General features: G+C 38.1%; 3 protein-coding genes, 2 long non-coding RNA genes and 1 pseudogene across 7 annotated transcripts; 4 read left to right on the top strand and 2 right to left on the bottom strand.

Moving 5' to 3' along the window:
- Window positions 1–15075: 15075 nt before the first annotated feature.
- LOC130997499 (uncharacterized) lies at window positions 15076–17742 on the top strand. Its single transcript, XR_009093106.1, has 2 exons — window positions 15076–15394; window positions 17461–17742. It is a non-coding gene; the product is annotated as an uncharacterized LOC130997499 (long non-coding RNA).
- Window positions 17743–21805: 4063 nt separating this feature from the next.
- On the top strand, window positions 21806–26093 carry LOC130997494 (peptide chain release factor PrfB2, chloroplastic-like; annotated as a pseudogene).
- Window positions 26094–26845: 752 nt separating this feature from the next.
- On the top strand, window positions 26846–30011 carry LOC130997496 (uncharacterized). The gene is made up of 7 exons (XM_057922823.1): window positions 26846–27003; window positions 28036–28188; window positions 28269–28442; window positions 28530–28636; window positions 28734–28942; window positions 29038–29175; window positions 29264–30011. The coding sequence occupies exons 1-7, from the start codon at window positions 26962–26964 to the stop codon at window positions 29734–29736; spliced, it is 1296 nt and encodes a 431-aa protein (XP_057778806.1). The 5' UTR covers window positions 26846–26961; the 3' UTR covers window positions 29737–30011.
- Window positions 30012–32160: 2149 nt separating this feature from the next.
- Window positions 32161–34094, bottom strand: LOC130997497 (uncharacterized). Of its 3 annotated transcripts, XR_009093103.1 has the most exons (3): window positions 33710–34010; window positions 32560–32594; window positions 32161–32352 (listed from the first exon to the last, which is right to left on the bottom strand). It is a non-coding gene; the product is annotated as an uncharacterized LOC130997497 (long non-coding RNA). The 3 variants fall into 3 exon arrangements; XR_009093105.1 differs by having other exon boundaries at window positions 32161–33464; window positions 33710–34094; XR_009093104.1 differs by having other exon boundaries at window positions 32161–32594; window positions 33710–34094.
- Window positions 34095–52153: 18059 nt separating this feature from the next.
- LOC130997495 (peptide chain release factor PrfB2, chloroplastic-like) lies at window positions 52154–56736 on the top strand. Its single transcript, XM_057922822.1, has 7 exons — window positions 52154–52667; window positions 53090–53302; window positions 53905–54006; window positions 55319–55456; window positions 55799–56103; window positions 56260–56413; window positions 56498–56736. The coding sequence occupies exons 1-7, from the start codon at window positions 52251–52253 to the stop codon at window positions 56630–56632; spliced, it is 1464 nt and encodes a 487-aa protein (XP_057778805.1). The 5' UTR covers window positions 52154–52250; the 3' UTR covers window positions 56633–56736.
- Window positions 56737–57413: 677 nt separating this feature from the next.
- Window positions 57414–58256, bottom strand: LOC130998287 (uncharacterized). The gene has a single exon (XM_057923719.1). The coding sequence runs from the start codon at window positions 58254–58256 to the stop codon at window positions 57414–57416; it is 843 nt and encodes a 280-aa protein (XP_057779702.1).
- Window positions 58257–59689: the final 1433 nt, after the last annotated feature.

Below are 59689 nucleotides of genomic sequence, written 5' to 3'. Positions count from 1 at the left end.
TAGATTTTGAGATTTGGGCTGCTCTTTATCTTACGCATAGCATTTCTTACGCATAAAATAAAATATTATTGAGGAACTATTAAAGTTTATGCTTGAAAATGTGAATTAGATCTTTAAATTATTTACACTATGCTATTTACGCTTGTTACGCCTAAGTAATTTACGCTATGCTATTTAAGCCTAAATATTTTACGATTTAGTATTTACACTTTGTTACGCCTAAGTGATGTATGTTTTGTTACGCTTAAGTAAATTACGCTTAAATGAGTTACGCTTTGTTACGCCTAAGTACTTTACGCTTTCTTATGCCTAAGTGATTTACGCTTGTTTACGCTTGGAGTGATTACGCTTCATTGTTTACGCAATGATCAACGCTTAAATAATTTACGTTATGTTATTTACACTTTATTATGATTAAGTGATGTTACGCATTGTGATGCTTCATTCTTTACGCTTTGTCAATGCCTAAATACTTACGCTTATTTTCGCTAATGCTTATCTGATGCTAACAAGAACGAATCCTGAGCAGATAGTTATCCTACCATGATTAGTATACACAACGCGACCGTGAGTCAATGAGAGGATTGGCCGATCAAACGTCCGTTGAGGGAGGCCTCCCTCAACGGTACGCTGCTAACGTCTGTTAAGGGAGGCCTCCCCCAACAATATGATGTTGTATCCGCTTAGGGAGACCTCCCTCACAGTGCGATGCCTGTGTTTGTTGAGGAAGGCCTTCCTCACGACACGATGCTTACCTATATGACTATAATGATGAAATGCTTGCACACTATCTATGATTTTGACAATGTTTGGTAAGCACATGATTTTGAAAGAAGGCTTCTGTCTCTTATTAGCTGCTAAGGTTTATCAGTAAAATGTTAAACTTATATGTACTAGTTTCGGCAACTACCACTAAATACTTTTATACTTAGCTCTGCATATATTTCTAAATGTGTAGGTTGAGGACGATAAAGTGTTGCTGAGTGGAGCTTTTGTCAAACTTAGAATAAGCTCAGAAATGATATATATCTGCATACATGTATCTCAGATATGCCTTCCGCTGCAAACGCTGATTATGTTTTAGTTAAAGTTATAACAAAGCCAAATGCCCTTTATGCATTAACTCATGTTTTTTTTGAGTTTATCGAGTATCATTTTATTTCTATGCGTCAAGCCATCTATGTCTTATTTTTACTTCAATAATTTATTGATAGGTATCCATGTCCTTCAACATCATCGAGTAATGAACAAATAAAAAAAATCCTCTTTTTCTAACATCGCTTCTTAATCCTCTTCCCTAGTCATGATTTCCCAGATTAGTTATCCTTAGCTAAGACCGATTGTGACAAAATGTTATCCATATAAAACACTCGGGGAGTGTTTATTTTGGAGGATTAGCTTTGATAGATAAAAATAATAAGACTAATTCCTTATTTATTTTAATGGATTGAAACTTATCTCAAGCCCTTGATTATTTCTATCATTCAAGCTAATTTTGCTTAATTCTGATAAGGTGTAAAGGGTGAGATTGGAGAAATCATACCATTAAGGATAAAAATACTCAATCATGCATATAATCAATCATGGAAAGCAAACTCCTCTTTAAATAATAATTTGGTATACGTAATAACTAGTTTGTAGTCCGTCGAAATTCGACGGGAATTAATTATTATAAATAAATTATGTTAATAATTTTAAGTATAAATTTGATAATTATATAATCTGCAGATTATGAATTTCGTTTATATACTTGTATTCGTTTTAAACTCAATTAAAAATAATTTTAATATTCATTCTCATTCTAAATTCATAATAGTAATATCCGTTAATTACCCGAACATGCTTAAATTTGTTAAATATACGATAATTAGTTATCTATCTCAATAATAAAATATTAATAAATAGAGAAAATTTAATGTAAGCATGTAGATAATCTTTTATTTAGATTCTACAATTAGTGAAGTCTTCTGCAAAAAATAAATGTGAATTCCTGAATATCTATGTGTGTGTTAACAATAAATATTATGAATAATAAAAAACTATATAATTTATGCTCTCGTTTATAACTTATATATTTTTACTCTTGCCAAACATGATTTGAAAGTATTTTTACTTCTTCAGTAAAGAGATATCAGTTAAGTGCAAGACTTTAACTGATAAGTGCGAGGCTTCAGTCTTAGTTATAAATCAGAGGAGTGTTATGAATCTTACTGACTATCCGAAGATTTATCAGTTAGACTTATAACACTGGCAGCGAATTTTTTTTTCTTTTGGAATAACCTTTGTGATTAGCACATTGTCAAGATTTTAGTTTCACTTTGCAGTTAATTAGTTTCAGTTAACAAAGAGATTGTGCACAGATAAGAAAGTAAGAATTGAAAGCAATAAACAACAAAGGGATTTTTACGTGGTTCAGAATTCAATTCCTACGTCCACGGTTAGTTGATCACATTGACAAACACTCTGGGCTTGTGCTTACGGGTTCACAGCAAACCTTACAACTGAAAATCAGATTCCAGTACCAACACACTGGGTTGGATTTCTCAAACACTCTTAGCTCGCTAAGACACAACAATGTCTTCTTTGCGACTGCTAAGATCTCTTGGAGTCAGAACACTGGTCTGAACTCCTCTCGGCTCAAATTCTCTTTTCGGTCAGTTGAAATGAGGTTCGAAAACTGCCAACTAGATCACAGAGAACATGCTCTATGTAATCGGTAACTTAAGCTTTGGATAAACAATATTTACCTAAGGTTCTAAGAGAATATATGTAATCAGTAGTAGACTGATTTAGGCTTTAGGATTATCTTCTTCGATTCAAACTTTGGAAGGCTTTGATTGGCTGAGTTGCAATTTCGGCAGCGTTTCAGCTTGTGTATTTGAATCGGTGAAGATTGAAGTGTTCCTCGAGCTCTATTTATAGGAGAGGTCTTGAATAGATCCGTTGGCGGAGATGGTCTTCAAGAATTCATCTGTTGGAGAGAAATTTGAACTTGGCTGAGGCTTCAATCTTCGAGGTTCCTTGTTTGGTGAGAAACGGCTACTCAGGTACATGAGGTAAGACGTCTTTGAAAAGGTAATCACTAAAAATGAATGCTCTGCAGAGAAAGGACGATCCTTAAAATCTCTGCATTAAATGCGGCTGTACTGGAGTGCGTGGCTTTCTTTTAACTTCTGGAGTATCAGTCTGAGGAAGAAGTTTAACTGATACTTGACTTTAGTATCAGTCCGATAAATCCACGTGGCCTGCATTAACAAACAGTCATAACTGATTCTTCAGTTGAGAAACTCGTTTAGTCAAATATCAGTATTTGACTCTGCATTTAATCGCGAACAACAGTCGAGTTCTTCAGTCTTCAGTTTCAGAACACTAACTAAACTAGAAGGAGAACTCCAACACTTGAGTTCGAAAAATTCTAGTCTATTACAAAGAAAACTTAACGATTTTGGTATCATCAAAACTAGGGCTAGAATATTTCACTAAGTTCCCAACAAAAGCTTACAATCAATATGTTTGTTTTTGGACGTTACAAATTATACATTTATAATAAATAGCACAAATTATAAAAGATTAAAAATTAATTTATAATAAATTTAGAAATTATACATTATACGGTTTTTTTTAGAATTTATATACCAGTCATGTCGCAAACCCAATTCAAAAGTGTTTTTACTACCAGATTCTTTCAAGGCTTACGTATACTAATATCCGCTAATTTTTCTCAAACTTGTTTAAGTCTAAAAATATCTAAAAAGCCAAATATAAGTTGTCACGATAATTGATTATCTGTCTTATTGAAAATCAAAACATTACAAAGTAAATATTAATAATACCTAGTATAAATTAGGAAACTATACAATTTATGAAACTATCAACTAAATATTTTTAAAAACTCGTGTCATCCAATTTCATAAATTTGGAAATTATACAATTTACGAAGCATGTTTAGAATTTACTTACTCCTACTCATCTCATATCTGATTAAAACATAATTTTATTGCTTGTCCTCTTCCCAAACTCGTATAGTGATACCCGCTTGCTACCTGGAGTCGTTTAAATTTATAAATATTTAAATAATGAAATAGAAATTGTTACAATAATTGATTATTCATCTCAATAAAACTTTGACATTACAAAGTAAATATTAATAAATCGTTCAAATAACACAAAAAAATAAAATAGATAAAATACGCTCTTTGTCATCTTCTAGTAAACTATTGTGTAGCATGATTCCTTATAATTGTCTTTCAAGTCGTCGTTCACCTTTCTAAAATCATTGTAACACATTGTGCCTCTGACATGATTCAATAGCATCTTAAGTTGATACATTTTCTTATTTGACGAAGGAACATGAAAGATGCTTTTTATGGCAAAACTTTTTTCTCTCGCTTTGTCCATTTAACTGCACTAATTTAAATTTGATATATTTTTCAATTGCTATTGTAATAACAATTGCAAAATTAAAAGGCTAATACAACGATTTAAAGTTATAGAATAAACAAAAAGTATATAAAATCATGTTATCAAATACTCGCATTACTTATAAATACTCAATTGTGTGGACAATTGATAAAGCTATGTAATTTAGTATTGAGAAAATTGAAAATAAAATTATGGTATACAAAATTTAAATTTATATGATTAAGAGGAAGAAAATTTCACTTTGTCCATTTAACTACGCTAATTTAAATTTGATCTATTTATACTAACTTTTTTTGAAATTCATTAAATTTTTATTTATTAAGCTAACTTAATTGTTGGCTAAATAACTATTAGCCAAATTAAATTTTGCAATAAAAAGTATAACTATTTTTTTGACCAACTAATTAATTGGTCAAATGTAATTGTGTTGTTGAATTTTCTAATCCTAATAAATACATGACTATAATCGGTGAAGTTTGTTAAAATTTTGATGTGGGATTTAAGATAAATAAATTGATTAATAAAAAGTCAAAGCAATGAGAATTTAGAAAAATAAGCACAAAAAATAGAGGAAAAGTCACATAGAATTGGACTCATAATCGTATTATATATAAGAAGATGTACATGATTAACCCAATATCTTAAAGGCGTAGAATATTAATATAATGATTTTCAGATATTTAATGATTTTTAGATATGAAAATTGATTAAAAATTTAGAAAAAAATAAAAATGAATGAGAATTGAGAAAAATTAGACTGAAGTGATTATACGACGCCACGTAGGATAAGATTTATTTTTCTAAAGGTGTAGAATATTAATATAATGATTTTTAGATATGAAAATTGATTGTCCTTAAGGGGACACCAAGCGGTACGAACTCATGTCTATGAATAGTGAGGTACATGGTTCAAACCCCACCGCTCCCTCTCCCCCAAAGATAATAAAAAATAAATAAATAAATAAGTGAACGATCTTCATGCTTTTAAACGAACAAAACTATATCCACTTCTTTATGCAAACATTTGCAGCTGTAATGTTTTGAAAGCCAATTTATAACTAGATATGAAAATTGATTAAAAAAGAAAAGAATGAATGAGAATTGAGGAAAATTAGAATGAAGTGATTATACGTAGGGCTGTAAATGAACAGAGCTACTAGCAAGTTATTTGAGATTCATCTCTAAAAAAGCTCGATTCGATAGTAAGCGAGCCGAGCTTGAATAATTTTATCGAGCCGAGCTCGAGCCCGACAGCACTCGACTCGCTAAACTTGCGAACATGTTCAAATTCGATTGTTTGCGAGCCTGTTCACGAACCTTCAATCGAGTTAGAACATGAGCCTTAAACGAGACAAGCTCGAGCTCGAGCCTGAGTAACATATTAATTAAGAAGTTTTTTTTTTTACTATTTCGAGCTCAAACATCGTGTATACGAACATCTAACGAGCCGAGCTCGAACTCAAACTCGAATTTAACATTATTGAGTATCACACGAGTCGAACTCGAACCGAGCTCGAGCTCAGTAAGTGGGCAACGAGCCGAGCTAGAACAACAATATAAAAGCTCGAATCTCGAACTCGAACACCTAAATATTTAAACGAGTCGAGCTTGAACCTACTAGTATTCGGCTCGGCGGCTCGTTTACAGCCCTAATTATACGACACCACGTAGGATATGATTTATTTTTTTATTATATATATATATATATATATATATGTGGAGCATATAATATATACTATATACTAGAAATTTTTTATCTACTTTATATTATTAACCGTTATTCACGAATTTTATATAGGTTGCCACTTTATATTATTAACCGCTATCTTCAACAGGATCATGGAAAGCATCACTATCACCAATTGGTGGGATTTCGACAGTAAAGCTCAGGGTCTTACTGCTAACATCTCTGAGATAAATATGGAAGCTCAAGTTACTGAATCTACGTTGTTGGAATCCGCTAGACAGATACCTACTGTACTTCTCTCAACACATTCACTGTTTTATTAACATATTTGATTAAAGTTTAAGTGGTAAAATTTGAACCACTAATCATATTTTAGTTTAAGTGGTAAAGTTTTTTTTTGAGAAATTTATTATGTGGTAAAGTTGAACCACAAAGTATCTATTTCACCATTGGCATTTGATTCAAGCCTCAAATATATATTTATTCATTTTATTAATATATTGTTAAAAAAAAGAGGTAAATCTACTAAAATTCTCCTTGCGCCAATCTACGTACAACCCAACACAGTGCATGCTTTGCTTAGCCTCATAATTAATACTCATATTTGCCTTCTAAACCGCGAGTTGAAGCATGACTGGTATTTCGCAGAGCTCTCGATGCTTCACTATGCAGGTTTCGATCTTTCTCTATGTTTATGTGTGTGACAGTGAGTCCGATAAATGAATGATGTTGGGTATCTTCGCCTAGCCGAGGGTGCACCTCTTGGTTCCCGAACCTCCTATCTCCCCCACTCGTGCTCTAGCACTTTAACCTTCGTCTTGTTCTTCTATTCTCTGCTTTTTAGCTTCTTCTTGCTTCTCTTCTTCAGATCTGCACAAAGGAGAAAGAAAACAAGTAAAGGTGATAAAAGAAAAGGAAGAAAAAGAGAAGAAGATAAAAAAGGGAGAATTTAGAGAAGGGGAAAATGTGTCCTCGGGACACTGTGGGGCTCAGATTTTCCCCAGTACTCGGCTAGCCCTTCCGGCAGCTGTACAATCACGGCCAACATGAAATGAAAGTGGTGTGGCTTCACAGATCTCAGCACAGACAAGTCACCAACAGCAGGAGCCAAAGTTCAGGCCTCCGATGACTCAAGAGCAACTCAGGTAACCACCAAACAGGGCTCCGATGGTCTGGAAGGCCCGGTGATACCACTACTCACACAGGGAATCCTGAATTATCAAGAGAACAACACACAGAAAGGAATAGCAGAGCCCTTCTTGCCTTTGATAATTCGTTATCCCTGGTTGAATGAGCATCAAGGGTTAAAAAGGAGGGGAAGGTGAAGCTGGACAACGGTAAAGAGTGGAGTGCCATAATGGTGATGAAGAAACCAAGGAAGTGCACCCTCGGCTAGGCGAAGATACCCAACAGTGGTATCAGAGCCACGGTGACCTAACCAGGGCACCCTCCGAACACATCTTACCCACCCCACCGCCATTTGGCTGCGCCGATTCGCTCCCGACGAGCAAGGAGAAGGGTAAGTCCAGCTCTTTCCCCTGGAAGAGTTTGGCTCTGGTAAATCGACTGAAACCCTAGCTCCTAGATCTAGGTTTGGTTCAAGGTGCTGCTTTTCTATTTTTTGGTATCTTGCGTTCTTGTGATCTTTGTGCTTCCGCTTTGCTTAATCCGGCTGACCCTTGGTATTCCAAGCCAAGTCCGGACCTTACTGCTACGGTCCAGTTCGTCTGGATTCTCCTTTAAAGGAGTCTCCTCGTGCGAGTATCCTGGATAGCTTTAAGGGAAGGGTCTGTCAAGATTGGTTGTGTGATTTGTGTGTTCAAATCGTGTGCTTTCTGCTGATCTGTGAAGTTCTGTTTGTTTTCTGTGTTAACTCTTGTTGAAGTTGAGTTGTGCTGACTTAGATAAGTCAGTTGGGACCTCTAGGGTGACCAGTGTGACCCTTGCTCCACATATCAATCTGTGCTGAGATCTGGGCTCTCCACTGCTCTTTAACCCTAAGTAGCTTCCCCTGGGTCTTTTTTGACCTACCCTCTACTCTGTGTTACCTTTTGCCTGCTGTGCTTTTGTCTTTGTGTTGGTCTGTCTACTTGTTTCAACTGCATTCATCATGAACAACATGCATTTGGTGCCATTCAATGGCACGGATGATTTTCAGGACTGGAAAACCAAAATAGAATGCATTCTTGTTAAGGAAAAAGTTAACAAGGCTTTATTAACTAAAATTGATAAGAATGTCACTGATGAAAAACTGCATGACATGAATGATAATGCTAGGGCAACAATTCTGCTGAATTTAAGCAGTTCTGTTGTAAGGAAAGTGTCACACCATGCATGTGCTAAAGATATGTGGGATGAACTAAACTCTATTTATGCTGCACCCTCTGAAGTATCCACTTGGTCTTTGCAAAATCAGTTTATGTCTTTCCAAATGGATTCTTCTAAAGATGTTGACACTAATATGGAAATTTTCAATAAACTGCTTCATGACTTAAAGCTTGCTGGAGATGACTCCATTGAAAAATATGCACCCCAGATTCTGTTAAACTCCATACCTGAATCTTTTGTTGAGGTAAAATCTGCTTTAAAATATGGTGGTGCTAAGGTTACATGTGATATGATCATTAATGGGCTTAAGTCTAAGGAGAGTGAGCTTAAATTGATAAAATCAAAACCTTTGCATGGTGAGATCCTATATGTTAATAAAAACCAACCCCAGAACTTCAATAGGGGTAAGAATTTTGAAAAATCCAAGGATATGAGACCTGATAATCAGAATGGTGAAAATAGAGGTCAGAATCAGAACTCTGACCAAAAACCTAGGAAAGTTTGCTGGAATTGTGGAAAACCTGGACATTTTATAAACAGATGCAAAGTTCCTAAGAAGAAAAAGCAATTTGTCCCAGAGGAGTCTAATCAGAATGCTAATAATGTGTATGAAGATGATGGTGTGTACATGATGCATGATTATGATTTTCAGTTCATCAGTTACTCCAATGCTATTTCAAAAACCATGAGTTCCAGTGAATGGCTCATTGATTCTGGTTGCACTATTCATGTTACCCCATTTGAGCATATGATTCATAATCTCCAACCTGTTAAATCTAGACATGTTGCTTTGGCTGATGGGCAGAACTGTAAAATCATGGGAAAGGGTGATGTGTGTTTGAAATTTAAAAATGGAAAGTTTCTCACTCTAACTGAAGTCAGATTTGTACCAAACTTGAAATTCAGTCTCTTGTCTGTGTCTCAAATTGCTGATAGCATGATAACTGGATCTGTTGATCACTTAAGCTTCCAGTTTAAAAAGGATTCTATGCCTTATTTCTCTGCACTAAGGAAAGGAAATTTGTATGCTGTGAATGCCGAGTCTGTGCCCCTGCATGTTGCTAATGTGGTTCATGAAGATAAGTCTGCACTTTGGCATGCTAGACTAGGTCACATGAGTAATAAAGGCATGTAAATTTTGAAAAAGTCTGGGTCTTTTGGAAATGACAAAGTGTCTGGCATATCTTTCTGTAAACCTTGCATTTTTGGAAAACACCATAAATCTTCTTTTCCTGTGACTACTCCCTACCCTAGAAAACATGTCAGTTCTGAAATCCTTGAATACATTCATGCTGATGTTTGGGGCCCTGCTAAGGTGCCCACCCATGGTGGAAACATGTATTTCTTATCTGTTATTGATGACTTTTCCAGAAAAACCTGGGTATTTCTCATGAAAAACAAATCTGATGTGTTTGAAAAACTTTCAAAATGGGCTAATGAAATTCAAAATCAAACCAGGAAAAGGATTAAGTGCATCAGAACTGATAATGGTCTTGAATTTTGCAATCATTCCATGGATAATTGGTGTTCTGAGTTAGGCATCATTAGGCACAAGTCAGTCCCTTACACTCCACAGCAGAATGGAGTTGTTGAAAGGATGAATAGGACTCTCCTTGAGAGAGTTAGAAGCTTACTTGTTGCATCTGGTCTTTCTAAACATTTTTGGGGTGAAGCACTTATGACTGCTGTTTATTTGGCAAACTACCTGAGTCTGTTTTCTATGATAAGCCTGTGTGTTTAAATCATTTGAAAGTGTTTGGGTGTGCTGCCTATGTTCATCAGAATGTTGGGAAACTAGAACCCAGAGCTAAGAAATGTATTTTTCTTGGATACCCTGAGGGTGTCAAGGGCTATAGGTTGTGGGATAGGTCTGTCCCTGGATTTAAAACATGTATAAGTATAGATGTGTCTTTCAATGAACTAAACTTTCCTTGTCTACTTGAATCCTCACAATCTGCAACTCCAAGTGAGGTGGAGAACTTGAATAAATATGATCATACTAGATATGAATTCATGTTCACACTTGTGGTTCCATCTGAGGTGGAACCTCAGCCAAACACTGAATCTCCTCCTGTCCCTGAGCCTGTTGTTCAGCCTGAACCTATTGTGCCCGAACCCATAGTGCATGAACATGTTGTGCCTGAACCTGTTGAACCTGAACCTATTGTGCATCAACCTGTCCACAATGAAGTGCATATGAATGAAAATCTGGATAATTATCAACTCACTAGAGATAGGAAAAGGAGACATGTGAGGCAGCTTGCTAGGTTTGATGACTACAATATATCTATGTATGCTTTTAATGTGTTCAATAATGTGGATCATTATGAACCTTGCTCATATACTGAGGCTGTTAACTCTGATGATTCTGATAAGTGGTTAACTGCTATGGAATCTGAAATGAACTCTTTGCATGGCAACAATACATGGATTTTGGTTCCTAAACCTGCTGATTGCTCTGTTGTTGAGTGTAAATGGTTGTTTAAGATTAAGAATGAGGTGGACCATGTTAGGTACAAAGCTAGACTTGTAGCTAAGGGCTTCACTCAAAAAGAGGGCATTGATTACAATGAGATTTTTGCACCTGTTGTTAAATTCACCATTGTTCGCATTATGCTTGCTTTGTGTGCTCACTTCAACTGGGAATTAAAACAGATGGATGTAACTACTGCCTTTCTTCATGGTGATCTTGAAAATGACATTTATATGAAACAACTTGAAGGATTTGTGGACAAAAATTTCCCTGATCATGTGTGTTTACTGAAGAAATCTCTGTATGGCCTTAAGCAATCTCCTAGGCAGTGGAACCTGAAGTTTGATAAATGCATGCAAAACTTGAATTTCTCCAGGAGCCAATTTGATCACTGTCTGTATTTTTCAAACTCTGAACCTTCTGTGTATTTGCTTCTTTATGTTGATGACATGTTGTTGCTTGGTCCATGTTTGAAAACTATTGAAAATGTGCAGAAAAGCTTATGTGAAAACTTTGACATGAAAAATTTAGGAGATGCTAAGAAAATCTTAGGCATGGGCATAGAAAGAAATAGAGAGAAATCCACCCTGTTACTGCATCAGTCTGATTATGTGAAGCAAGTTCTTCTTAAGTTTAACATGGATAACTGTAAGTCTGTCAATGTGCCTCTTGCTTCCCATTTTGTGCTTAGTAAGGACCAATCTCCCCAGTCTGAGTCTGAAACTGCTGAAATGAAAAACATTCCCTATGCAAATGCCTTAGGGTCTGTCATGTATCTTATGATTAGCACCAGACCTGATATTGCTTATGCTGTGTCTTGCTTGAGTAGATGTATGGCAAACCCTAGACTTCCCCACTGGGAAGCTATGAAATGGCTTTTCAGATATTTGAAATCTACTATGAATCAAGGTCTGACCTTTGCTAAAGCTGAAGATGGTATTAAATGTGTTGGCTATGTTGATTCTAATTATGCTAATGACAAAGATAATAGGAAATCTACCACATCTTATGTGTTTACCTTATGTGGTTCATGCATTAGTTGGAAGTCTCAACTGCAAGGTATAGTTTCATTGTCTACTACTGAGTCTGAATACATTGCTGCCACTGAGGCTGTGAAAGAAGCAATTTGGTTAAATGGTGTCTTATCTGAAATAAAATTCATTGATGATAAACCTGTGCTTTTCTCTGATAGCCAGTCTGCTATACAACTATGCAAAAATCCTGTTTTTCATGATAGAACCAAGCATATAGATGTCAGATTTCATTTCATCAGGGACATTGTTGAAAAAGGAGAGGTTATACTTGATAAGATACCCTCTGAATTCAACCCTGCAGATATGGGCACTAAGTGCCTACCAGTTGCAAAGCTGGAATCTTGCAAAAAGACCTTGAACATTGGTCTGGGTTAGAATCATGTCTGTGTGATAAGTTCAGCCTTTGTGGTTGCTTGTTTCTTGTCTTTGTCTTTTGTTTGTCCTTGTTTATGTTTCTGTTCTGTGTCTTGTTTGTGGTCTGCTCTGGTTCTGTTTTTTCAGCTCTGGTCTTGTTTTTTGTTTTGAGCTCTGGTCTGGTCTTGTCTTCTGCTCTGCTCTATGGTAGGGATGGCAATCTACCTACGGGTAACGGATATCCGCGAAAACCCGAACCTATTAGGGTGGGTTTGGATACCATTTGATATCCACGGATAGTTTCGTGGTTGCAATTCACTATCCATTTAGTTCGTGGGTATGGGTTTGGATACTTACTATCCATACCCACGAAACCCGTTTACCAGCGAAAAATACCCGCCAATTACCCGTCAATTATCCGTGAATTACCCGTCAAATATTCACAAAAAATTCCATAAAATATGGGCTTTGAATAAATATTTTGAGATTATGCGCTAGCATATTATATCTTAAAATAGGCCCAAACAGAAACTGAACTAAGGCCCAAATTCTAATAGTCTAATTTAAATTTGAATTTTGTTGAGCAATTATAGAATTTTGTTGGATTTTATATTTTAGTTGATGAATTTGAATTTAAACATTGTTCTTTGTGGATTTCAACATATGGATTTGAATTGTGTTGATTTTTTTTTCTATTAAATTTGTTGTAAATTTATATTTAAATTTTGTTTCGTGAGTATCCGGCGGATAGTAAGTGGCGGGTATCCGGCGGATAGTGGGTATCCGCCGAATAGCGGGTGACGAATACCCGCTGGATAGCGGGTTCATGGATACCCGACGGGTAGTGGGTATCCGCGGGTAGCGGGTTTGGATACCATTTGATATCCATGGATAGTTTCGTGGTTAAAAAATACTATCCATTTAGTTCGTGGGTATGGGTATGGATAGTCACTATCCGTACCCGTCGTACCCGATTGCCATCCCTACTCTATGGTTTTACTCTGTTTTGCTTGCCTTTTGTCTGTTGTCTGCTCTGCATGTTTTTTGTCTGTTCTGCTGTCTGTTGTGTCTTCGATGATAACCTACTTTTGGGTTTGAGAAATGGTGATTTCCTCTTGGGTTGGTCTCTGTGGCTTGAGATTGAGAATGATATGCTTAATATTATCTCTCACCCTCTCTTTCCTGTCTGTGTGATAGGTTAAGGGTAAAAATAGGGGCTGTGATGACAACTCCAATGGCTGGCCCTTCCCTGGTGACAAAATGATCAATGTGCCAAAGGTGGAAATGTGGATGTTGGCCCATTTCTCATTTATTGTTCAGGCCCAGCCCAAGCCCACTTTTAACCCTAGCCCACTACCCTCTCCTGATATACCCTCACCCCGAGTTCTCACTCTCTCTTATTTCGCTCTGCGCCGCTCTCTCTCGAACCCTAAGTCCCTCTCTCTCCCTGACTCTCCATCTCCTCCGCCGCTCCACCGCCCCGTCTCCTCATTTTCCCATCTCCGACATTAATGTTCCACTCTTTTTTTATCCCTGCTGCAAGTCTTTCAATCGGAGGCAAGTTTTACACACTGTTTTCACTCGGAAGGCTCTGCTATTCCTTCTTGAAGTGTCGCCGGATTCCAGTTCGTGGTTTCCTGATTGGTGACTGTGGGTGTGAACTTTGCTCCGATTGAGTGCTTGTATCACCGGAATCCTGACCATCGAACTCCTGTTTTGGTGATAAGATGAGGGTGTGTGAGCTGCCGGAATCCTGACCATCGGATTCCTGATCTTGGTGGTTGTGCATGTGAGATCTGTGCGCCGATCTGATTCTCCATCTCCCATTTGCCGTGATTCATTGAGCTGCCGGAAGTAGCATTGCCTACTGTGGGAAAATCTGAGCCAAAGTGTCCAAGGACACCTTTTCCCACCTGATTCTTTACTGTTCTTTCCTGTTTTATTTATCTCTATTTTCTCTTCTTTTTTTCGGTTTACTTGCTGCGGTTCTTTGAATTTCTGCAGGTACAGAAGAAGAGGCAGTAGAAGAGGCAGCAGAAGAAGGAAGAAGAAGAAGGAAACTAGAAGTGGGAGCTTGACACCTGAGTGTCGTGTGAAGGCGGCAGGACGGTCGGGAACCAAGAGGTGCACCCTCGGCTAGGCGAAGATACCCAACAAATAAAACCATTGATTTTTAGGGTTTTTAATTTCCAATTAATTTGTGATTGATCATCAGGTTTCTATTATTCGCATGGCTGCTACTCTTAATTATTTGATTTCTCAACATGTCTTGTATTTGTTTTAGTTTCTCTCTCTACCTTTATTTGAATTCCAAGTTGGCTTCACGGTTGAATGAATAATGATCAGTTTAATTAATTTATGACAGAAAGTGAAAGGAATCACTACAACAAAAATTGGATATAACATCACACATACGACACTAATTTTTGTCAAAGCCTGTGGTCGTATGTGTTTTGTCTGTGGTCTTATGTTTGTCTGTGGTCTTTTAGCATAAAAATACTCTTATAGACATTGGATTTATGTGTCTGTTGTTATAGATGTGATGTTAAAAACTATTTATAACATTGGTCCTAATTGTCCATATTTATAAGTATGATGTTATTTTAAAAAAATCATTCACGTTAAAAAAACTGTTGACCGATTCTTAAAAAAAAAAAGAAGTTTTGTTGACCCTATTAATAAAACAACTAATTTTCAATAACAAAAATATTATAAAATCATTAAAAAAACTTACACTGAAATAAAAGTAATTTAGTCAAATATTAGTCTATAGTTTTCCCTAAATCAGATTATCCCATTTCGTAATCTAGCTAATTCTGAAATCTCCTCTTTCTCGTGCTCTCGTAACTGCTGCCGCCGGAGTATTCTATCACGCCGCACGGTCGCTGGTTATTGTCGCTCACGCTGCGGCGGATCGCTCGCCTGCCCTAACTTACCCGCCTCTCTCTATCGACATCAGTCTATTGAAGCTAGTCGCAAGCAATTGTTGTTTTCCCTCAATATATATCTGCCATCGTTTCCCTCATCCCCCTCTCCGTTGACGTCGCCATCGTTGCCCCCATCGTGCCCTTCCACCGCCGCCGTCGGTTTTTGAAGGTCAGTTTGCATCTTCTTCTTTCGCGGTGTTTTTTCTTCTTCTTTTGTGTGTCATAGTTTATCGGGTGTAATTTTCTTCTTGTGGTTCTAACAATTTGACAAAATTAGGGTTCTAATTGGGGAATTAAATTTCGTCCAAATTTGACATTACAACAACATTTAATGGATTTTCTTGCCTTAATTTGTTTTTTTATTTTTTCCGATTTTGCCTTTTTAGTGATGTCTTCTGTTTATGGTTTTAGAGTTGGTGTTTCAACTGAAGTGACCAAGTAATTTTTTTTTATCCACAATGGCCATTTGAAATTTTTGCCTTCTCTTAGTGGGAACAAAACTTTTAACATACTTATATGTTGGGCTAGCCTGCAAATAACTTATGTTTCATTAGTATCATAGTATGTTTCTATTTTTTCCATTATAGGATAGATATAAGCAGTGTAATTGCATCAGGATAGAAAAAATCTTTTCTTTATCAGAAACATCAAGCTCAAGGCTTTTGATACAACTGAACTACTCGTTTTCTAAGAATTCTTGAGTAACATTTGGCAATATATCATAAAGAATTCTGTTTATGGTTTTAGAATTATGTTGATTTAGGAGTAGAGAAATTTTCAATCAAAGCTTATGCATCCATCTGTTGAAAGTTGAATTTTTGTGTTGTTGTTTTGATTCAATCTTATGTCCTGATTGTTGTTTATTTTTGCAATTCAAGCTTAGCTGCGTCAATTTTGAAGTGATATTTTGATGAGTATTTTGAGACGTACTTCAGTATTTGTTGCCAAATTAAGGGAAGTGGCTAAAGCTGAGGTTTGTCAAATTGAAATTGTTACTATTCACTTCTTGATTGGTGGAACACTCTGCATAGAACCCAATCTTCCTGATAATGTCCATAGATTATGATCAGTTAGAAAAATCCATGCTTCAATCTATCACTTTTTCTAATTAGATCACGGCCATTTGAGAGCTCTGATAATTTAAGCTTAAGTTAACAAAAATGATCTCAGGTAAATACCCAGACTAATTAGATCACGGCCGTTTGGTAGAGTTAAACCAATTATTAGTGCCAATATGATTTATTGCATGCAGATTTTTTTTTTTTTTTTGAAAAATCACAATGTAGTGTACAATAGGATTCCCACTAAGTAGATTAGAGAGCTATTGCTTAGGAATTATACCAACTTACGCCCAACAAGTCAACAACAACAAATAGATGAACACATAGACCAGGAAGCTTTCTTTGAGCTCTTCCCTCAATTGTAACTTCTTTACTTTCTTTGATCCCATACTGTCTGCACCCCAAGAAGCATAAGTTAGATAATTTTATTTTTTGGTGTTGGTATAAGGATTTAGATTGAAATCATATATAGGGGTGAGCATTCAGTTATATGGTTCGGTTTTTGCTAAAACCAAATCAAACCATATTTTAGTTCGGTTTAAAAAAAAAACCGAACCGAACCGAATTAACCGAACAAACCGAACCGAATTAACCGAAATTTTTATAATTAAAACCGAACCGAACCGAAAACCGAATTAATCCGAAGAAAACCGAAATTTTCGAAAAAAAACCGAAAAAACCGAAATTTTCGAAAAAAAAACCGAAAATTCCAAAACAAAAATTATAAAATTAAAAAATATTAGAAGTTAGATATTATAAAATTATAATTAAAATATTATATATATATATATATTATAAATATAATTCGGTTTTTCGGTTTTGTTCGGTTTTAAAAAATCCGAACCGAACCGAACCGAAAAACCGAAATTTTATGGGAAAAAAAACCGAACCGAACCGAAAAACCGAAAAAACCGAACCATATTTTAAAATTTCGGTTTGGATCGGTTCGGTTATTCGGTTTCGGATTTTTTGCTCACCCCTAATCATATATCAATCCTCCCATATTAATTTAATCAAAATATTTTGAGTAGGATTTAGTTTGTTGGTATAAGGATTTAGTTAGTTGATGAGTATGGAACACATGTATTATTGTAATGTAATTATTTGTGTATTGACGGAATGACTATATGTGGCTAATTTTTTTTATGGTCATTTTGATTGTGATTGTGTGAAGGATATGTGGTGAAGACAAAGAAGACAATATTATTGGACATATTGATAGATGCATCACATTTTGAAGGAACGAATGAGCAACAAGTGTTAACTCATTTGAATGTTAGGATTGAACTTATTTGGTAGTGGATCCACAAATGTTTACTGATTTTAGTTACAGTTATTGTTAGAATTTAACTTATTTTGTAATGGATATGGTAGATTTGATTTGGTCGAATCTTTAAGTTGTAATGAATATTGAAATTTTATAACGATTATATTATAAATATAAATGATTTTCTCATGCTTTTAAATAAATAATTGAATTTCTATGAAAAAAAATCTTATAAATTCTGAATTTAATCGATTTTAAAATTATAAAAGAGCATGATTTTTTTGGGACCTACGACACCGCTCAAAAACTGAGGTGGTATATAAGAAATAAAATGAGTGCATTTCTACTACGACAATAGACAAAAGCTAGAGTGGTATACAGAAAATACCATAGACAATCGACACCTACGACACTACTCGAAAACCATAGTGATACTAATGATACAACAACAGACTCTATGCTCTCAAAGACCACAGACAATGCCTGTTGTCATAAATATTTATGACAACAGGCAATGCCTGTGGTCTTTAAGCACTTTTTTCCAGACACCTACGACACTACCACTTACAACAACAGACATTTTCTCTAATAGACAATAGGCAATGCCCATTGTCTATTAGCTTTTCTGTAGTAGTGAATTATGAGTTTTACTGCATTAATTCCATATATACACATATATATTACGTGTGGGTTAATTAATTAACTAAGGTGTTTGATGATTGTAGGAAATTAATTCGATGCCTCTTCTGGGATTGAAACTCCAAAAATCGGAGTCGTTGCTTAGTTTGTTGGAATCAAGACTTGCAAAAGCAACCCTGTCTGAGAAGCTAAAGGCCTCCAGTTTTCCACTCTCCGCTATTTGTGTAGGAAATTGGAAGGTATAATTGTATTACTTTATATCATCATAAAATAGAATTCATCATAATTTAATTAATTAATGTTGATCTATTTTTGGCAGAGGGTGTCTAAGCTCGAAGGCGAGTTTACTGGCAAAGTGTGTACTATGCAAAGAAAAGGTTTGTTTGGGAGCTTCTTGTTGGACGACTCAAGATCAAGATGGAAATATCTTGGTCTGATATCACTGTCATTCAGGTGGTTTTGGAACCTAATCAATCTGGATATCTTCAAATTGAGGTTTCAATTTCTGCAATACATACCATATAATTAATATAGATCAAGATTCGTCTCCAAATTAATCAATATATATATATAGGGGCGCGCTCCAGTGAGACCCCCTATTTTTCGTGTAACATGAAGACAATGAATAAGACAGATAATACTAATGAACAAGACGTATATCTAACGAACAATATGTATATACTGATGAAAAATAAAATTTAAAAAATTGATAATGAATAAGACATATATACTGATGAACAAAACAATATATACTAATAAACAATGCAGTATATACTGATGAATAACAAAATTTAAAATACTATGCTCCCTCCAGGATTCAAACCCTGCGAAAAAAATCACCCTCCAGATACAATATCAGCCATAGGATTGATGAAATAAACGCACTAGATCGTGCTCTAGATCTCACTAAAATTAGGGGGTCTCATTGGAGCCGCCCCCTATATATGTGTGTGTGTGTGCAGCTGGCTAACCCACCTCTGTTCTACCGAGAAACCACACCTTAGCCAAGAAAGCATACCAACTGGCAACAGACATCTGATTTCACTGATGGTGAAGCCCCAATATACAGGTATATAGTATACATGTTTCAGTCTCGTAGCTATATAATATACTACATGTTCCAGTCTCGTATTTTATTTATAGAGTAAATATGTATATGTAACAGGAGACATATTGCAATATGCTCTCCTAAAGCACTCGATAAACACTATGAGAAGCTTCTGCGAAGCGATGAGCATCTCTTTCAACTCAGTCAGAGGCCCTTCTCGACCCACAATTCGCCTTATTTCAACACAGTAGTTTTGTCATCGCCGAGTTTGATCACTTTTCATCAACCACAGCAGCAGCCGCCTCTATATCATACTATGACAGCAGGTATACTATACTGATATATATGATGAGTTAATCTCTAGCCATTTCAACCTAATCCTGATATATTAATATTATTCTCTAGTGACATCAATACACAATGGTGTTGCAGCAGTGTGGGAGAATCAAATAAACAATGAAGCAAAATTTGTCGTCGACACATCAAAATCAAACTTTATTCCTCATCAGAAGTCGCCGCCTCTATATCATACCATGACAGCAAGTATATATATACATGATGAGCTAATCTCTAGCCATTTCAACCTAATCCTGTTATATCAATATATATTATTCTCTAGTGACAACAAGAAACAGTGTTGTTTCGGCAGTGTGGGAGAATCAAATAAACAACGAAGCAAAGTTTATCGACACATCAAGATCAAACTTTATTCCTCATCATCAGCTGCAGTATGAATACAATGAGACCAATTTCTGCTACATGGACGCTCCAGCATTCAACTAGAATCCCACCATTCATCCTATGAGCCTCTCAGCAATCCATGGCCTAAGTGATGAACACTTGATGCAGAATGGTGTTGCAGCCGCGGATGGTGAGAGATCGATGTTGCTTGATCAACTGATGAGGCAGAATGCGAATGCAGCAGTTGAAGATGGTGGGCTCTGGTAATTGGTTGATCAAACTAATTTCATGCAGAATAGTGGTGATGATTATGGCGTTTGGTTGAGTGAGCAAGTGATGAAGCATAATGCAGTTGCAGATGATAACTGGTTGGCTTTTTATATTCAAGGAAATATCCAACCACGACAACCACATTATTGATCCCAATCTAGCTACATCCTAACCATCAACTCCTTTTTTCACCTATCTCATCCCACACTCTTGAGATAATTATTAGTTCATCATGAGGTGCATTATATGTATTTTTTTTTGTTACTTTGATTCGTGTGATCTGCAACAGTAAAGGGCGGCTAAGCTGTGCCCGACTGCCCGTTGACCGTTGTTTGGTAACTCTATCGGCTATGAATTGTAGTGTATTTTTTTGAGAAGACATTCGGCTGTAAATTGTATAGTATTATTTTTGGTGTATTACTTGTGCATATGAAATTTTGTAGTGATTTTAGTCAAATTTTGTCATAAATGTGTAATCATCCGCTCTTTTATTTGATTAAAAGATTCATTGATGTTGTAGTTACTATTGCATCTTTCGGATTTGATAATAGAGTTAAATTCCGCAATATATTTCTGGAATTAGCAAAGTCATGTTATCTAGTATTTACAATAATAATATTATTTCTATTTATTATTGTTATTTAAGTCGTGAATTTATTTCAATTTGTGAAGCAAATTAAATCTACGGATTTAATTTAAAGGATGATATGCAGTTAATTAGCAAAAATTAGTATTACAGATACAAATAGTCAGATACACAGTAACCAAGACTGAAGGATTTTATTCATCTAGGTATTTGATTCAAGCCTCAAATATCTATTTATTTTCTTATTAATATATTGTTAAAAAAAGGTTAATATGCAAAAACACCCCTAATGTTACCACCCTAACTACACTTAAGCCCCTAACCTAACGTTGATAGCAACTAACACCCCAAAGTTCATTAAGTACTACAATTAAACCCATAAAATAAACAATTTCTTTCACAAAATTAAGAAATTCATTTTTTTTAGTCTATATAATATATAAAAGAGGAGTTTTCTCCCTCAATTTTTTCTCTCTCTTCTCCCATCATTTTTTCATTATTTTTCATCTCTTTTTTCTTTTACAATTTTACTACTTTTCTAAATAATATCAAATTTAATTTATGAATAAATATTTAATAAGCATCTTATATTTAAGTTTGTAACAAAATATTTAATATGGTATAAAAATTATTAAAAATAAATTTAAAACAAATAAGTTATTAAAATTTTAAAATATTCTATTTTCTATCTCTTTGTTAAAAATTTACAATTCTTTTATTTATGTCTGTGTATGAAAATATTTATTTATATGAAAAATTTGATGGGAGAAGAGAGAGAAAAAGTGATGGGAAAAAATAAAGGGAGAAAACTCTTCTTTTATATATTATATAAATAAAAAAAATGAATTTCTTAATTTTTTGAAAGAAATTTTGTTTATGGGTTTAATTATAGTACTTAATGAACTTTAGGGTGTTAATTGCTATCAACGTTATATTAGGGGCTTAAGTGTAGTTGGGATGATAACGTTAAAGGTGTTTTTGCATATTAACCCAAAAATAGAGGCAAATCATCTACTTAACACAATAACGGCGTCGTTTTTCCTCTCCCAGTTCTGCGGTTCCTTAAACCCTTCTTCAACCTCACAGTCAGACTCATCCTAGATTGAACACCCAAATTAATTCTTATGATCAATCACATAAATCCTATTCGAAAAAAAAATGTGGTCTTTGATACAGAAAAGATCATGCAGTAAAATCCCACTTCATATTTCAATCATGAGGAGTTGTTTGTTGAATTATGTCACTGAACACCAATTTTACTATTCTTCTTCCCCGGCTTACAATCATGCATCTCCTCGTCGTGCAATTGTAGCCGAGAAAAATAATGGATTCTTTTCGTCATTTGATGCGAAATGGAGGGGATCAAATTTTATGCGATTTTTGAGCTCTCAGGCTGCTGCTGAAGCATCCGCTTTCGACGGGCTGACGGTTGAAGGAATCATTGCAAACAATTGGGTGATTTATGATGAAAATGAGAGCGATTGGAAGAGTCACGCGGCAGCCATTGCTCAGTCCATTCACCTTATCAAGAAGCGCCTAAGAGTATGTTTGTGATTTGAAACAGCTTCGTGTACTCGGATCACAATGGTTGATACTTGGTGAATTTGAGCTTTGGATGTTCTAATTGATAGTTCTGTTTTTGGTATTATTTCTATGATTGGTTGAGTTTTCTTTGTGATTGAGTAAAATTAAGCTCTGATGTTTGACTGAATCGACTTAATCTGAGGTGTTGCTTTACTTCCATACATGTATTGAAGTCTTGCTTTACTTGCGTTGCTTGTTTGTGTTGGTGCATAAAGAATTTGAGTTTGCAAAGTAATTTGTGAGATTGATGACGTCTATCTCTGTAATTGGTTTTGGTGCTGATTTCTATAATTTGGTTTTATGAGGAAAATTGACATTTACTTTGCTTTGGCAGTGGAAAAAGTTGATACCTAAACTAGAGGTGTTATCAGAAGAGTTAAACAGGCCAGATTTGTGGGATGATCCTTCACATGCAGGAAAGATAAGTCGTGAGCACGGCTCAGTTATGGGCAAAATGAAAGAGGTTAATGCTTTTGAGCAAGAGCTTTTCGAACATATTGATATGATAAAGCTTGCTCGTGAGGAGAACGATGCAGAATTGCAATCGGTGGGAACTCAGTTTTTCTCCTTATAGGCACGTATATATTTCTTTATAGCTTTGCATTACTTTTATTCTAGCAGAAGATAATGCAACAGTTCGATTATTTGACCTTTAATGGCACTTTTTGGATTTTCCCCTTCATTTACTAAAATCTGTTTACTAAAGTTTATCATAAGATTAATGAATGCCGGGGGGGCAAGTGCTATCCAATGATTTTGGTTTCCACCTTGTAATGTGCCTGAAGTGGGGACGGAATTGTTTCTTGTACATTATGAAAAATCTTTGGATTATGCATCCCAGCTTGACAAGGGACACATTGCAGTGATTGCACGAATTCAGTCTTATCCTGTAGAGTCAAACTTCAAGTTGTCACAGGGATAAACACAACATATATATGACTTGTTCAAAGATAATCAATCAGTGACAATTTGAATCAATAGGTTGAATTTCATCCAATGTCAGTAAAAGTATGATTATGTTTTTCTTACGCTAGTAATTCTGTTGCTCGCATATAATATACTTTTCATTCAAGTCAATATTTGTGACTTAACTTTTTTATCAGTGATTTCATGTCCTAACCTATTCATTTATTCTATTTATTCCAGGAATCCTTGAATGCTCTACTTGTCCTAAGAAGGCATATCAAAGAAAAAGAGCTTGAAGCTTTGTTAGCTGGGGAGCATGACCCGTGCTCTTGCTTCATAGAGGTAAAGTTACTGGCTGTTCCGAATCTGCTTATGAATTTTTTTACTAGTCTTGACCAAGTTATATACTAAGGACATCTAACGTCATATCATCGTTCACATTTAAGGCTAGTTTACTCTTTTGGATGGAATGAGTTGGTGATAGATAAAATATAAAATTGAAAGATTTGAGTGCTTATTGTCAATGATTCACCCTTGCTTCACATGATCGCTTGTGGAAATCTTTAGGTAGAATCTTTGGTTTCATGGATTGGAAAAATGAACGTGATATCATGTTGCTGAAGCACGAAATGATTAATCCCGAATTTCTTGTTTTTCCTTTATCTCTTTCAGTTTTCCTATTTCCTTTTGTTTGATATTTCTGTTTTGTTCTCCATTTTCTTCGTGCTCCCCTTTGCCAGTTTTCTGCTTTGCATGTCTTCTTATTCCTGTTCTTCCTCAAAGAGTACACACCCTTAATGTTTTGAAAGCTTTTTTTTTCAAATTGAATTTGGACATGCATTGCAGTTTAGAAATTCAGAGTACTTATCAAAACTAACATAGAAAAAAAGTAGTAGGTGTGAAAGTGCTTTGTGAAAGAAAATATAGAAATCATTGTATTCTTATACCTAGTCGAGACTCGCGCACAGTCCCTAGAGCTACAGGGCTTAGGAAAGTGGCCTGTAGACTTGGGATACTGCCATGAGAAAACATGAAAGAACAGAGTAAGAAGAAAGGATAAAAAGGGTTAAGATTGAGGTAGGTAGTTTGATATTTATAGATAGTTCAATTTCAATCACAACTTTTACTGCATTTTTCAGCTGAGCCTCCAACATGTTACTATGTGGTTGTTTGTGACATGTACCCTCTGCACGAACTTATACTTTTTCGTTGCGTTTGGTTCATGTTTTGCTTTGTCTCATAGTTCATACTGCAAATTTGTTTTTGTACATCGTGAAGCCAAAACCGTTGACACCACTTAGTGCTAACTCTAGGTTCAAGCTGGAGCTGGTGGTACTGAGAGTATGGACTGGGCTTCAATGGTCATGCAGATGTACAAAAGGTGGGCTGAAAGTCGTCGTTTTAGAGTTACTGTTGTTGAGGAAATCCCAGGCGAATTGGCCGGAATCAAGGTATTCATGCTCTTAACTCCTTATACTAATTTGTGTTATAAACTTTAACGTGCACGTATACAAGTAATGTATGCTTCCAACATCCCTACCCCGGCACACTTCTTCCAGAGTTAACCATTGATCTCTTCTGTCCTTTTCGTTTATCGATCACGAAAACCTCTTCATGGTAAATCTGTTGAATAGGTGATGGAGCTTCATCATTATCGGTTGTCTCTGTTCTCTTCCTTGAGAGAAATTGGTGCTGTTTATTTGAACTTGAATCTTGATTATTATTGCATTTGTCTGTTCTGAGAAATAATTGGTCCTGTTTCGTTCTTGTCTCCTTCCATCTAAACTCTCAGAGAGCGACAATCAAGGTGGACGGCGATCATGCATACGGATACGCCAAAGAAGAAGTCGGGGCACATCGTCTGGTGCGTATCTCTCGACAGCAATAAGCGCAGGCACACCTCCTTCGCTTCCGTAGCTGTAATTCCAATCCTAGGTGAAGATTCTCCCATGTCCAAATCAACGAATCTGACCTACGGATTGAGCGGTATCGGTCAGGGGGCCAGCACGCGAACACTACTGACAGCGCTGTACAGATCACTCATATCCCTACCGGAGTCACCCATATCCTTACCGGAGTCACTGCCTCTAGTCAAAATGAAAGGTACAGCTACAACCTTGAGCATTTTCAAAAGAGGCACACTCTGGTGCATATATCTGCCCTAATTAGGATGCGCTGTACATCCGGATGTACACAAGTTTTTACCTTTTCCAAAGTCGGACCATTTTAAGATGAAAAAGATGTTCTCTGACGATGCAGGTCGCAGCACCAGAACAAGGCTCCTGCAATGGCCGTGCTCCAGTCGCGGCTGGACCAACTTGAAATGATCCGTCAAGCGCAGATGAACGCGGAGCACACGCAGTCGCTCACTGACATAAACTTCGGCAGCCAGATCCGGTCCTACGTGCTCCACGTACGCATCTCTACTGTTGTTGTCACCATCTTCTTCCCTAAAATGCCTCTCTCCCTCGCCGATCGTCTTCTTTCTTTTTGGCAGCCTTATAGAATGGTGAAGGATCATCGGACCGAGTACGAGGTTCCGGATCCGGATTCTTTCTTGCAAGGAGATGCTGATGGATTCATCTTGAGCTTTCTATCTGCCTCTTTAGACAAAGATGAAGATGATTCATAGCCAATCAAGAGATTTTCTTGTTTCCATTTCATGCACTTGTAGTAACTGTAGTAACTTCTCTTAAAAAAAAGTAACTGTAGTAACTAATAGTAGTACTTTGTATTTCTTAACTCAAAAGGTAGGAGAAGGGTCACAGTTTGTTTCTCTTTTTCTCTCTCTTTGAATCATTCAATCGAAATTTCCATTGCCACTTATATGAGTATATCTCATGTTAATAAATATTTGAGAACTGATATTTTAGCTTAATTGAAAATATCCAGTGCTAAATAAGTGAATGAATTTATTTTTTGGTTGATTATAATCTATGATCCCAATTTTAATTTTAGTGCTTGTTTGTTCTCAACTTCAATTTATTTTTAGAATATCCTAGTCATAAATCAAATAAATGCTAACACTCAATAACAAATCATAGTTAACTATTTATTTTTTGATCAAACCTACTGATTTAATCCAAGGAGTATGATATATGTAGGTTTGGTATTTTTAAGGAACAATATTTAAATTACCGATCAAGTAAACATATTATATTTTTAATTATATAATTTGAATATCCTAATTTGGAGAAAAGAATAATAATAAAAAAAGGTATAACTAACACATGGAACAATAGAATTTTATTAGAAAAAAAAATGTGATTGGTGTCGTAAATTAAATGAAAAAGAAGAAATAATGTAATACAAACTTTTCTTTTTCCATGTTTGATGTATCTCTAAAAAAGAGAGAAAAAAGAGGATCCGATTAACTAGTTAATTAAAACAAACGATCCTTCCTGACATAAAAATAAAAAACTTAATTAACTGTATTTTAATTTTCCCGCCATAAACCTGAAATTGTTGTTATTAAGAAGAGTCCTTGGCAGCTACAACTCTAGTGCTGATCAGTGATCACTATATATAAACATGCTTCAATTACTCCCTCTTCTTGAAACAAACCCGGATTTTCAGAATCTACTAAAATTCTCCTGCGTTTTTATCTCCTGGCGCCAATCTACGTACAACCCAACACCCTGCATGCTTTGCCTCATAATCAATACTATTTGCCTTGTAAACCGCGAGTTGAAGCATGGCTGGTAATTCGCAGGGCTCTCGACGCTTCACTCTGCAGGTTTCGATCTTTCTCTGTGTGTATGTGTGTGAGTCCGATGAATGAATCAAACATTGATTTTTAGGGTTTTTACAATTAATTTGTGAATGAGGTTTCTGTTATTGGCATGGCTGCTGCTCTTAATTATTTGATTTCTCAACATGTCTTGTATTTGTTCTAGTTTCTCTCTTCCAATCCAAGTTGGCTTCACGGCTTAATGAATAATGATGAGTTTAATTAATTTATGAGAGAAAGCGAAAGGAATTATGAGTTTTATTGCATTAATTCCATATATATATTAGAGGCAAATATTACCCCCAGCCCCAGGCCCCGGCCCCTTCCCACCCACACCCAAAATATATTCTCATCGCCCTCCCATCTCTTCAACAACAAGTCCTCATTGTCATTGAGGTGGGACAAGATCGCGCGCGGCCTGGCCTCCGCTCTGCTGTATCTGCACCAGGAGTGGGAGCAGTGCGTGGTCCACAGGTCCAGCAACGTCATGCTGGACTCCGGATTCAACGCGAAGCTCGGGGACTTCGGGTTGGCGAGGCTGGTCGACCACGACAAGGATCCGCATACGACCATCTTGGCCCCGGAATGCGTGATGACGGGCAGGGCCAGCAAGGAATCGGATGTGTACAGCTTCGGGGAGATAGCGACGGGGAGGAGGGTGGGATGAGGACGGTGGAGTGGGTGTGGGAGCTCTATGGGAGAGGGCAGCAGCTTGAGGCGGCGGATAGGGGTTGGATATTTGATTTCTGGGGATTGAGATTGGGATTCAGGTGAAGGGGAAATGGGTGGGGTTGGCTATTTCTTATGTTTTTCTTTCTTCTAAATTTTTTAATTATATTTTATTTTAATTTTATTTTTTTTCATATTTATTCTTTATTAGTAAAGTAGTATATTCACACAAAACGTGATTAGAATTAATATATTTTTACTTTTTTGGTTAATATTAACCTTTTGTTAAGTAAAATGGTTAATTAAAGATATTAACACTATATATTATGTGTGGGTTAATTAATTAATTAAGGTGTTTGATGATTGTAGGAAATTAATTCGATGCCTCTTCTGGGATTGAAACTCCAAAAATCGGAGTCGTTGTTTAGTTTGTTGGAATCAAGACTGGCAAAAGCAACCTTGTCTGAGAAGCTAAAGGCATCCAGTTTCCCACTCTCCGCTATTCGTGTAGGAAACTGGAAGGTATAATTATATTACTTTATATCATCATAGAATAGAATTCATCACAATTTAATTATTTAATGTTGATCTGTTTTTGGCAGAGGGTGTCTAAGCTCGAAGGCGAGTTGACTGGCAAAGTGTACTATGCAAAGAAAAGGCTTGTTTGGGAGCTTCTTGTTGGACGGCTCAAGATCAAGATGGAAATATCTTGGTCCGATATCACTGCCATCCAGGCGGTTTTGGAACCTAATCAATCTGGATATCTTCAAATTGAGGTTTCAATTTCTGCAATACATACCATATAATTAATATAGATCAAGATTCGTCTCCAAATTAATCTAAATATATATATATATATGCAGCTGGCTAACCCACCTCTGTTCTACCGAGAAACCACACCTCAGCCAAGAAAGCATACCAACTGGCAGCAAACATCTGATTTCACTAATGGTGAAGCCCCAATATGCAGGTATATAATATACATGTTTCAGTCTCGTAGCTATATATTATACTACATGTTTCAATCTCGTATTTTATTTACAGAGTAAATATGAATTATGTAACAGGAGACACATTGCAATGTGCCCTCCTGGAGCACTCGATAAACACTATGAGAAGCTTCTGCGAAGCGATGAGCATCTCTTTCAACTCAGTCAGAGGCCCTTCCCGACCCACAATTCGCCTTATTTCAACACAGTAGTTTTGCCATCACCGAGTTTGATCACTTTTCATCACCCACAGCAGCAGCAGTCTCTATATCCTACTATGACAGCAGGTATACTATATTGATATATATGATGAGTTAATCTCTAGCCATTTCAACCTAATCCTATTTCAACTTAATCATGTTATATTAATATTATTCTTTAGCGACATCAATACACAATGGTGTTGCAGCAGTGTGGGAGAATCAAATAAACAACGAAGCAAAATTTGTCGTTAACACATCAAGACCAAACTTTATTCCTCACCAGCAGCAACCGCCTCTATATCCTACTATGGCATCAGGTATATATATATGATATATGATATATGATGAGTTAATCTCCAGCCATTTCAACCTAATCCTGTTATATTAATATATATTATTCTCTAGTGACAGCAAGAAACAATGGTGTTGCGGCAATGTGGGAGAATCAAATAAACAACGAAGCAAAGTTGGTCGACACACCTAGACCAAACTTTATTCCTCATCATCAGCTGCAGCAGCAACATTATGAATATGAATACAATGAGACCAATATCCGCTACATGGACGCTTCAGCATTCAACCAAAATCCCACCATTCATCCTATGAGCATCTCAGCAATCCATGGCCTAAGTGATGAACACTTGATGCAGAATGGTGTTGCAGTCGCGGATGGTGAGAGGTCGATGTTGCTTGATCAAATGATGAGGCAGAATGCGGATGCAGCAGTTGAGGATGGTGGGCTCTGGTCATTGGTTGATCAAACTAATTTCACGCAAAATAGTGGTGACGTTTGGTTGGGTGATAATGCAGTTGCAGATGATAGCTGGTTGGCTCCTTATATTCAAGGAAATATCCAACCACGACCACCACATTATTGATCCCAATCTAGCTACATCCTAACCATCAACTCATTTTTTCACCTATCTCATCCCTCACTCTTGAGATAATTATTAGTTCATCTTTTTTGTGGATTTGAGTTCATCATGAGGTGCATTATATGTATTTTTTTTTGTTACTTTGATTCGTGAGATCTGCAACAGTAAAAGGCGGTTAAGCTGTGCCCGTTGACCGTTGTTTGGTAACTTTATCGGCTATAAATTGTAGTATATTTTTTTGAGAAGACATTCAGCTATAAATTGTATAGTATTCTTTTTGGTGGATTACTTGTGCGTATGAAATTTTGTGGTGATTTTAGTCAAATTTTGTCATAAATGTGTAATAACCCGGTCTTGTATTTGATTAAAAGATTAGTTGAAACAGTAGTTACTATTGCATTTTCTTAGGATACCCAAGTTTTCAGCCAACATCCACCCTTTATACATTAGCCAACAATCTTTCATCCTTTCCCTTATGCACTAGCAATTTGAGAGAATGAGATAGAAATTGTCCAACTTCTTCTGCCTGAACTTCCAAGAGCTTAAGCTTTCTCTATTCCATTCTAGATTTCTCCTGCATTTGTTAAACGAAACAAACCATGATATTATTTCAGTTTTATTTTATCCCCTGAAATCAATAGCAACACAGAACAAACACGCAAGTGAGGACTAGTTTGAAAACATAGCAACCACAACACCTTTTAATCTCTTGCATAAGTGACTAATTGAATAATTTAAGTTTGAACTTAGCTGCGTTGGTCGGGGGACGAATCGAAGTCGAGAGAGGGAGATTTGAGAATTGAGAAGAAAAAGGAAACAACGTGTTTGAGGAGAAGAAGGACGAATTTGGGCCATGTTTATTATTTTTGTGAGATTTGGGTTTCCTTTTAGATTTTGAGATTTGGGCTGCTCTTTATCTTTCTTGATGGACCGATATTTGGGCTGAGATTTTATAAAGAAGGGTGATTCCATTTTACTCACCATAACACCCTATTTAAAATAAAAATAATAAATCATTATGAGTTTACTATTTTATCCCTATAATTTAAAAAATAAATTTTTAAATAATACCACCTCCAAAATATAAAAATGTACATCCTCTCTTTTCCCGGAATTTGCATAACTTAATAGTTTACCACCAACGACGACAATTTGAAACCTTTGTCGAGATCTGATGATGAATTTTTGGTCATGTTGGAAACAAGAGTATGTGCAGAGAAAAAATAATTTTGCTATTTATCAATCAACTCAAAAGTCTTCTTCTTGTTAAACCCCAGGTCATTCCTTTTGATCTACTTAGCTTCAAATTTTGCATCATCCTTTCAGCCATTTTGGGTGCTCATCAATTATTACCTTTAATCAATTTCAATACACATAGCAATCACACCGCTCTTGTGTTTTATTACCAATATACTAGTACGTCCTCCCGTGCGATGCACGGACTATGACATATTTTTTAATTTTAATTTTTTATGTTTTAAAGTACGTAAGAATATCATAATATCATCGGTTGTGAATTAGATTAACTGATAATACTACTTTTTCTACTAATTAAATTATTTAAATATTACTCCAATATGTACAGATATTTTAACTTTGAAAATATGTGTCATAACTCATAACTATTTTCGTAAGATTTTAATAAATGAAAATATGACTTTGACATATACAGTAACTAAATTATAAACCACAAAATATTGAAATATAAAATCATAAAATATTATTGATTTTGAGATACTTCATTTTACATAACATTCTTACTGGTATGACAAAATTATAGAAAATGACATCATCATTTTTGCCATTTTCCATTAGTTGAAAACGGGAAAATGCTTATGTATATTATATAAAAATCGCAAATAAATTTTGGTAAATCCATTTTCGAGATTACTGTTATTCCATACCTATTCTTGCAGTACTTACTGTTTCTTAAATAAATTTCACAGTAGGTATTTTTATGCAAATATTAATGAATTAAGCACATTCATTTCTCAAAGTCCAAGTATATAAATATAGATATCTACATGAGAATGTAAAAATCTTAACATCTAAATATAAATATCCTTTTTACAAAAGGTTATCATCGAGATTTTTTTCGAAATATAAACATGAGTATGAAAAATAAAACCACCCATTTGGATGCTAATAAATATGAGTATGAAAAATAAACCACCCATTTAGATATGTTTCACCATTGTTTTTGAAGCTACTATATAAAAGATATTTCAAATTCAATAGCATAGTAACCTTTTCAATGTAGATCTCTTTAATATTGTTGTAGCCACAAAAGGATCTCCAAGTAGCTTGGAATAAACTTTTAATTACACCATATTAGTCTTTCTTGTCCAACATAAGACATATAAATCTCCCTTTTTCAGTAGTATCACTATGATCATTTCATTTGTGATAATTTTAACTTTAGAAAAATGTCCAAAAAATCACATATTCATGGTGTAGATTAAAGAATTTAGAACTATCCCATAGCATAACTTACAATGAATACACAAACTAAATACCTATCATTTAATATATTGAATACACAGGATGTGCCCAAACCTAATCTAAGCACATGAGACGAATGAAAATTTGTAGCCCATTTGTTTCTAGCACAGCAACGACCTGCAAAATTAAATATTATTCAAGTGAATCCAAAGTTTTACTGGATCATATTGTATTCATTGTTGTTAGAGTATATTAGCTGGGATTCTTCTTCTTTTTTTCCTTCTTCTGCTAAACTTAGTCAAATTCTGCAATTAATCAACTAAGATATGAAAAAAAGAAGAGAAAATTTATATGAGAAAGCGAGAGTAAGGAGGCAGATTGCACCTGGCTAATAATCGTTGTCGTTGTTGTTGCCTACACTGAAACAATAATAAAAGATGCAAGTCATAGTTTAAATTCAAGAATAAAGTGAAAATAAAAGGTTGCATAACATTAAAAAAAAATAAAAAAAAAAATAGATGAGATACACCTTATCAACGGCTACCTAGATATCCTAAAATTTCAAATCTAGTCCAATACTTATCCTATAAGGTTAAAGGTATCTTATAATCATACGAAATAAGTTGTGATATTAAAATATTGTATAACATCCATGAAATCTCAAATTCAAGCACACAAAAAAGAAAATAAAAGAAAAGGAAAAAACAAATTTTCCATAAAATCTGTCAATTATCCCTTGTAGAGCAACATCCAAAAATAACATAACTAAACTAAAAAAATATCGCATCTCTATCTATCTCCTATCGTCGACACTGTCGTAGTCCATCTGCGGCGTAACAGAATGACAACCCAACAGAGTAATGTTAAGGCTCCATAAAATTATAATATGTTCTTTAAGTCTTATTCGCTCAAATTTAGATACACATAGTTCTGTTACTTCAGTCATATATGAGGCACCATGTGCGAAAACATTATTAGAAAAAAAATCTTTAAAATCTATAACTTGTTGAAAGAAAAAGCTCCAATTAACAGCACAATAACAACTATTGACTAATCACATCATCAAGGGAGCATAGCAAAACACGTCAATACAGATTTTGCTTGCAAGATAAGCATAATACATATAGTAATAGATAAAAAAAAAGTTAATGATCAATAAACAATGATATGATCAAAATTTGTCTTTTTTCCCTAACTTCTAGAATCATTTAAATTGTAAACAGTACACTTCTACATATTACTTTCTCCATATTAGGGATACCATTAGAGCCATAAGCTTTTTCTACAACCTGCGCACATTAAAATCGATGCCCATGAAAATCTATATATCATTCATCTCAATTTTTATCGAGATTTTACAAAAGATGCAGCAATTCCTGCAAATTCCTCAAAAAAGTCCCAAAGAAATGGAAAAAATATTCACGCACCACTGACATGAAGAATCAAGAGTGAACTTTTTTGTAACAAAATTGATATCAACATGATTGAGAGAAGGCTTTGACTCAATATATACCTAGCAGATCTATTCTATTACCTTCTTGTGGACGTGGAATAGTCATCTTTGGATAATAATGCACCTCAATCACCTGACGGGAAGACTTCTTCCACGTCTTTGTGCTGATGCAACTGACTGCGGCAGCGAATTCTGAAAGCGAATGCAGCAGAGATTTCGCTAAATCCATATTTTGTTGCTTTAGTGATTGTGAGAAAACGTGTGAGAGAGGATGATAGAGAACGTGTGGGAGAGGGAGAGAAATTTGCTGCTTAATGCTCTAACCGTAATTTTACCTAAAAAAATAGCTGCTCTTATCAACTGTGTTTTCATATACTCCATAGATATAGATATATAGATTAATAGAGCCGTTAAAGTTGAGGAATATTCTGTTTAAAAATGACGGTAAGTTATATTCTGTTAAACTGGTTCTTTATATATTATATAGATTAGCCAAAAATCAGGACAAAAAAAAAAACATCGTTGTGGAATTTATTTTGACAAATTTGAAGAAGATGCTACTTAAATTTAACTCATGGGCTCAAAGAGAGAAGTGCGGCGATGAATTTATTTTCAGTGCAGGCTTTGGTGAATGGCCTAAAACCAGAATCACTCGATTTTTCTTTTGGCCTAGACTAATTGTAAGCGATGAGATTTGAAAGCATATTCTTAGAAGGACATGTGGGCATGAAGCCAAATTGCAAAAGACACTAGTGGCATCGCATGTATATAGCGCGATGGTGCCTGAAGCCAATGCAGATGCCCTGTTCCTCTATAGCCTCCGGCAACTGCTTTTAGGATTTTGTCATGCCCAATTTTTTCTTCAAATTTTGGGGGCAAAATTATTAATTTTAACATTATAGGGATAAAATAGTATTTTTATTACTTTTTAAAATATGAGGCTATAGTGAATAAAATGGAGGCTATGAATAGAATTACCTATAAAGAATGGGTAGTTGTTTTAAAGCCTGGGCCCAGAGTTATGGGTCTAAGAGTATTATCAGTTGTGGACAATTTTTTATTAAATTATTGGGCTGGAGTTTAATTATTTTGGGGCAGATTTTATTTAAGGGTGGACTGAATATTTTTTTTTAAAAAAAAAACTGGGCTATTATTGGTGGGGTTATTCTATTCATAGCCTCTTTTTTAGTTTTTATAGCTCATTTTTAAAAATTATAGTAATAAATATACTATTTTACCCCAAATTTCTAAATTAAATTTCTAATAAATCATCACAATCTCATAGCCACCGTCTTCTCAAAACTATGAACCCTAAAATTTGGAAGAAGAAAAACTTTAAATTCATAGCCACCAAATTAAAAATTACGCACTTTAAATTCTGAAAGAAGAGAAATGTAAAATTCATTGGACAATGTTCCTATAGCCTTGATCTATTATTCCTCACAAAATAAAAAAAATTCCAAGAAACAAAAAATAAAGTAAAAAAAAAACATCAAACAATAGAGATAAAGAGAGACTCGTATTCATATTTTTACAGTTTTTTATTTGTTCAGTGCACATAGCACACCCTTAATGGCTGCCATCTTTTGCTTTGTTTCCTTGTAATTGCGTTCTTCCATAAAACTCAATATATTATTCATTGTGAAATCATTCCACATCAACACAATTTTCAGAGGGGGTTTTTCACTTCTTAGAATTTTTTGTTTTGGGAAGAAGAATAGATCGAGGCTATTGGAACAGAGTCCAACGAATTTTACATTTTTTTTTCAGTCAAATTTTAGGGCTCATATGTTTGGGAATATGATGGGTATAAGATTTTGAGGATTTATTAAGAATGTAATTTGGAGGTTAGGGATAAAATGGTATATTTATTATTATTATTATTATTATTATTATTATTATTATTATTATTATTATTTTAAAGAGCTATGAGGAGTAAAAATGAGGCTATGAATAGAATTACCCTTATTGGTGATTATTTTTGGGTTGTCGTAATTATTTATTTAAGTCCAATCGACAGTCAATTTAGATTAATGGCTTAATTAGACACAGTTATTTCTAATTACCGATTAAAGCTAGAACAAGAGTATTGTTTTAGTAAGGGTGCGTTTTCTTTGATTGTAAAATTATCATGGGAAAATGAGAAGTAACCAAAATTTCACCCTTTAAATTCTTCATTTCTTTTCCCTAATTTCCTACTTGACCCTTACTCATTCCTCATTTTTACTACAAAGGAGGGATAATATTATCCCTCCATTTTAAGGATCGAGTAAGAAATGAGTAAAAAAATTGAAAGGATTTTAAGGCTGAAATTTTATTTATCCCTTCTTTTCTCATGATAAATTTATAACCAAATAAAATGCACCCTAAGTGGTATGAATACCCGAAGACGAGTGGATTAATTAAGATTATTAATATGATCTCGTTAGACGAGCTTTAATCCCATAACATGGGTTATTAATAGACTTTTTCAGATTAATAATTACTGAATAAGAGTCATGCATAGCTAATTATGCATTCTCATTAATTTAGAATTTTCCTCGAGCTATGTGTCTTGCATCATATTTTCACAATTAAGGTCAAGAGTGAGAGTAAGAGCTACTCAGGGAGTCACACTACCATAGCATTTCTTACGCATAAAATAAAATATTATTGAGGAACTATTAAAATTTATGCTTCAAAATGTGAATTAGATCTTTAAATGATTTACACTATGCTATTTATGCTTGTTACGCCTAAGTAATTTACGCTATGCTATTTACGCCTAAATATTTTACGATTTAGTATTTACACTTTGTTACACCTAAGTGATGTATGTTTTGTTACACTTAAGTAAATTACGCTTAGATGAGTTACGCTTAAGTTATTGAATTAAAGCGTAGTTCGTGAAATAATATGTCATGAATCATCAATTCGGTCATGAATCACATAGTTCATTGCATGAATTATTTCATATAGAACTGAATCAAATCAAAACAATTTTTTGATTCGTGTTGTATCAACGGGTGATTCATGCAATTTGATTTTCGATTTATTCTGTATCAACACGTAATTCATGCAATTTGAAGAAAGAACTGAGAAGATTTGTTAGTATAGGATTTTACGTGTAGATTAGGATTTAATGTGTAAAGATATGTTTTGATATGGAAAGAATTTAAATAGATTATGGTAACCGAATCTGATCATTAAAATGACAAAAAAATCCTCTAAGTTTATGGACGTTTATTTTGAGGCTGATTTTTTGAATAAAATCAAGCCATAGGATCTAGAATAATAAAGGGGTGAGATCCATTCCTATTTTATACAAAAAAAACTGTTTTTATTTTAGCCCAACTCTCTCTCTCTCTCTCTCTCTCTATATATATATATATATATATATATATATATATATATATATATATATATATATATATATATATATATGGGAAGGCTAAAATAAGAACGCTTCTTAAAATATAAATTAGGAACCATTTTCAGTCCTTAAATCATCAAGATCTACGGTTGATTCATCACCTTGTTGGATAAATTCATGGTCCTGAGTTCGAATCCCAAAAGTAGCAAAAAATTATTTTTCGCAATTCATGCCTTTATACAGTTTATTCATGCGTGTTATACATAAAATTCATGCATTTTTGCTGGTTCGTAATTCTTAAAATAAGGATGGTTTATTGAATAACCGCCCCCTATATATATATATATATATATATATATATATATATATATATATATATATATAGGGTTCAATTCTAGTGAGAAGCCGGAAATAAGATTAATGAACTTTTCAATAAATTCTTTGAACTTTTCAATATAACTGACGAACCCACAAATCTATTTAATTTGTTAAAAAAGATGTTATAGCCAAGAATTGAACCCCAGATCAACCGCGAGTTCATAAGAATTTACAGTAAAGTTCATCAAAATATATTAACTTATAAATTCCTTCCCACTTCTCAACACATTTGAGCTTTTCAATTGAATATATATATATATATAGGGGCGCGCTCCAGTGAGACCCCCCTATTTTTCGTGTAACATGAAGACAATGAATAAGACAGATAATACTTGATGATGAGTAATATGTGCAGAGCAGAGAAATGGTCTCAGCCAGAGAAGTAAGAGGGACGGGCCTTATCAGAGGAACGGTCAACACCAGAGAAGTCAGTCTCGCCCGGGAAATGGTTTTTTGCCAGAGGAGTCACCAAAAGAGCGGGAAAATCTCCCGCGTGAAGACAGAATTACCATTATGCCCCCGACCATGCAAGATGCATGTTCCAACGATGAAATTACTCTTTTACCCTTAACGTGTAATCTATAAATAGCCCTTAGCATGTACCTTGTAAAGGGACGCTTTCAATACTGATACTACTGCAACAATCTTCTCTCGTGCTCTCGACAATCTAGCAATCTCTTCTCACTTTTCCGATCAATCTCTAGGTAAAATCCACAATTCACCGATAATTTACCGAACAAACGATCACCGTTCATTTACGCTTCACCATCTGGCGTCGTCTGTGGGAAGTCCTGGGCTAAGACGTGAGGTTCGACTGCCTGCGCATGCAGATCCGTAATTGTGGTCGAATTTGTGTGCGCAGGTCTCAATTGAGTTGATAATTCGATTACCCAACCAAAACCGGACCTATACTCGTGTTTTCATGCTGATCCACTTCCGATCCTTTAAGATCGATGGTTTTTTATGTTTTCCTTGCATGTGCATGTGGGGAAGGGTATGGGAATTGAGGATCGAAGGTCGATTTGTGGTTATTTTGCAAGCGATCATGATAATTGTGTATGGTTATGCTGTTTTCTTGTTTAATTCTTATTTTCCTTATGAATCTAACGTGTTTCGCTAATGATCTATTAACTGGTGCTCTGTTTTCGTGTTTTTGGGATTTTCACGGTTCAATTACCGAGTAATACGTCTTCTCTTTGGAATTTGACTCCGAATCTATGGGGAAATCTCTATTGTTCTCTATGCTTACGTTTTAAACCGTGCTCTGGGTTTATTTCCTAGTGCACGGGGTTGTTTTCTTATGGGATCTCTTAGTGGCTTCCGTGCCAGAGTTCACGATACCCCACATTTCGTACTCCTCCGATAACGGATAATCCAATTTACTTTTTACTTGAAATGTCTTCTCACATTTTCCATGTCTAGGTACTATGGGTTCTTCGAACGCTCACCGCACTCTGGAGAAGGAATTTGACAACGTTGGGCTTAACTCCGCTGCTCACACCACTGAGGTTCCTACTTCGCTGTTCAACGGTGTGCAGGCTAGCACCGTCTTCACCACGCCGCCAGGCTTTCACGCTATCTCAGCTACCCCACTGACAGGGCAGAATGTTAACATCTAGAGATCTGCTCTGGTGACACCGCGTTCCGACATGCCAAGCTTGGTCCCCACATCTGGTGGTGGATCGCTAAACTTTGGATTGGCAGAGCAGATGATGGCTCTGCTTAACTACGCTACTGTGCGCCAGGCCTTGGGGACTCCTTTGCTGTCTACCGTCCCCGCTACAGCTCCCCTGATGGGTGCAATTAATCCATAGGGCACTGAAGTCCCGCCTCCTGCTGCTCTGGAAGTAAACGACCCGTTCGCCAACAAACAGGCTGTGATGCCTAGGGAGATACAGAAGGTCCCTGCTGAGAGGGAAGTGGAGAGAAGACCAGAGGGGAGCCGAGTTAGGCTCAATAGCATCGTCAGGAAGGAGGGGGTTGACGAGTCTGATAGTCAATCCGTCACTCCCATATTCGAGAAGGGAAGGCCAAGGGAGAACAGGAGGCTGAAAAACCAAGTATCACAACTGAAAAACCAGCTCAAGGATTTGGAAAACTCGTTGATGGAGAAGTCCCAGAGGGACGAAAGGGTACAAAGATCAGAGAAATCCCAGAGGGCAGAGAAGTCGTACCGATCAGAGAGATCACGCCGGTCAGAGAAATCACAACAAACAAAGAGGTCAGAGGGGCAGGAGCAGGAGTACTCCTCCGGGAAGCAGGACCACAAGGTTCACAAACGTCATGCTCATGACCCACCAAGGGACAGAAGGGGGCACGGAAGGAACAAGGATGACAAGCGAGCTAAAATATTGAGGGTCCCCACCACCAGCAGGAGCCCTTTCTCCGCTAACATTCTGGCGGACACTCTGCCAAGAAGTTACAAACCCATTTCTCTGACTACGATGGTACCACTGATCCAGAAGTACACCTCAACCGGTTTGAAGGATTGGTTACTCTCCACATGTACACTGAGGGCATCAAATGCCGGATATTCTCCACCACGCTAACCGGACCTGCCCAGTTGTGGTTTGGGACACTCGCCCCAAATTCCATTCATTCATTTGAAGACTTACAAACGCGTTTTCTAAGATAATTCGCAAGCTCACGAAGGGTAGGGAAGTCAGCCCTTTCCCTAATGGATATTAAACAAGATCAGAATGAAACACTGCGGGAGTATACTGCTAGGTTTAACCTCGCTGCTCTGGAGGTGCCAGAAGCAGAATCTCAGATCAAGAACTGCGCCTACATCAGAGGGCTAAAGCCGGGACTCTTCTTCGATGAGTTACAGATCAGACCGGCCAGGGACTTTGATGATATCATGGCTCGGTTGCTAGGGTATTTGCAGTTAGAGGATTCCAGGATGGCACGAAAAGCGGAAAATGACAAACACAAGGCTAAGAAGGCCGAGGATACAACAGAGCGGTACAACAGAAACCAGGATCGGGCCCCTTTCAGAGGATTGCCCCCGAGGGTACCCCCTACCCAAGCAGAGGGACCACCGCGCCAACAGCGCACTGTGAATGAGGTCAATCGTTTTGATGCATATACCCCCTTGAACAAATCTCCGGATGAGATATTTCATTTAATTAAAAATCAGCCGTTTTTCCGGGCACCCGGCACCTATCGGGATGGGCAGCCACAACAGGGCCCTAATAATAAATTGTGTGAATACCATAACGCTTATGGGCATTATACCAAGCATTGCGGGCACCTTAAGCATCAGTTGGAGTTTCTGGTGCGCCAGGGTAATCTGGATCAATTTATTGCCAGAGAGAATGAAGGCCGAGATCAAAGGCCAGAGCAGAGAAATGAGCCTCGATAGGACCAGGGGAACAACCGAGACCGAAGGCCAGATGAAAATCGGGATAATCGCCGAGGAGGAGCAGAGGGTCGGGTACCTCCCTTCCCATACCGAAGAGAGGTGCACATGATCTTTGGGGAAAATGGGATACCTACATCCAACAGGGCCAAGAAACAGGTTGTACGTGCAGTAAAAACCGGGTATTATTCCAAGCAAGTGATGGAAATTACGGGCGCGGCAGAAGAGCCGGTCATCAGTTTCGGGGCAGAGGACCTGCGAATGCTTATGTATCCGCACGACGATGCGCTGGTTATCACGGCAGACATAGCCGGTTGCATTGTTCATCGTGTCTTCGTAGACTCGGGCAGTGCAGTAAATATATTATATCTGGAGTGCCTCCAGAACATGGGAGTTGAAACCCACATTGAACCAACAAACGCCCCTTTTATTCGGGTTCGGGGGAGAAATGGTCATGCCAATAGGTTTCGTGGAGTTGTCGTTAAGTCTCAGCAATGCGGACGCTAGCAAGACCAGGGTAATATGATTCCTGGTAGTAGATATGGCAAAACCATCCTACAATGTAATACTCGGCCGACCTGCCTTGACGACGTTCAGGGCAATCATCTCCATGTTCCACCTGAAGATGAAATTATCCATCGGAGGGGGAAGAGTGGGAGAAGTATGGGGTGACCAAAAAATGTCAAAAGCATGCCATGTACAGATACTTACACACTCTTCGGGGCAGAAGAGGGAGAGAATAACAGAGGGACCGGATACCTGAAAAAAGGGAAAGGTGGGCGAAATCACCGCTCCAGTAGAGGAGCGACAGGAGCTGGCGGGATTATTGAAAGATCGGGACAGTGCAGAGAAGTCCGCCCTGGTTTCCATTAGTGACGTGTGCAATATGATAGAATTATTCCCCGGGCGAGAGGGTTTTCAAACCGAGATTGGGTCTTCCATAGACGAACAGACTACAGAGGAATTAATTAATTGCCTTCGAAGAAACGCGGATGTGTTTGCCTTCAGCACAGCCGATGTGAAGGGAATAGACAGGGGGTTGGCAGAGCATTGCCTCAACGTGGATCCTAAGGTCAAGCCAGTGAAACAAAGAACGAGACACTTTGGGGCCGAGAAAGACGCCGCAATCAGGGAACAGGTCCAAAGGCTGTTGGACGCAGGGCATATTGAGGAAGTACAATACCCATAGTGGATTTCGAACGCTGTAATGGTGGCCAAGAAGACAAACACCTGGTGGATGTGCGTGGACTACAGAGATTTGAACGCTACCTGCCCAAAAGACCACTATCATCTGCCGAGGATTGATCAACTGGTAGACTCTACCTCTGGTTGCGCGCTTTTGTCAATGATGGATGCGTACCAGGGCTATCATCAGGTGAAGATGCATAGGGGGGACATTGCTAAAACGGATTTCGCCGTCTGTTGTGGGGTTTATGGCTGGAAGAGTATGCCGTTTGGCTTAAAGAATGCAGGGGCCACGTACCAAAGGATGATGGAGAAAATCTTTAAGGAACAACTTTCAAAGAATATATCAGTTTATGTAGACGATATGTTGGTGCGCAGTGTCAGAGCGGAGGATCACGTCTCTGACCTGGAGGAGGTCTTCACGGTCATAAGAAACCATCGACTTATGCTCAACCCGGCGAAGTGCACCTTTGGGGTCACCACGGGAAAATTCTTGGGATACAAAGTTACTCCCGCAGGAATTGAGGTAAATACAGAAAAAGTCAAGGCTATCATGGATATGACACCACCCAGAGGGATCAAGGAAGTACAAACTTTGAATGGGCGTATCACTGCTCTGAGCAAGTTTATCTCGCGGTCAGCAGAGCGCAGCATGCCATTCTTCAAAATTTTAAGGAAATGAACCAAGTTTCAATGGACAGCGGAATGTCGGACGGCATTTGAGGATCTTAAGGCCTACCTAGCAGAGCTCCCGACTCTGACCAAGCCAGTCCCGGGAGAAACATTATACTTATACATAGCAGTGGGCGACGAGTCAGTTAGCTCTGTGCTTATCAGAGAAGAAGGAAATCACCAGAAGCCAATCTACTTCGTCAGCAGAATCATTCAGGGCCCCGAGTTAAACTACACGGAAATCGAAAAGGCTGCTCTGGCGGTCATGGTCACGGCAAGGAAGTTGAGGCCTTATTTCCTATCACATCGGGTAGTAGTGCGAACTGCTCTACCTTTCAGGCAGGTACTGGGACGACCAGATTTGTCGAGGAGGATGGTCAAGTGGGCCGTGGAATTAGGGGAATATGACGTAGAGTATGAGCCGAGAACGGCCATCAAAGCGCAAGCTCTTGCGGACTTCATCCAAGAAACTACTCGACGACCTGTGCAGGAATTTTGGATTGCCTTCGTTGATGGGTCGGTGACGAAGGAGGGGTGCGGAATTGGGGTGTATATCATCTCCCCAAGCTATGAGATATATCAATTTGCCATCAAATTTACTTGTCGGATGTCCAATAACGAGGCCGAGTACGAGGTCGTGGTCAGAGGGGCACATATTTTGTCAGAGTTGCGGGCTGAATGTGTTATCATCAGGACCGATTCCCAACTAGTGGCTAAACAATTGTCGGGGGCTTATCATGTCAAAGACCAGCGGATGAAAGCATATCACTGCAAAATCAATGAAATGAAACAAAAATTCATGGAATTTAAAATTGAGCAGATTTCCCGGGAAGAAAACACAAAAGCAGACTTACTGGCGCGCATGGCTAGCGCAGTGGAACAAACGTGGAATGATGAGATCATATTGCTCTGTGATACCAGAGAAATGGGGGCTTCACAGGTTTTCTCAGTAGAAATCAGGGATGATTGGCGGGCCCCAATTATGCACTTTCTCAAGACAGGGGAGCGGTTGAGCAAAGAATCCGATCAGAGGGCTCGCTACGAGAATTATTGCTTGATTAATGATCAACTCTACAAGCGATCCTTACTCAGCCCTTATTAAAATGCTTATCTCCTGAAGAGGCTAACTTTGCTTTAAAAGAAATTCATGCAGGTTGCTGTGGGGGGCACACGGGATTTCGAGATCTTGTCCGAAAAACCATTCGGGCAGGATTCTATTGGCCTAACATCAACAAAGATGCCAGGGAATTCGTCCGCAAATGCGAAGCTTGCCAGAGACACGCTGGGAGAATCAATGTCCCAGGGGAAACCATGGGAGTCATGTATGTTGCATGCCCATTTGACAAGTGGGGCATAGACATCGTCGGAAAACTACCTACAGCACCAGGGGGAAAATGTTTCCTCATTGTGGCAGTGGATTACTTCTCCAAGTGGGTGGAAGTTGAGGCCATGGGAAAGATTGATGAGGTAACAGTGGAGCGCTTCATTTGGCAGAACATATGCTGCAGATTTGGCGTCCCTAGAATCATTGTGTCAGTCAATGGAACCCAATTTACAGGACAGAGAATTGCCGACTTCTGTGATCGAATGTATATCACCCAACATTTCGTGTTCGTGGCTCATCCGCAAGAAAATGGGCAAGTGGAGCTAGCGAACAGATCAATCTGTGAGGGAATAAAAAAGCGGTTGAATCAGAGTAGAGGGAAATGGGTCGAAGAGTTGGACACCGTCCTTTGGGCCTACCGAACTAGCCCAAAGACAGCAACCGGTGAGGCGCCTTTCACCCTGGTATACGGATCCAATGCAGTGATACCAGCGGAGGCCAGACTGGAGTCATATCGCATCACTACCTACGACACAGAGCAAAATTCCGAACTCCAAAGAACAGAGCTCGATCTTGTTGAAGCACAGAGGGATGAAGCTCAAATCAGAGCAGCGAAGTATAAAAGCATCATCAAGGCGGGATACGACAAGAGGGTCAGAGCAAGGAAGCTGGCCAAGGGCGATCTAGTCCTCAAGAGAGCCAACGCACTGAAGCCAGTGGGCAAATTCGAACCCAATTGGGAGGGTCCCTTCATTATCACCGAGGTCCTGGGCGGTGGAGCATACACTTTGTCGGATCCAGACGGCAGAGCCCTCCCCAGACCATGGAACATCAATACTTTGAAAAAGTTCTATGTGTAATGATTCGTTGACATGACAAATTGTAGACCGAATACTCTTTTTCCCCACAGGGGTTTTAACGAGGTTCGGGGCCATGATATCAATAAAATCGGATACGTGGTTCTAGGGAATTCCTTGGTGTTGACTCATTTATTTTAATTATCGCTTTTCAAATTGCATATTCTACTTAACATGTTCATGCAGAGCATTGCACATGTCACCAGAGGGGGGAGTAGGGTGTATACCCATAGTCCACAATTTACAAATTCAAAATTGCTGCTTAGCAAGTCAAGGGAAAAACAAATTCAAAATTGCTTCTTAGCAAGTCAAGGGAAAAGCAAACATCAAGGGCAGATCAGAGGAATCATTTTAACCGTAAGCCACGAAAGTTGGTTGCACCCCTCGGGTCTTCCATGCTCCGTACAGGGACAGCAGAATCCGGAGCAGGCACAGCTGAGTCCGGAGCAGGGGCAGAGAAGACCGGAGCGGGAACAACAGCTTCAGGGGCCTGGCCTGAGGGCCCTCCTGCCTCAAGCACGGGCAACGTGCCGGAGTCCTTCACCACGGGAAGACGCGCTTCCACGTCTAGCAACTGCAATGCCTCTTGCACATATTTTGTTTCATCTTTATACAGGGCAAGGAGTTGATCCACCGCGGCGGAGAAAGATGCAGGATCCTCAATGGCTGAGGCCTGGAAACCGGAGGGCAGGGAAGGCTCCATGCTGAATTGAGAGAACCCCAGGGAATTGTCACCAGCCGGACCCCGTAGTTGGTTCACGAAGTTCACCAAGGAGGCGCAGAAGCGAGGCTTGTATACCGGAGCAGCAGGCACCGATTTAGAGCCGACCCCAAAAGCGAAATAAGGAAGGGCCTTCTCTAAAACCGGGTACCACCACTCCGGTTTCTTTGGAGACTCGGCAGTGATCCCCAGCAGTTGATTCAGATCCTCATCCTTGATGTTGTCCATCAAGGCCGCCATGTCCAGAGCCGCGATCTGCTCCGCAGACACACCCGCCATCTCCAACGCCTTTGTCGCGGATTACTTTATTATGTAGGCGAAGATGGAGCCAAAGCCCTCCAAGTAATCCGGAGTCCGCTGAAAGGCTGCCAAAGTACCATCCAGCATCATACCCAGGAAATGTTGGCCTTGAGGAGACAGGAATAACTCCAGGCGCTGGTCCCGGGCCCCCAGAGCGTAACCACGGTTCTGAGCACCAGTACAGGCCCTCCTCCAGCCACGCTTGGCCTCCTTGTATTCCTCATCATATTTCGCCCTGAAGCGGAGGAGGTTGTCGTGACCTTCCTTCTTAACCCTCTGCAGCTCAGAGGCTAGAGAGGCCTTCTCCACCTCCGCCTGAGCAAGCTTGGCCTGCAGCTCGGCCACGTCTGCCTCTGCCTTGTTGTACCGCTCCACGGTACCAGCGACCTCCTCGTCGCGTTCTGCCGTCCGCTTTTTCTCCGCTTCCAAATCATTCTCCAGTGCACCGTAGTCATCGATGCACTGTACCACCTCCCCGACCTGGGACTCCAGCTACAGAGAAACGAAGGGAAAATGTCAGGGCAGAGAAATTGAGAGGTTAGTTATAAAATCATTTAAACATGTTAAATGATGCAGGGCACCTGAAGCACCAAGCGGTTGAGTGAGTTAGCCAACGCAGACTTCTTTATCTTCTGCGTGGCCTCCCTATCCTTGGGATGGATGTGGGAGAGCAGGGTGCGGACAAAATCACGCCCCTTCAGGGACGAGATCGGCCTGGAGCCTGAGGCGTCTGACTCCCCTGCAGGCAAGGCCAATGCCTTGCCCCCTTCAACATCCACGGAGATCGCCTCCGCTTCACCTGCCGACCCAGCTTCGGGGTCCACGAACTTGCTGCCCTTCTGCAGGCTTTCCTTGCGCCGTTTCTCTGCAAGGGCCAGCGTGGCAGCCTTTCTTTTCCTTTGGACTAAATGGGAGTCGGGAGTGGGGATGTTGTGGAGCACCTGGGAGAGGGGCACATCATCCTCAACATCCACCACTTGAATGGCGGATTGCCCTCCAGTCTGGCCAGAGCCAGATCCCCCTGCCCTCTGGCTGTCCGGACCGAACGAGGTCAGCACCTCCATATCTTTCCCCTTGCCTGGGGGAAAGTGCTGCACTGGAGTGGTCTCCTCAGGAACAACAGGAACCAGCCGGGAAATGTCCACCCCGGGGTCCACAGGCTGCCCAGAGCCCTGTCCCTCCTCGCCAGAGGGACGGTCAGATGAAAGATCGGCCCTGCACTTGCTTCTCCACGACATCCCTGCAAATAAATAAGACTTTATCAACAAAGGTCAGGTAATATATAATTATTACATATCTGCTAACACCTATTTTTACTTATAGATCCAGGAGGATACAGGGGAAATAGACCGGTGGCAGCTAAGGCCGAGTTATCTTCAGTCAACTTCTTACAGGGGAAGGGAACATCTTTATTGAGGGAATTCAAGAAGTCTATTATACTCAAGTTATGTGGTCCGGGATTCATGCCATTGCAGCTCTTGGGCATCATACTGACGCCAAGAGCCCTGGTTGGTTTTCACATAGCAATAACGGAATATGAATCCCTTGTCGTGGGAGTTGGGGGAGTTGAGGAAGGTGGTAGGGTAGGTTTTGCGGGCGACAAAACTATATAGAGGGTGGCCCTGGAATCTGAGTGTCTGGGTTTGCAGGAACAACTCGGCGGTGTCTTAAACGCTGTGAGCTGTGCAGAGGATGTGGAAGGCAAACAACTTCCGAATAGCGGAGGGAAGTACTTGGAAGAATGGGATGCGGAAATGGTTGCAGACGTGTAATAGGAGAGGAGGAGGCGGAAGCCTAAGGCCAGCATCCACCTGGGCTTGGAAGAGAGGGATTTTGTTCATATGAAGCTTGGTAAAAGGCTCCGAAGCCTTAGAATAAGGCTCGAAGGTCAGGCCCTCCGGGCGCTTACATCTATCGAACATTTTCTACATTGCCGCCACACCCAGGCGGGATGGAGGAATGGTCTTGGGGGATTTGGGAGTGGAGGGTTGAGGCTCAGACGAGGCCGGGGAATCCTGGGGTGAGCTAGGGTTGGAAGGAAGGGGAGAGTTAGTCGGAGAACCTAGAGGAGAGGGAGAAGGGGAAGGGGAAAAGTCAGGCTGGGCAATGGAGGAAGAGGCCATGATCGTAGAAAATTGAAAAATTCTAGGGTTCACGCTCAGTCAGAGCACCAACACAACAAATGACAATCTACACTAAAAACAAATACCGGGAGGGGAGGATACGCGATTTACCTAAGACAAGAACTGGAGTGGAAAGGTTGCAGGAAATACGCCGGAACAGGGAGAGGACCGCCGAAAATTGAGAGAGAATCGCGAAGAAGTAAAATGGAAGAAGATGAATAGTGAGGATTTGAATCGCCTAAGTATAACGTACGCGGGCAACCACCAACACGCGGGATGAATGACACGTGGCATCAGGGAAATAATCAACGGTCAAGAATTCCTACGGAGAGGCGAAAAGACACGAAGGTTAAAAAGTAACCTCGAAAAGCGGAAAAGTACACTATAAAAAGGGGCGGGCATTTAATGCGAATGACGTCAGCCACGCGGGCGAACACTCTGACTAGGTTACTCTGCTCCAGAGCGAACTAGTCAGACCAGAGGAGGGAGTAGCTGATGAGGAGTAATATGTGCAGAGCAGAGAAATGGTCTCAGCCAGAGAAGTCAGAGGGACGGGCCTTATCAGAGGAACGGTCAACACCAGAGAAGTCAGTCTCGCCCGGGAAATGGTTTTTTGCCAGAGGAGTCACCAAAAGAGCGGGAAAATCTCCCGCGTGAAGACAGAATTACCATTATGCCCCCGACCATGCAAGATGCGTGTTCCAACGATGAAATTACTCTTTTACCCTTAACGTGTAATCTATAAATAGCCCTTAGCATGTACCTTGTAAAGGGACGCTTTCAATACTGATACTACTGCAACAATCTTCTCTCGTGCTCTCGACAATCTAGCAATCTCTTCTCACTTTTTCGATCAATCTCTAGGTAAAATCCACAATTCACCGATAATTTACCGAACAAACGATCACCGTTCATTTACGCTTCACCAATACTAATGAACAAGACGTATATCTAACGAACAAGATGTATATACCGATGAAAAATAAAATTTAAAAAATTGATAATGAATAAGATATATATACTGATGAACAAAATAATATATACTGATGAACAATGCAGTATATACTGATGAATAACAAAATTTAAAATATTATGCTCCCTCCAGGATTCGAACCCTGCGAAAAAAATCACCCTCCAGATACAATATCAGCCATAGGATTGATGAAATAAACACACCGGATCGTGCCCTAGATCTCACTAAAATTAGGGGGTCTCATTGGAGCGGCCCCCTATGGCTGATATTGTATCTGGAGGGTGATTTTTTTTTCGCAGGGTTCGAATCCTGGAGGGAGCAGAATATTTTAAATTTTGTTATTCATCAGTTTATACTGCATTGTTCATCAGTATATACGGCCATGTTCATCAGTATATATGTCTTATTCATTAAGAATTTTTTAAATTTTATTTTTCATCAGTATATAAATCTTGTTCATTAGATATACGTTTTGTTCATTAGTATTATATGTCTTATTCATTGTACTCATGTTACACGAAAAATAGGGGGTCTCACTGGAGCGCGCCCCTATATATATATATATATATATATATATATATATATATATATATATATATATATATATATATAGGGGAGAGCTAGAATAAAAACACTCTTAAGTGTATAAAATATAAATGATTTTCAGCCCTTAGATCATCAAGATCTACGGTTGATTCGTAACCCTTTTGGATGAATTCGTGGTCCTGGGTTCGAATCCCAAAGGTAGCAAAAATTTATTTTTCACAATTCGTAACCATGTTGGATGAATTCGTAACCCTGTTGGATAAAATTCGTACATTAAAAAGCGTTTATATTTATATTTTAAGAAGTGTTTTTACTGTAGCCCTCCCCTATATATATATATATATATATATATATATATATATATATATATATATATATATATATATATATGGGGCGGTTATTCAATAAACCACCCTTATTTTAAGAATTACGAACCAGCAAAAATGCATGAATTTTATGTATAACACGCATGAATAAACTGTATAAAGGCATGAATTGCGAAAAATAATTTTTTGCTACCTTTGGGATTCGAACTCAGGACCATGAATTTATCCAACAAGGTGATGAATCAACCGTAGATCTTGATGATCTAAGGGCTGAAAATGGTTCCTAATTTATATTTTAAGAAGCGTTCTTATTTTAGCCTTCCCCTATATATATATATATATATATATATATATATATATATATATATATATATGTGTGTGTGTGTGTGTGTGTGTGTGTGTGTGTGTGTGTGTGTGTGTGTGTGTGTGTGCAGCTGGCTAACCCACCTTTGTTCTACCGAGAAACCACACCTCAGCCAAGAAAGCATACCAACTGGCAACAGACACCTGATTTCATTGATGGTGAAGCCCCAATATATAGGTATATAGTATACATGTTTCAGTCTCGTAGCTATATAATATACTACATGTTCCAGTCTCGTATTTTATTTACAGAGTAAATATGTATATGTAACATGAGACATATTGCAATATGCCTTCCTGGAGCACTCGATAAACACTATGAGAAGCTTTTGCGAAGCGATGAGCATCTCTTTCAACTCAGTCAGAGGCCCTTCCCGACCACAATTCGCCTTATTTCAATACAGTAGTTTTGCCATCGCCGAGTTTGATCACTTTTCATCAGCCACAGCAGCAGCAGCCTCTATATCCTACTATGACAGCAGGTATACTATACCGATATATATGATGAGTTAATCTCTAGCCATTTCAACCTAATCCTGATATATTAATATTATTCTCTAGTGACATCAATACACAATGGTGTTGCAGCAGTGTGGAAGAATCAAATAAACAATGAAGCAAAATTTGTCGTCGACACATCAAAACCAAACTTTATTCCTCATCAGAAATCGCCGCCTCTATATCATACCATGACAGCAGGTATATATATACATGATGAGCTAATCTCTAGTCATTTTAACCTAATCATGTTATATTAATATATATTATTCTCTAGTGACAACAAGAAACAATGTTGTTTCGGTAGTGTGGGAGAATCAAATAAACAACGAAGCAAAGTTTATCGACACATCAAGACCAAACTTTATTCCTCATCATCAGCTGCAGTATGAATACAATGAGACCAATTTCCGCTACATGGACGCTCCAACATTCAACTAGAATCCCACCATTCATCCTATGAGCCTCTCAGCAATCCATGGCCTAAGTGATGAACACTTGATGCAGAATGGTGCTGCGGCCGCGGATCGTGAGAGATCGATGTTGCTTGATCAAATGATGAGGCAGAATGCGAATGCAGCAGTTGAAGATGGTGGGCTCTGGTCATTGGTTGATCAAAATAATTTCATGCAGAATAGTGGTGATGATTATGGCGTTTGGTTGAGTGGGCAAGTGATGAAGCATAATGCAGTTGCAGATGATAGCTAGTTGGCTTTTTATATTCAAGGAAATATCCAACCACGACAACCACATTATTGATCACAATCTAGCTACATCCTAACCATCAACTCCTTTTTTCACCTATCTCATCCCACACTCTTGAGATAATTATTAGTTCATCATGAGGTGCATTATATGTACTTTTTTTTTTGTTACTTTGATTCGTGAGATCTGCAACAGTAAAGGGCGGCTAAGCTGTGCCCGACTGCCCGTTGACCGTTGTTTGGTAACTCTATCGGCTATAAATTGTAGTGTATTTTTTTGAGAAGACATTCGGCTATAAATTGTATAGTATTATTTTTGGTGTATTACTTGTGCATATGAAATTTTGTAGTGATTTTAGTCAAATTTTGTCATAAATGTGTAATAATCCGCTCTTTTTTTTATTAAAAGATTAGTTGATGCAGTAGTTACTATTGCATCTTTCGGATTTGATAATAGAGTTAAATTCCGTGATATATTTCTAGAATTAGCAAAGTCATGTTATCTAGTATTTACAATAATAATACTATTATTTTTATTTATCATTGTTATTTAAGTCGTGAATTTATTTCAACTTGTGAAGCAAATTAAATCTACGGATTTAATTTAAAGGATGAATCGAGGCACGACATTAGCGAGGCAGAAAATTAGTTATCATGATATGCAGTTAATTAGCAAAACTCGACATAAGTATTACAGATACAAATAGTCAGATACACAATAACCAAGACTGAAGGATTTTATTCATCTAGGTATTTGATTAATTGATTCGAGCCTCAAATATTTATTTTCTTATTAATATATTGTTAAAAAAAAGAGGCAAATAATCTACTTAACACAATAACGGCGTCGTTTTTCCTCTCCCACTTCTGCGGTTCCTTAAACCCTTCTTCAACCTCACAGTCAGACTCATCCTAGATTGAACACCCAAATTAATTCTTATGATCAATCACATAAATCCTATTAGAAAAAAAATGTGGTCTTTGATACAGAAAAGATCATGCAGTAAAATCCCACTTCATATTTCAATCATGAGGAGTTGTTTGTTGAATTATGTCACTGAACACCAATTTTACTATTCTTCTTCCCCGGCTTACAATCATACATCTCCTCGTCGTGCAATTGTAGCCGAGAAAAATAATGGATTCTTTTCGTCATTTGATGCGAAATGGAGGGGATCAAATTTTATGCGATTTTTGAGCTCTCAGGCTGCTGCTGAAGCATCCGCTTTCGACGGGCTGACGGTTGAAGGAATCATTGCAAACAATTGGGTGATTTATGATGAAAGTGAGAGCGATTGGAAGAGTCACGCGGCAGCCATTGCTCAGTCCATTCACCTTATCAAGAAGCGCCTAAGAGTATGTTTGTGATTTGAAACAGCTTCGTGTATTTGGATCACAATGGTTGATACTTGGCGAATTTGAGCTTTGGATGTTCTAATTGATGGTTTTGTTTTTGGTATTATTTCTATGATTGGTTGAGTTTTCTTTGTGATTGAGTAAAATTAAGCTCTGATGTTTGACTGAATCGACTTAATGTGAGGTGTTGCTTTACTTCCATACATGTATTGAAAGTCTTGCTATTTCATATAGATAGAGATTTGAAACATTTCACATAATTTTTGGCAAACTTGCGTTGCTTGTTTGTGTTGGTGCATAAAGAATTTGAGTTTGCTAAGTAATTTGTGAGATTGATGATGTCTATCTCTGTAATTGGTTTTGGTGCTGATTTCTATAATTTGGTTTTATGAGGAAAATTGACATTTACTTTGCTTTGGCAGTGGAAAAAGTTGATACCTAAACTAGAGGTGTTATCAGAAGAGTTAAACAGGCCAGATTTGTGGGATGATCCTTCACATGCAGGAAAGATAAGTCGTGAGCACGGCTCAGTTATGGGCAAAATGAAAGAGGTTAATGCTTTTGAGCAAGAGCTTTTCGAACATATTGATATGATAAAGCTTGCTCGTGAGGAGAACGATGCAGAATTGCAATCGGTGGGAACTCAGTTTTTCTCCTTATAGGCACGTATATATTTCTTTATAGCTTTGCATTACTTTTATTCTAGCAGAAGATAATGCAACAGTTCGATTATTTGACCTTTAATGGCACTTTTTGGATTTTCCCCTTCATTTACTAAAATCTGTTTACTAAAGTTTATCATAAGATTAATGAATGCCGGGGGGCAAGTGCTATCCAACGATTTTGGTTTCCACCTTGTAATGTGCCTGAAGTGGGGACGGAATTGTTTCTTGTACATTATGAAAAATCTTTGGATTATGCATCCCAGCTTGACAAGGGACACATTGCAGTGATTGCACGAATTCAGTCTTATCCTGTAGAGTCAAACTTCAAGTTGTCACAGGGATAAACACAACATATATATGACTTGTTCAAAGATAATCAATCAGTGACAATTTGAATCAATAGGTTGAATTTCATCCAATGTCAGTAAAAGTATGATTATGTTTTTCTTGCGCTAGTAATTCTGTTGCTCGCATATAATATACTTTTCATTCAAGTCAATATTTAAGGGTGACTTAACTTTTTGATCAGTGATTTCATGTCCTAACCTATTCATTTATTCTATTTATTCCAGGAATCCTTGAATGCTCTACTTGTCCTAAGAAGGCATATCAAAGAAAAAGAGCTTGAAGCTTTGTTAGCTGGGGAGCATGACCCGTGCTCTTGCTTCATAGAGGTAAAGTTACTGGCTGTTCCGAATCTGCTTATGAATTTTTTTACTAGCCTTGACCAAGTTATATACTAAGGACATCTAACCTCGTATCATCGTTCACATTTAAGGCTAGTTTACTCTTTTGGATGGAATGAGTTGGTGATAGATAAAATATAAAATTGAAAGATTTGAGTGCTTATTGTTAATGATTCACCCTTGCTTCACATGATCGCTTGCAGAAAAATCTTTAGGTAGAATCTTTGGTTTCATGGATTGGAAAAATGAACGTGATATCATGTTGCTGAAGCACGAAATGATTAATCCCAAATTCCTTGTTTTTCCTTTATCTCTTTCAGTTTTCCTATTTCCTTTTGTTTGATATTGCTGTTTTGTTCTCCATTTTCTTCGTGCTCCCCTTTGCCAGTTTTCTGCTTTGCATGTCTTCTTATTCCTGTTCTTCCTCAAAGATGCCTGTCTTCTCTTGTCTCTATTTCTCTTGTGTTTGCAATCAAAGAGATACAAACTAGTTATTTAGGGTATATTCTCTTTGGTTGTAAATTTATCATGAGAGAATGAGGGATGAAAAAAGTTCTCTCTTTAAATCCTTTCTTTCTTTTCCCTCATTTTCTACAAAAGAGAACTTCACCATTTCTCAGTCCTCATTTTCACTCAAAGGAGGGATATTATCCCTCCTTTGAGTGAAAATGAGGACTGAGAAATGGTGAAGTTCTCTTTTGTAGAAAATGAGGGAAAAGAAAGGATTTAAAGGGAGAATTTTCTTTTATCCCTTCTTTTCTCATGATAAAGTTACAACCAAAGAGAACACACCCTTAATGTTTTGAAAGCTTTTTTTTTTAAATTGAATTTGGACATGCATTTCAGTTTAGAAATTCAGAGTACTTATCAAAACTAACAAAGAAAAAAAGTAGTAGGTGTGAAAGGAAATATAGAAATCATTGTATTCTTATACCTAGTCGAGACTCGCGCACAGTCCCTAGAGCTACAGGGCTTAGGAAAGTGGCCTGTAGCCTTGGGATACTGCCATGAGAAAACATGAAACAACGGAGTAAGGAGAAAGGATAAAAAGGGTTAAGATTGAGGTAGGTAGTTTGATATTTATTGATAGTTCAATTTCAATCACAACTTTTACTGCATTTTTCAGCCGAGCCTCCAACATGTTACTATGTGGTTGTTTGTGACATGTACCCTCTGCACGAACTTATACTTTTTCGTTGCGTTTGGTTCATGTTTTGCTTTGTCTCATAGTTCATACTGCAAATTTGTTTTTGTACATCGTGAAGCCAAAACCGTTGACAACACTTAGTGCTAACTCTAGGTTCAAGCTGGAGCTGGTGGTACTGAGAGTATGGACTGGGCTTCAATGGTCATGCAGATGTACAAAAGGTGGGCAGAAAGTCGTCGTTTTAGAGTTACTGTTGTTGAGGAAATCCCAGGCGAATTGGCTGGAATCAAGGTATTCATGCTCTTAACTCCTTATACTGATTTGTATTATAAACTTTAACGTGCACGTATACAAGTAATGTATGCTTCCAACATCCCTACCCCGGCACACTTCATCCAGAGTTAACCATTGATCTCTTCTGTCCTTTTCGTTTATCGATCACGAAAACCTCTTCATGGTAAATCTGTTGAATAGGTGATGGAGCTTCATCATTATCAGTTGTCTCTGTTCTCTTCCTTGAGAGAAATTGGTGCTGTTTAATTTGAACTTGAATCTTGATTATTATTGCATTTGTTTGTTTTGAAAAATTATTGTTCCTGTTTCGTTCTTGTCTCCTTCCATCTAAACTCTCAGAGAGCGACAATCAAGGTGGACGGCGGTTATGCATACGGATACGCCAAAGCAGAAGTCGGGGCACATCGTCTGGTGCGTATCTCTCCATTCGACAGCAATAAGCGCCGGCACACCTCCTTTGCTTCCGTAGCTGTAATTCCAATCCTAGGTGAAGATTTCTCCCATGTCCAAATCAACGAATCTGACCTACGGATTGAGCGATATCGATCAGGGGGCCCCGGGGGTCAGCATGCAAACACTACTGACAGCGCTGTACGGATCACTCATATCCCTACAGGAGTCACTGCCTCTAGTCAAAATGAAAGGTACAGCTACAACCTTGAGCATTTTCAAAACAGGCACACTCTGGTGCATAATTCTGCCCTAATTAGGTTGCATTGTACATCCGGATGTACACAAGTTTTTACCTTTTCCAAAGTCGGACCATTTTAAGGTTAAAAAGATGTTCTCTGACTATGCAGGTCGCAGCACCAGAACAAGGCTTCTGCAATGGCCGTGCTCCAGTCGCGGCTGGACCAACTTGAAATGGTCCGTCAAGCGCAGGTGAACGCGGAGCACACGCAGTCGCTCACTGACATAAACTTCGGCAGCCAGATCCGGTCCTACGTGCTCCACGTACGCATCTCGACTGCTGTCATCACCATCTTCTTCCCTAAAATGCCTCTCTCCCTCGTTGATTGTCTTCTTTCTTTTTGGCAGCCTTATAGAATGGTGAAAGATCATCGGACTGAGTACGAGGTTTCGGATCCGGATTCTGTCTTGCAAGGAGATGTTGATGGATTCATCTTGAGCTTTCTATCTGCCTCTTTAGACAAAGATGAAGATGATTCATAGCCAATCAAGTGATTTTCTTGCTTCCATTTCATGCACTTGTAGTAACTAATAGTACTTTTGTATTTATTAACTCAAAAGGTAGGAGAAGGTCCACAGTTTGTTTCTCTTTTCTCTCTTTCTGTTTTTTTTTGAATAATTCAATCGAAATTTCCATTGCCACTTATATGAGTACTAGAATTAGTGCTAGTCGTGAATTCGAGTTTTAAACCTTAAATTCACGATTAACACTATTTCTAGTTGTGAATTCAAGATTTAAAACTTGACAAAACGACGTCGTTTTACATGACCGTCGGTGCATCCACGTCTGCAAATTCCTGGAGACAAGTCATCTAGGATTTAAGGGATGGTCAATGCATGTGCAAATTGTAATTAAATCAAAAGGTGATGTATTGTGTCCCCTTGGGATGGCCTAGTGGTTAGGGTGGTTGCCTGTTGTCCAAGAGGTCACAGGTTCGAGTACTCTCGGCCACAATAACCACTAGGTGGGGTGTGTGTGGTTTGTATTATTTATAATGTAATTTCATCAAAAAAAAAAAAAGGTGATGTATTGTGGAGCTATCTTAAAGATCATGTGCAAATTGTAATTAAATCAAAAGGTGATGTATTGTGGAGCTATCAAATCTTGTGGGAACACCTCTCCATCCTTCGGGGCATTTGAGTTTGATTTTCACTCTTACACCCTGGAATGGTGCTTCCTGGATTGCTTTTCTCTCGTAGTTATGAGAGAAACTCCTTTCCAAAGGTCTAGACGTTAGCCTTTCTCCTTGGAACGATAGTCTTGCTACTCCCATTCTGAGACTTTGTTCGTGCTCCAGCACCTGTTTGTCTCTGACCTGGATATCGATCTCCCTGGGATCTCGACTCGCTCAGGGCTGATAGCCTTGGCTACTTCCTTGAATATTTCTGGTATTTCAATGAATTCTTTTCCCATAAATAAATCTGTATGGTGGGAATTGGATAGGGAATACGATACTTGACATGTAATCGAGTATGGTCTATTCGCTCCCTTCAACAGCTCCTTTCTTTTGTAGTCCTGATAGAGTGTCAGGGCTCTGCTGAAGTTTGTGTCTTGGATATTATAAGCGATCTGTGGGTACAATTCGGTTATAATTTGCTTGACGTAGAGATTTCCTGAGAACGCTCCCAAAATTGCATCTCGAGGGTTTGTAATCCTCTTATCGCATATTGCAATATCAATTGGTAAATCAATTCCTTTTGAAAGTGCGGATTTGATTACCAGTTGTATTGCTCCAATATGAATCCACTTCATCGTTGTTGCGACTGATGGCTTCATCTTCGCGAGGTCTCCTCGCACATCTTTGGCCGTAACCAATTGGATTTCCACTTGATTACCCGTTAACTCGATTGGAAGCGATATCTCCCGGCTTGTAATACCAAAATGTACATGATGCTTCCTTCTGAATGGTATCAAACTTTGCATAGCTTGATCTATTCTTCCTCTTGAGAATCCCTGGTATAATTGTATACTCAGGTTTTTGTTCTTCATTTTATCCACCATCTTCTGTTGTGGGATCAGGGAATGGCTGGAATATTCCTCATGATCTTCACGTTGGATGTGGATAACTTCTTCATTCTCAGTCTGACTCGTCTCCGGAGGATCCATCAAACATGTCTTAATCTTCAGAACTGAAGATTTCTTCTTGTTCGTATATACTCTCCTCAGAGGATATATCTTCGAATTGATACACTGGTATCAGTTCTTGGTTGTAGATGGCATCTTCGATATCCGGTGTGGATTCGAATCTCTTCATCCCTCTTTTCTCGTTATCAGGGCAATTGGTTGATATATGTCATTTTGCACCGCATGTCTAACAGTTGCAATCCTTGAAACTTTCATTTGTTTTGGCTTGAGTACGCCAGAAAGTTTTTCTCACCGGAGTTCATTTTTTAGATGGAAACCGGCTTCTTGATGGTCCACTCCTCTGGCCTGACTTGTAGGAACGGGTCTTCTGCTTGGACCACATGGTTTTAGGTTTCCACGAACCTCGCATTGCTCTTGGTTCTTTAGCGTAGGGCTGGAACCTGTTCATCTTTCTTTGATAAGGGACTTCCCCTTCGATTTCTGTTGGAAGGTCAATGTTGTCACATATCAAAGGAGTTCCTTGATTGATCCGTCTTAATTTCTTGAGATTCTTTTGGATCGCAGCTTGTTGGCACCATTCTGACAGCTTTCGGTGGACATAAGACATCATTCTCCCAATATTGTCGATGCGGTATGCCCCTGGTGACTTGTATTCATGGATGAACATTTCTCTCAATGGACTTGGAAACTTCAGAAAGAAGAGTTCCATGGTGAGTTTTTCATCTACGTTCTCTGCATTAAAATATAGAGCGCAGAGGGGGTGGAAATTCGTCCAGCGTTTTGGGCTCTAAAACAACCAGTTTTAGGCTCAAGAATGCTTCGCAATATTTCCTTCGCTTCTCCTCTCCTGCTTCGTCGAAAAATCATTTTCCAAGGAAGTGATCCTTGATTGCTATTGTCGCAATCCTGACGATTTCTAGGGAAGAATCGATTTTAAACAATTCATTCTTGTGTTGGATAGCTGTGTTTTCCCAGTATTGCTTTGCCATTCCGGAAAAACTTGCCTCAAAGATTCTGATGAATTCTTCCTTGTTATACTCAATTGCTGTAATGGCAACTTTCTAGAGCTGGCAAAAATTGACCCGGCCTGAAGGGCCGGCCCGACCCGCCCGTGTTTTGAGCTGGTTGGGCTGTACAAAATGTAGGCCCGAAAAAACCCGGGCCTAAAAAACCCGCCCAATGAGCCCGTCGGGCTAATCGGGCCCCGGGCTAAAAAGCCCGTGGTTTTCGGGCTAAAAAGCCCGCCCGGTTAATTTTAATATTTTATTTTTATTAATTACTATTATTCTATTTTTACTTAAGTTTTTATTTGAAAGTTGAAGAGTTTCAATATATATATAGGTGTATTACCCATTTTAGTTGGAAGAGAAAGAAAATTATCTTCTCTTTTCAATGTCTCTTATTTTAATTAATGTTTAGAGTAGTTGTACCATTCCATAGAAAAGAAAAAGAAA

Source organism: Salvia miltiorrhiza, chromosome 8 (assembly GCF_028751815.1).
Source record: "Salvia miltiorrhiza cultivar Shanhuang (shh) chromosome 8, IMPLAD_Smil_shh, whole genome shotgun sequence".
Lineage (NCBI taxonomy): Eukaryota > Viridiplantae > Streptophyta > Magnoliopsida > Lamiales > Lamiaceae > Salvia > Salvia miltiorrhiza.
The sequence above is the reverse complement of the archived record's forward strand: the minus strand, read 5'-3'. Positions and strand labels throughout refer to the sequence as shown.

Bases quoted from the DNA above. Each gene is read 5' to 3' on its own strand.
- LOC130997496 (XM_057922823.1), top strand. From the start codon at position 26,962: ATGGCTGGTAATTCGCAGGGCTCTCGACGCTTCACTCTGCAG. The intron at 28,637-28,733 runs GTATATAATATA...ATTATGTAACAG, and splicing joins GGTGAAGCCCCAATATGCAG to GAGACACATTGCAATGTGCC. The intron at 28,943-29,037 runs GTATACTATATT...ATTATTCTTTAG, and splicing joins ATATCCTACTATGACAGCAG to CGACATCAATACACAATGGT.
- LOC130997495 (XM_057922822.1), top strand. From the start codon at position 52,251: ATGATCAATCACATAAATCCTATTAGAAAAAAAATGTGGTCTTTGATA. The intron at 52,668-53,089 runs GTATGTTTGTGA...TTGCTTTGGCAG, and splicing joins TTATCAAGAAGCGCCTAAGA to TGGAAAAAGTTGATACCTAA. The intron at 56,414-56,497 runs GTACGCATCTCG...TCTTTTTGGCAG, and splicing joins TCCGGTCCTACGTGCTCCAC to CCTTATAGAATGGTGAAAGA.
- LOC130998287 (XM_057923719.1), bottom strand. From the start codon at position 58,256: ATGGATCCTCCGGAGACGAGTCAGACTGAGAATGAAGAAGTTATCCAC.